The sequence below is a fragment of the Lepisma saccharinum genome, chromosome 20 (genome assembly GCF_977018435.1).
Source record: "Lepisma saccharinum chromosome 20, izLepSacc3.1, whole genome shotgun sequence".
Classification (NCBI taxonomy): domain Eukaryota; kingdom Metazoa; phylum Arthropoda; class Insecta; order Zygentoma; family Lepismatidae; genus Lepisma; species Lepisma saccharinum.
Genome location: NC_139248.1, coordinates 11,389,458 through 11,461,546, shown reverse-complemented (window position 1 = coordinate 11,461,546; position 72,089 = coordinate 11,389,458). Strand labels below are relative to the sequence as shown.

Sequence of the window (72,089 nt, the reverse complement as noted above, 5' to 3'; positions counted from 1 at the left end):
GATTGTCATGGAAGATACTCAATATTTCTGCTGTTATTAGGTACAAAATTCAATTACACAGACACAGATATAATATCTAGATGCATACAGAACTGTGGTTTCTATAAATCTATACTCAATATCCCTATACCTGACAGCTGTGCGGTGATGCTGTTATTGGGAACAAGATTCAAATCCTACACAGAAACAGATTTTTGCTGGGCTTAGAACTATTATGGATAGGTGATTTGCCATGAAATAATATCCCTATACCTGACAGAGCTGTGCAGTGATGCTGTTATTGGGAAACAATTTTAACAGAGCTGTTGTTTCCATAAATCTATACTCAATATCCCTATACCTGACAGAGCTGTGCAGTGATGCTGTTATTGGAACAGGATTCAAATATACAGATCCTTGCTAAACTTAGAACTATGCCATGAACAAAACTGTGCGGTGATATAATTATTGGGAACAAGCTTCAAAACCTCGCACAATGCTGAGCTTAGAGTGAAGATACCAGTGATATAATTATTGAGAACAGGATTCAAATTTTGGATAGGTGATTACCATGAAGATACTCAATATTTTTGTTATTAGGTATAAATATTATTTTAATCAATTCTTCACCTCCATATCTATAACATCTCTGTGTAATTCCATAACAGTTCCATGATCAGCTCACAAACAAATCTCATCTAACAGTTCCATAACAGTTCCATGCTCAGCTCTGTGTCTGTGTGAGGCAAGCACAGCTCTGTTAGAGATAGGGATTAAAAATTATTTCATTCTTCACAAATAAATCTCATCTAACAGTTCCATGCTCAGCTCTGTCTGTGTGGGGATTTGTGCATAATAACATCAAAAACAATACAGCTCTGTTAGTTCAATTCTTTACATCCATGTCCATAACATCTCTGTGTAATTCCATAACAGTTCCATGCTCAGCTCTGTGTCTATGTAGAGCAGATAGGGATATTAAGTATAAATTTAAAAATTATTTTATTCTTTACAAACAAATCTCTTCTAACAATTCCATAACAGTTTCATGCTCAGCAAGGCTCTGTGTCTGTGTAGTTTCATAACAGTTCCTGTGTGGGATTTGTACAGAGCACAGCTCTGAGATAGGGACTAACAGTTAGGGTATAATTAATTCTTCACATCTAACAACTATAACAATTCCTCCTATCTATTGAGTGTCTAGATGTTATTTCATTCCTATGCCAAGACAGTTTCAACTCTGTATTTGTGTGGGATTTAAAGCTTGTCCAATTCTTCACATCTCCCAATGTGTGGCATGAAATTGTGTTTTTTGCCAAAAAAAATCTCAGCATGGCCCTGTGTCTGTGTGAGATTTGAGGCCTGTTCCCGGTATAGGTAGATTTGAAATAGGATCTGTGCCTCCCGGCTTGAGAAGAAAGGGACTATGCACATTGTTTTGAGGTGGGATCTGAATCTCAGCAAAAGCCCTAATTACAGCGGAGCTGTGTCAGGGATCATAATTGATAGGATATAATTGTATTCAGAACAAACCCCCCTATAAGATATGATAACTTTCAAGCTCTGTTGTTACAAACACTTCCCTGTATACATACTGGGCTATCACTATAATAATATTTGCCACATGTTCTGTGATTATATGTAATCTTGTAATAATTATTTCTGTCGGTGATAAAAACATTGTTCAATTCTAACTAGTTCAATTCTTCACAATTCCATAACAGTTCCATGCTCAGCTAGCAGATAGGGATATTAAGTATAAATTTAAAAATTATTTAATTCTTCACAAACAAATCTCATCTAACAATTCCATAACAGTTCCATACTCAGCTCTGTGTCTGTGTGAGGCAAGCACAGCTCTGTTAATAAATTTCATTCTTTCCAATTGTATAATTGAGCATAGCAAAAAATCTCAGCATGACCCTGTGTCTGTGTTTGAGGCCTGTTCCCGGTATAGGTAGGTACAAATCTGGCAATCACATAGGATCTGTGCCTCCCGGCTTGAGATATGCACATTGTTTTGAAACCTTACTGGGTGGGATCTGAATCTCAGCAAAAGCCCTAATAAAATATAATTTGGATGTGTTTCTGTATTTTTCAAGCTCTGCTGTTACAAACACTTCCCTGTATACATACTCTGCAACATATGGGCAATCACTATAATAATATTTGCCACATGTTCTGTGATCTGTAATCTTGTAATAATTATTCCTGTCGGTGATACAAACATTGTCACAAATTTCCTGTCTTGAGGAAATATCAACAAGGCTCATTCTTCACAAACAAATCTCATCTAACAATTCCATGCTCAGCTCTGTGTCTGTGCGAGGAGGATTTGTACCTAATAACATCAGTACAGCACAGCAGCTCTGTTAGAGATAGGGATGATTTAATTATATTATTATTGAAACATCTAGAAATTATTCTTTACAAACAAATCTCATCTAACAATTCCATGCTCAGCTCTGTCTCTGTGCAAGGATTTGTACCTAATAACATCAGTACAGCACAGCTGCTCTGTTAGAGACAGAGCAAATAGGTATAAATATTATTTTATTTATTTCTTCACAACAGCTCTGTGTCTGTGTGAGGCAAGCACAGCTCTGTTAGAGATAGGAATATTGAGTATTGAAAATCTAGAAATTATTTTATTCTTCACAAACAAATCTCATCTAACAAATCCATGCTCAGCTCTGTGTCTGTGCGGGGATTTGCACCTAATAACATCAGTACAGTACAGCTCTGTTAGAGACATTTAATTCTTCACATTTATATCCATAACAGCTCTGTGTCTGTGTGAGGCAAGCACAGCTCTGTTAGAGATAGGGATATTGAGTATAGATTTAATTATATTATTATTGAAACATCTAGAAATTATTTCATTCTTCACAAACAAATCTCATCTAACAATTCCATGCTCAGCTCTGTGTCTGTGTGGGGATTTGTATTTAATAATATCAAAACAATATAGTTCTGTTAGAGATAGAATATTCAATTCTTCACAATTCCATAATAGTTTTATGCTCAGCTCTGTGTCCGTGTAGAGCAAAACAGCACAGCTCTGTTAGAGATAGGGATTTTAAGTATAAATTTAAAAATTATTTCATTCTTCACAAATAAATCTCATTTAATAGTTCCATAATCGCTCCATGTTCAGTTTTGTTTCTGTGTGAGGCAAGCACAGCTCTGTTATATGATAGGAATATTAAGTATAGATTTAAATTTTATTTTTTACAAATAAATCTCATCTAACAGTTCTATGCTCAGCTCTGTGTCTGTGTGAGGCAAGCACAGCTCTGTTAAATATAGGAATATTAAGTATAGATTTAAATTTTATTCTTTACAAACAAATCTCATCTAACAATTCCATAATAGTTCCGTTCTCAGTTCTGTGTTTGTGTGGGATTTGTACAGCAATATAGTTTTGTTAGAGATAGAGTAGATGGGTATAAATATTATTTCATTCAATTCTTCACCTCCATATCCATAACAGCTCTGTGAAATTTATTCTTCACATCTAACAATTCCCATAACAGTTTCATGCTCAGCAAGGCTTTGTGTCTGTGTAGATAGGGATATTAATATTACATTCCTTCATAATAGTTCCTGTGTCTGTGTGGGATTTGTACAGAGCACAGCTCTGAGATAGGGATTAATAGTTAGGGTATAATTAATTCTTTACTTCTATTGAGTGTCTAGATGTTATTTCATCCCTATGCCATGACAGTTTCAACTCTGTATTTGTATGGAATTTAGAACTTGTCTGAAAAGTGGCAATGCCAATGTTGTACAACATGTTGAACATACGTTGAAACGTTTATATAGAAACAATGGGCATTGATTGCCACTTTTCAGACAAGTTCTAAATTCCATACAAATACAGAGTTGAAACTGTCATGGCATAGGGATGAAATAACATCTAGACACTCAATAGAAGTAAAGAATTAATTATACCCTAACTATTAATCCCTATCTCAGAGCTGTGCTCTGTACAAATCCCACACAGACACAGGAACTATTATGAAGGAATGTAATATTAATATCCCTATCTACACAGACACAAAGCCTTGCTGAGCATGAAACTGTTATGGGAATTGTTAGATGTGAAGAATAAATTTCACAGAGCTGTTATGGATATGGAGGTGAAGAATTGAATGAAATAATATTTATACCCATCTACTCTATCTCTAACAAAACTATATTGCTGTACAAATCCCACACAAACACAGAACTGAGAACGGAACTATTATGGAATTGTTAGATGAGATTTGTTTGTAAAGAATAAAATTTAAATCTATACTTAATATTCCTATATTTAACAGAGCTGTGCTTGCCTCACACAGACACAGAGCTGAGCTTAGAACTGTTAGATGAGATTTATTTGTAAAAAATAAAATTTAAATCTATACTTAATATTCCTATCATGTAACAGAGCTGTGCCTGCCTCACACAGAGACAGAGCTGAGCATGGAGCGGTTATGGAACTGTTAGATGAGATTTGTTTGTGAAGAATGAAATAATTTTTAAATTTATACTTAAAATCCCTATCTCTAACAGAGCTGTGCTGTTTTGCTCTACACGGACACAGAGCTGAGCATGGAACTGTTATGGAATTGTGAAGAATTGAATATTCTGTCTCTAACAGAGCTGTGTTGTTTTGATGTTATTAGGTACAAATCCCCACACAGACACAGAGCTGAGCATGGAATTGTTAGATGAGATTTGTTTGTGAAGAATGAAATAATTTCTAGATGTTTCAATAATAATATAATTAAATCTATACTCAATATCCCTATCTCTAACAGAGCTGTGCTTGCCTCACACAGACACAGAGCTGTTATGGATATAAATGTGAAGAATTAAATGTCTCTAACAGAGCTGTACTGTACTGATGTTATTAGGTGCAAATCCCCGCACAGACACAGAGCTGAGCATGGATTTGTTAGATGAGATTTGTTTGTGAAGAATAAAATAATTTCTAGATTTTCAATACTCAATATTCCTATCTCTAACAGAGCTGTGCTTGCCTCACACAGACACAGAGCTGTTGTGAAGAAATAAATAAAATAATATTTATACCTATTTGCTCTGTCTCTAACAGAGCAGCTGTGCTGTACTGATGTTATTAGGTACAAATCCTTGCACAGAGACAGAGCTGAGCATGGAATTGTTAGATGAGATTTGTTTGTAAAGAATAATTTCTAGATGTTTCAATAATAATATAATTAAATCATCCCTATCTCTAACAGAGCTGCTGTGCTGTACTGATGTTATTAGGTACAAATCCTCCTCGCACAGACACAGAGCTGAGCATGGAATTGTTAGATGAGATTTGTTTGTGAAGAATGAGCCTTGTTGATATTTCCTCAAGACAGGAAATTTGTGACAATGTTTGTATCACCGACAGGAATAATTATTACAAGATTACAGATCACAGAACATGTGGCAAATATTATTATAGTGATTGCCCATATGTTGCAGAGTATGTATACAGGGAAGTGTTTGTAACAGCAGAGCTTGAAAAATACAGAAACACATCCAAATTATATTTTATTAGGGCTTTTGCTGAGATTCAGATCCCACCCAGTAAGGTTTCAAAACAATGTGCATATCTCAAGCCGGGAGGCACAGATCCTATGTGATTGCCAGATTTGTACCTACCTATACCGGGAACAGGCCTCAAACACAGACACAGGGTCATGCTGAGATTTTTTGCTATGCTCAATTATACAATTGGAAAGAATGAAATTTATTAACAGAGCTGTGCTTGCCTCACACAGACACAGAGCTGAGTATGGAACTGTTATGGAATTGTTAGATGAGATTTGTTTGTGAAGAATTAAATAATTTTTAAATTTATACTTAATATCCCTATCTGCTAGCTGAGCATGGAACTGTTATGGAATTGTGAAGAATTGAACTAGTTAGAATCAGCGGCGTATACTCTGGGTCACCTAGGTAATCGGAGATGACCCGACTATAATTTTTTTAAAAAGTTGTTTTTTATTTCTTTGCAATATTCTTCCCAATCAATCTTTGATTCGCATATTTCTTTACTTCCAGCGCGCGAATGTTTTTCAAACGTTTGCCGCTGAATGTCCGAGAGGCTTTCAGCCACTTTCTCCAGCTGGTGGAATCTGGTGACGTCAGGGTGAGATTCCACCGGCTCCCTTTAAATCCCTTGACGGGAGGGGAAGGAAACACTGCTTCTCAGGCGCGGTTATTCCGTGGCAAGGGTAAGCTCCTTCTGGAGAGAATCCATCGGTCGCACTCTCCACCCCAGAGCCTTTGCCGTTCCCTCGGCTGGCACCCTCTTCTGCCATTCTTACCCGGTGGCCTTTGTATCGTAGGAGCTGTGTTGTTTACGACAGGGAAATTTCTCAGGAAACAGAATTTTGGGTTCGCAAATTACGTACTGAAAAGGAAAGTAGAGAAAATACATCTGAAAGTGCGCGAGAAACAGGGAAATGTGAACAACATTTGCGAACCAATTCTATGTTAATTCTCATTTTACATTTGCTTCTGTCTTCCTGATCTCTGCTATTTCAACAGATATTGTCATAGGAAAAAAAAAGCTGTAATATTGAAGATGACGGTAATTAAATAAATTAAAATTTTAACTAGAAATTCAAGAAATTACACCGACCTCCGTTGCGGAGTGTTAGCACAGCTCCCTTCGACGCCAGAGCTCCAGGGTTCGAATACCGGTCGGGGCATGGGTGTTCTTTGTAAATGTCCCTTCATCAATGTCATATCATCACTCGTAGTGATTAGCCAAAAGTGGCAGAAAAGCGACGTCAAATAACAATTTAATAAATCGATTAATGAAGTAATTAAACTATTTATATGCTTACTTTTATTCATTTTTGTATTTTAAAATGCGTGATTACTTTCCTTGTAGCCTTCAAAACCAGAATGAATAATTTTTAAAAGGGAAAGCTATCAGAAATAAATTATATATATACGTACACACATATTAGGTAATATAAGTTGCTTCTCCCCCCCTCTCTAGATTAATAATGATCATAATGATAAAAGATGTTTGAATGTAAAATATATAAACAAAAAACGCAATGATTCCAACTTATAGAACCTCGCGCATCGCAGGGAATATGAAGTCTGTGTCAAGCAGTAAGGAACCACAATAGAAGATTGGCGCAGGGAATTGAATGCGTGTTGTAGCGATTCGAGAATTTAATATTTGTTTAGCTGTTAGTGGTTTAGTATTCGTGCTAGTGTTGTGTTTAAAGCTAAAGGCAATGGATATAATATAATGTTTTCGTGCGAAAATATTTGGAACGGGATCTTTTCCGGAGAAATTGCAAATAGTTAATGTAGGTAGGCCAGTAGAATCTCTTGTACCACAGGTCTTGAACTCAAACTTCCGTGTATAAAAACAAAAATCAGGAATGCACGAGTAACTGGGTACTGGGGTAACTTGAATTTTACACTTCAATTAATATTGGTAAAAAAAAGGTAAAGTGTTCCCCTGTGCATAGCACCACGCCATGAAGGCGTATAGGGGGTGTGGGGGTAACGCCCCACACTTTCTTGATCCGGTCGTGAGTGGGGGTGATGTGATCAGCATCACGCCCCTGACCGCCTTTACCCCCCAGGGTTTTCCCCAGGTACCCATGTTATTCGACGCTGGGTGGGCGCCGGGGCCGCTTCCACCGTTAGAAAAGTTCCCGTATTTGAACCGGCCGGGGATCGAACCCGCGACCTTTTTAGCATGGTAGTCAGACGCGTTACCGCCTGAGCCAGGTTTTTATTTCACTACCGAATTCCTTTCATATTCTTTGTTACAGGTTTTTTCTTATAGAGTTATTATATTATCTTGTTTTATTGTTTGAAATTCTAAACGTAGATTAACTGCAAGTGCAATCACAACAATTATTCGACAGTGGTCGCAACAATAAGGTAACATTTTTCACACATACATTCGTAAATCCTGTATGAATGTTGAGGTAAATTTGCAGGGAGACTTCAGGAGTGGGTGGATGAATCAAGTGTGTGAGATTACCCACTAGTTAAAACCAGCATACGCCACTGGTTAGAATTGAACAATGTTTTTATCACCGACAGAAATAATTATTACAAGATTAGATATAATCACAGAACATGTGGCAAATATTATTATAGTGATAGCCCAGTATGTATACAGGGAAGTGTTTGTAACAACAGAGCTTGAAAGTTATCATATCTTATAGGGGGGTTTGTTCTGAATACAATTATATCCTATCAATTATGATCCCTGACACAGCTCCGCTGTAATTAGGGCTTTTGCTGAGATTCAGATCCCACCTCAAAACAATGTGCATAGTCCCTTTCTTCTCAAGCCGGGAGGCACAGATCCTATTTCAAATCTACCTATACCGGGAACAGGCCTCAAATCTCACACAGACACAGGGCCATGCTGAGATTTTTTTTGGCAAAAAACACAATTTCATGCCACACATTGGGAGATGTGAAGAATTGGACAAGCTTTAAATCCCACACAAATACAGAGTTGAAACTGTCTTGGCATAGGAATGAAATAACATCTAGACACTCAATAGATAGGAGGAATTGTTATAGTTGTTAGATGTGAAGAATTAATTATACCCTAACTGTTAGTCCCTATCTCAGAGCTGTGCTCTGTACAAATCCCACACAGGAACTGTTATGAAACTACACAGACACAGAGCCTTGCTGAGCATGAAACTGTTATGGAATTGTTAGAAGAGATTTGTTTGTAAAGAATAAAATAATTTTTAAATTTATACTTAATATCCCTATCTGCTCTACATAGACACAGAGCTGAGCATGGAACTGTTATGGAATTACACAGAGATGTTATGGACATGGATGTAAAGAATTGAACTAACAGAGCTGTATTGTTTTTGATGTTATTATGCACAAATCCCCACACAGACAGAGCTGAGCATGGAACTGTTAGATGAGATTTATTTGTGAAGAATGAAATAATTTTTAATCCCTATCTCTAACAGAGCTGTGCTTGCCTCACACAGACACAGAGCTGAGCATGGAACTGTTATGGAACTGTTAGATGAGATTTGTTTGTGAGCTGATCATGGAACTGTTATGGAATTACACAGAGATGTTATAGATATGGAGGTGAAGAATTGATTAAAATAATATTTATACCTAATAACAAAAATATTGAGTATCTTCATGGTAATCACCTATCCAAAATTTGAATCCTGTTCTCAATAATTATATCACTGGTATCTTCACTCTAAGCTCAGCATTGTGCGAGGTTTTGAAGCTTGTTCCCAATAATTATATCACCGCACAGTTTTGTTCATGGCATAGTTCTAAGTTTAGCAAGGATCTGTATATTTGAATCCTGTTCCAATAACAGCATCACTGCACAGCTCTGTCAGGTATAGGGATATTGAGTATAGATTTATGGAAACAACAGCTCTGTTAAAATTGTTTCCCAATAACAGCATCACTGCACAGCTCTGTCAGGTATAGGGATATTGAGTATAGATTTATGGAAACAACAGCTCTGTTAAAATTGTTTCCCAATAACAGCATCACTGCACAGCTCTGTCAGGTATAGGGATATTGAGTATAGATTTATGGAAACAACAGCTCTGTTAAAATTGTTTCCCAATAACAGCATCACTGCACAGCTCTGTCAGGTATAGGGATATTATTTCATGGCAAATCACCTATCCATAATAGTTCTAAGCCCAGCAAAAATCTGTTTCTGTGTAGGATTTGAATCTTGTTCCCAATAACAGCATCACCGCACAGCTGTCAGGTATAGGGATATTGAGTATAGATTTATAGAAACCACAGTTCTGTATGCATCTAGATATTATATCTGTGTCTGTGTAATTGAATTTTGTACCTAATAACAGCAGAAATATTGAGTATCTTCCATGACAATCACCTATTAAGCTCAGCAAGAATCTGTATCTGTGTAGGATTTGAATCCTGTTCCCAATAACAGCATTATTGCACAGGGATCTAGATATAATTTCATAGCAAAAATTAATTCTTCCATAAATCTGTGTAGGATTTGAATCCTGTTCCCAATAACAACATCACTGCACAGCTCTGTTAGGTTTAGGGACTAGATATTCATCATCACAACATGCAGCAGAGCTGTTCATAATTGATAAGATTCAGAACAAACCTCTATACCAACAAATATTATAAACACATCACCTCTTGCTCAAATATATCATGCAGAAGCTGAGATAGACCCGCTTGTAGAATGGCTTCACTTTTATGAACTTCCAGACAGTTTGGATTCTGTTTCAAATTTAAGAAACCTGAAATACATAAGCTTTGGGAGTTTTGTTTGCAACCCGTACAATATTATTTTTCCTACATTTGTAAACAATATATTGCACAGTCCCGAACTGCTGAAGCTCCAATTGCAGTATGTATGATATGGAATCGTGGAATCCATGCCATCGCTTGGAATTATGATTTTATGCAGTGCGTGCCTTGTAATAGTACTTGTGATATTAATTGTATTAGAATAGGTGTGACAGAATCCATGGACTTAACTTATAATCTGGTGGAGGTTCCATCTACAAAAAAAATATTTTGTGTAAAAACTCTAATTATTTAAGTCCATCTTGTATTGAATGAGCCAGAATTGATATTGTTTTTAAGCAGGTACATAATCAACTCATTAAAATATAAACCAGAATTTACATCCAATTTTCCTGCCTCATCAAGTATGGAAATTGTTGTGTCCCATGATATGTCATCAACAGGCCACCTGCTGTTTGTATAAATTCTATGATCATGAAAAAATTTGTAAAACCTAAATTTTTCTAAACTTGAAGTACTTTTTGTAAAAAAAGCAACATATTTTCCCCAACAACAATACAACAGGTATGCATCAATTCTATGCCAATATGTATTGGATTCAAAATCATCATATTCAGAACCCAATTCTATGCTCACATACCCAAACCCAACATCACTGTCAAGTACCCATCTTGCTTCTGTTTCATTTTGCACTTTAAAAAAATCATACTCTGATAAATTTTCAAATTTTTTCCTAAAACAATCCAACAGGTGATCTGATTTTATATATCTTGCAATGTTTCTTCTTTCAAAATATGTTTGCATGTTCAGGTATCTATATTATATAAAATTTCTTGGGGTTCAAATCAAAATTCTATGCTTAATAAAAAATATCAGTTGGGTTCAGCAGTATGATTTGTATATTTTTGTGTGTGTGTGTGTATGTGTGTATTAATATTTTTGGCTTTGGTATTTATATACAATTTCTTGGGGGTCAAATCAAAACTTTATACTGAATAAAAATAGCAGAAATAAGCCACAACTTGGCCACAAGTAGACCGGAAGTAGACCGGAAGTAGACCGGAAGTAGACCGGAAGTAGGCAAACCGGAAGTGGACCGGAAGTGGACCGGAAGTGGACCGGAAGTAGACCGGAAGTGGACTGGAAGTAGACCGGAAGTGGACCGGAAGTAAATATGTGTGGGTGGGTGTGGGTGGGTGTGGGTGTGTATAGGTGGGTGTGTATGGGTGTGGGTGGCCTAGTTTTAAGTATGGCCAAGAGGGGCATATTTTTAACAAATTTATGGACAACAATCTCACAGAAGTACCTTTTATAAGTATAGACAAATCAATCTGAGAGAGCTCTTCCTTTCTCATGGAATCCATGAGGGCTTTTTTACAAAAATCTTGAATTATGCAGGGTTCCACACTAGAGCAAAAAGCTCATATGAACATGTTGAGCAAGTTTTAAGTATAGCCAAACCTGCTGGAGGGGTGCTCTTCCTTTCTCGAGTTTATCCCACCGTAAATACAACTACTTATATGATAAAATTTACTATATTACAGTATAAAACTTGAAGAAATTCAGTAGTCAAACAGTTGTATGTAATGTTTTTCAGTGTTAGAACATTCAAGTAGTAAATTTTATGATATAACTGAAAAACTATCTCTGATGGCCACAAGAGCAACGTGAACAGGCCCTTTAGAAAGAATAACTGCAAAATGCCAACTTACTGTTTGGAATTAACCAGAATTATTCACTCGAAGAACAACGTGGCTTCCTGGAAAATGCCTTTAAATCATTTTATAAGCAGTTTTTTTCAGTATGGGTGGATTAAGAGAGGGTGAAGTGGGGCAGAGAACTACAGAATTAATGTCATTTACCCCTTCACCCTTAAGATTACGTCGTTAATCCGCCTCTGTAACCATAAATTAATACAAGTGCAAGAGTACGGGAAGTAAAGAACTGTAGAACAAAAAAAGTGTTCCATGTTCTGACCTCTTGTGTTCTTTTAAAGATTTATAAAGCTGAAATAAGCTAGCACGTAACACGTTACTAATAGTCACTCGGGGGAATATGCCCATCGGGGTTAAATGCCCACCCCTACGTATCTTGCCCAACGTTAATGTTATGGCAACTCTGCGACTCTTGTTTGAAAGCGCCCTCCGTGGTGAGACGAGGCAGCAGGTTTGTAGCTTGTGAGAAGAATCTGAAGCCATTCAGGGTTAATTTCATGAGGTAAGAAGACAATTGAAGACTAAAATTGGTAAACGCTGTAAGTGCCACAATAATTCAAACACCGTCTTCCACGTTAAACTGTGAAATGTGCCATGCTTTATAATGTGGTAAACGTGAAATGTGGGTTGTAGCCCTCTAAGTAGTTCAAAGGGCATGTAAAGAGGTCACTAGTGTGCACGTTCTTACGGGCTGATGTGCGGAACGATGCGATTTCCCAACACTTTTGCTTTTGCCACTTACAACGTTTACCATTTTTAGTCCTAAAGTTTTGAGGTACTAATTTTTTGGACGTTGCTGTATTAACTGTGTGGAATAATATTCCCAAGAGAGAAAGAAACTGAATTATATTTGGTGTAAAGATCAATAGTCAGGGAAACACATCTGCAGAGTGAAACTGCCGCATGGTGCTCAGAGTTGCCAACCCAGTGATTCAATTTTCTGCTTGTAGCTGTTAGGTGATATGCCCACAGAAATTAAGTACAATATGCCCATGGGCATTATTATTATAAGAAAGGACTACAATGTGACTGGATCCAGTGTATTCGTTGTAGTATGTGGTGAAATATGTAATTCACGTTCATGTGTCCAAAGTGCAATGCAATTTCTCACAAATGTAAACAGTAAAAGAGGCTATGGTAAATTCAAAATAAATGTTGTTAGAATCGCTGTGCTTGTCTGTACAAATGATGTTCTGTTTACGAAACAAACTTTAATAATCTTCCAGTTAATGCTGTGTATTATTTTCCTTTAAATCGTATGTCAACGATTGTTTCTTGTATTGGGCATTTTACCCCTAATGGGTGGACATTTTACCCTGAACACGGGGTGATTTGCCCAAATTGACGTTCATCTGTTTATTTTTCTATGGTTCTTTTGCTACAGTAATAAAACTTATAGGTAACAATAACAAAACATGTAGCTTTCATTTGACATCCTTTTCATTGCGACACTCCTTCATTTCGCGAAGCTATAAACCGCCAAAAAAAAAGAAGTTGGGCGTATTCCTCCGAGGGACTCTACACAAATGACCAGGTACTCATATATTTATTTTTTCAGAAGAAAATCTGCAAAAGACACTAGTATAGTCGATGATTTTTGTATGATTTCGAGTATAACTTTGGTTTTGTTTACCTGTATTAGCAACTGTCTGACAGTGTCTAACACGTGAAGCACAAATGGACAAAAGAAACGATGACAAACGAATGAAAAGTTTAGACCAAACTAGCTGCTCCTATGTTGTGTGACGTCTGACGTTCCCCACTTGGATAGGCTCTCTCGTATAAGCTGGGCAGTTGTGACGTGTAAGCAGTTTGAGGAAGTCCATTTATACAGTCAGCTTGACCTGAAAAATAATTACATCTCTAAGATGAGCTTTGCTGAACACGATATGTTGAGATAAAATGAAATAATTTCCCCTCTACAATAGTATGTACCCCCTAGAAAAGAACTTTCTATTCTATTAAACTTTCATGCACTCCCTATACATTGAACGAGTTAATTACAGTTTAAACCATTTGATCTTGCAACTGCTTAAACTTGCATTAGGCATGTTGTTTGAAAACTAGTAACCAGAGAGAAAGTTCTGGATAGAGCATGCACATTTTCCATTGTGCTTACTTTCTTGTTTTTGCTGTGAATCTATTATTAGTTGTCATTGTTGCAGCTATGCTAAACAAATATAAAAAAGATAAGAAACAAAATAATTGCACAAACATGAAATATATACTTTGATTTGTATGTAATATAAATGAAGATGTTGGGCTGAAATAATACCAAGACACATTTTCGTACTTGTGAGAAACACAAACTTGAAACTTCAAAAAAATCCACAAATCAGCGTTTGAACTCAAAACATCTTCTGCCACTCATATTTTATAATTTAACTCATTGAAAAAATATGTATGGAAAATGTCTGACTTTCAAAGCCTTTCAAATCAAACTACACTAGTGTCCAAAATTAAAGCAACAAACAGAAATCCTTTCCTCGTGTGATTTTTTTTTTTTTTGATAACTTTGCCAAGTTTAACCTGCTGCTATCGTGATTTTTTGTTGATAAATCCTGGCACATTAAGGTTAGTTTATTTTCTATCTTAAACCAGTTGTCTATGACATCATAAATATTACTATCACCTGATCGTATTATGTGGTCAAATGGACACACGGGAACGAATTTCCGTTTGTTGCTTTAATTTTGGACATTAGTATACATGAAAGTGTATGGTCCCCGGTGGAGGCGCATTACACAGTGGATCGGATCCCACTTTAAGTCCAGTGCAGTGGACTTAAAGCAAACAGACCTTTTAGAATGTGCGTAGTTTAAATAAATGTAGCTCGACAGTATCTCACCCCGAGCCATTCAATTATACTACAGAAGGAACAATTTTATAAATCAAGGTGTATAATAAACTTTACGAAGACTTCTTACTATACTGAAACAACTTTTAAACTTGTTACTTTGAACAGTGACTTCTATGGCTGTGGTGTAAAGATACTCTCTGAATTCCATATAGGGGATATGGAGATATGTCTCCGCACGTTTTCGTTCTCGACCATGCTCTGGCAGCTCGATATAACAATGGAACCAAAACATACCTGATAAGGCTGGTGACGGACCTTTTGAACTTCCATAGATCTTCGTGCTGTATCCAGAATCGTTGTGTGGATCCAAGTCCAAAGCGCGATATTCCTCACCAGGATACTCTGATATGTGACTATGCAACGGATAGTTGGGTAGGTTATGGCTCTCTTGCACTTTGTATTGTCCATTCTTGTATGACACTATGTTCTCGTAGTCCGGATTCTTATTGGGTATGGCACAGTAACTTTTGTTCAACGATGGCTGCCTCGTGAAGCCATAGTCCACGTTATGCACTCTGGAGTACATGGTCACTTGGTCCTCTTCACCTTCACTAGAGTCCGAGCTCCTGTCGTCCATCTCCTTCAGCCTCTGCCCCTGCCAGGACTCGACAACGGTACCCGTTTCTTCCTGATTGTAAGGCTCCAGAGGGTAGGGTTCCTGGGCGTTGTAATTGTGGTGCCTGTGGCTCCTCCAGGTGTTCTGTTCGAGTCCTTCGGGATGTCCATGCTCCTTCCAGGCTATCCTTCTCACTCGTCGACCGTCCCACTTCACATGGTCGTCCAGCTCGTCGGCTGAGTTGGCGTCACCATGTGCTCTCCAATGTTCTCTGGGACCTTCGTCCAGAAGCAGCTCCAGACTTCTCGTCCTCTGGATCGGCAACGGCGCTCGGTCTTCCGGATGGCCACCTAACTCGCCCTGCAGCCACTTGGTGAGGTACAGATGCCTCTCTTCGCACCGGTTCTTCTCCTGGGACACCGTCTGCGACAGTTCTTGGATCTGGTCCTGGGTCTTCTGCTCAAGATTGGCCACCTTTTGGTCCAGTTTCTCGTGGGCGAGGTCTATGTGGTCCTTCAATTCCTGCTTGTCCCTGTCCAAACGGGCCTCCATGTGCCGGAAGAATGGTGCGCAGTAGCAGGTGTACCCAACACCAATTGGTCCCTGAAAATGACGTCATATTGGAGAACAGACACAAGGAAAATGCACCTTACACCTTAGGGATTAGGGATGTGACAATTCAAGATTTCTGAAAGGAATATTGGCTAAAGTACCCGTAAGGTAAAATATCTATATTTAAACCTATATTCATTTTTATTTTTTTTACTTTCTGAATTTCGATCATAGATGACGTACAGACACAGTTCTAGCGAATTTAATGCGGTTCTGTATTGTACTGCTCCTTGAAAAGAGAAAGAAATCAAAGAATTGTAGTTTTGAAAGTGTATTTTCTTTAATTTAATTGGAGTCTCATAATTATATTCCTTCTCATAAACATGTGAAAAACATTTCTGTACCACTTTAAAATAGCTAAAGTTATTTGTAATAAATAAGAAGCATTATTCTGTTAGTAATGTACCTAGTATAGTGTTTGAACATTGGATAATCTCTGCTGAGAAGTGACAAAAGATTTTAGTGCGCTAGCGACAGCCTGTCTGATAAATCAAAGGAATGTGGTCTTATGGAGTGTGGAGATTCTGGGCAAAACGTATAAATACAAAAGCATAACAGAAAGAACCATTTGAATAAAACACGAAACTCTTTTCTTAACAAATATAACATTGCATTAGATTAAAGCGTGCCCTGTACAGTGGGATCCATGAGTATTACCGTGCAAATTGTCCATCACCATGTTCGTGCACTTTATTTGACCCAATAAGAGCTTCAAGAATTAAAGGAAAACTCAAAACAAGCTGTTGACAACTTCTGCACCAGCATACATAAAATCCATCGCTTAAAAATACAAAGGATGAAAGAGAAAAATAAATGAAAATAGTCATGGACAATTTTCACGGTAATACTCATGGATCCCACTGTACATAAACTCAATAATACATTCAGCCAGCGCCAAAGATAAGAGCAGGCAAATTGTCCACCACCATTTTCATTCAGCCTTGTCCAGCATAAGTAAAATTTCATTCTTTAAAAACTCAAGAAATGTAGAAGAAAAAGGGTCGAAAATAATGGACAATTTGCCTATTCTTAGTGGCAGATTATACCATTAACTGAAGAGTTGCCCCAGCAACAATCATCTTCGAACTGATTCAGCACACTACTTAATCCGCGATACAAGGTTTTCCTTCAAACTCTGTTCCTTCTTGATGATGCAAACGAGACGTTTGCGAAACCTTATCTGATCTAAAATAATCAATGCTGAATACAGAAAGTGATTCAAAAGTCCGGCACCCAAAAAAACTCCGTTATTGGTGCAGATAGCGAAAAATTGAAAGAGGGGAAAGTTGTTAGAAATATGTGGTTTTCAATCTGACGTGCTTGAATTTTCAACTTAGAATGCACCGTTGAGGCTGGGCCCTAATACGAACGGAAAATGCCTTCATCTCACATGCGAGGGGAGAGTGAAAAGTTTTGAGCCTCACATGGAAGAAGTGATGATGCTAGGTAGTTAAAATTTTGGAGGATGTGAAGTTTGAGTTTTAGGACAAACTGTGCGAACGTTTATGAAATTCACATGTTTTCTTCTATTTTTTTTTTTTTTGTCAGGTTGAAAGTGAATGAAGTGTCAGAGAAGAGAGTGGCCGACAGGGGCGTGATTCGGTATCTCTGTCGGCAAGGCTTCACTGCACGGGCTGCTTTGGTCGAGTGTGGCTTCACCGCACTTCCCCATCCACCTTATTCCCCTGACCTGTCCCCGTCAGATTTTCATCTTTTCCCTCCTATGAAGAATTCACTTCGAGGACGTCACTTCCACACGGACGAAAGCGGTCATTCAGTGGTGTGAGGCTCAGGACAAATCATTCTACCAGATGACTGTAAATAAACTTCAGCACAGAATGCATAAGTGCATTGGTCTGAGAGGGATAGGCGATTATAGAGATTATGTAGAGAAATCATAATGAGAAACTGAAGCTCAAACACCTGTGAGGCTCAAAACTTTTCATTTTTCCCTCGTATATCGTTCTTAAAGAGGACAATTGCTCTTTTTTTTACTTTGCCCCTAATTAACGTAATCAATTCTTCATTTCCTTACAGTACGGCTTTGCTATAACGTAACTGAGCCCCGATTGAATTTTCTGGATAAGCCTCTTTCCTTAATATTTGAGAGTAATGCTATTTCTGAAAACAAAGACTATCTTTAGAAATGAGAGTAAGTTCCTTTAAAGAAAATATAACAATGAAAAATACCTTTCGAATGTTTCCTGCCAGATCCAGATAGTACTGCTCTCCTTTCATAAGTGGCTCGTGCGGCAGTGTGTCTAGATTTGGCGAAGGAAATTGTTTTGGGTCCGGATAATAGTGACAGCCATAAGGGGACCATTGTTTCCCCGACGATTTCTCAAACTGAACCTTGTGTGCATGCTTTTGCTGTAAGTGAGAAAACAAAGAAATATAATTTTAAAGACGAACCACAGAATAACGTATACATACACTACATATTTCAGTTTGATCACAAGGTATCTCGATGTATTAGATACATTAAACAAAGTTATATAACCTGTCCCAGCTAACTGTGGAGTGACAGAGGAGGAGGGGGAAAATCGAGTGATGAAAGCGCAGCGTTGCCATGGCGTTCATGGCATGTACGGACGTACGGTCCAGGCCCTGGTCCGTACGCTAAATGTACGGGTTGTCAAAATTTGCTCTTGCTGTTTTATCCCTAATATTTCCCTAAGAAATTCTTAAACCAATCGCACGGACCTGGAGAAGGGAAAGCGGGAAACTCCAATCGTCCATTACGCAATTCCGATTCTCTCAATGGCCATTGGTGGAGCCGTCTCGCGTCACTACTTGCGCAGAGACTTGTTTTCGTTTGCCTGGTCTACAGTTAGCTGGTACAGGGTATAGTGAACAAATTTACTATTTGGAATTTTAGGTGATAAAATTACTTGTTACAAGATTAATTGCTAGGTATTCCATCATTAAATATTGCTCAGGATAAACCGCGCCATTTTATTTTTAATTGCAGTACCATTTCAAGCCTGATGCTGAGGAATTTTACAGCTTTGTACTTGCACAGCATAACTCAGTGGATTTCAAAGTTTGCGCCGTGGCGCCGACTCCATGGAGCTTGGGGGGCTCGAGCCCCCCCCCCCAATGTTATCGATGTAGGGGCAGAGCCCCCAAATAATTTTGCTTAAGAGAATCTAATGTATTATTTTGCTTCTCTTGTAAAGTTTACTCTGAATTGTGCCACATGAACTTAACTTTAAATACACATTTGAAATGTTCTAGACCATCAAATTTGTGTGTGTGTGGGGGGGGGAGGGCTGAGACCGCTAAACCATGAATTTTGGGGAGGCTATGACCAGAGACAGCAAAAAACATGACTTATTACTATATACTAAGTATATAATTATGAATATTGTTAACATTTTTACTAAAAAGCGTTTCAAAAGACGATGTGCATAAACTAGGAGAGTGGATGGGACGTTCGGGCTACAAATGGCTCTCACATGACATTCAGAACGAGATCATTGATATATTAGGGAGATCTGTTTTGAGCTCCTTGGTAGCAGATATTAAAAGTTGGGAATATTTTGCTATTATGGTTGACGAAACTTGTGACATATCCATCCGGGAACAATTGACATTTTGCATTCGAACTGTAGATGAAATTTTTTTTTAGGTATTCATGGGCTTTTACGTGATTCCGAACACTGAGGCCAAAACTTAAAAAAGGGAGGGAGTGAGTCATTCATTAATTTATTTCAGTGATCAGAGGTCCCCCCCAATAATTTTGACAAGTCGGCGTCCCTGGCCTTGGCTGGCTTGCAGGTGCACCGCGAAATGTTCCAATATTTTCACTCAAATTACACATTCTTATTATTATTATATTAGTAGTAGTAGTAGTAGTATCAAAGACGTTATTACCCTCGTAAATTATGCAAAAAGGGGGTAGAAGATGATGCTGAAGCATTTGTGTTCGAACAAACTATTTGAATTATTTTTTCAACACCTTCAATTTCACATTTATAATGGAAAACAAAAACGCAAACAATTTTTCAAAGACAGAAAATGCTTGATAAATGCATTCCAGATATAATTCTTTTTTTACATTAACATGTATAACTTTCATGCACGATATTTGCTTCACACATATGCAACATGGAGCGACGTGGACACTAAATTGTGTAGGTATTGAAAGTTTCTTTAATACATATTATATAAAACATATATTATTTAAATACATTACACATCTAATTCATCCATCTCACAATAAAGCAACAGGAAAAATTACGTAAATTCTTTCTCAAATATGCCCGTTCCCTTTCCTCAAAACAATTGTTCATCTATTTACAACAAAACCAATTAAGACAAGTCTCAATTCTCTGTCTAGAAATTTACAATGCATTACAGAGAACAATGATAAATTGCGAGTGAAGCGAGCAAGAAAGTTTTTGGATCCACTTTCTTTCGCAGGCTGTAATCTATATTCATTTAATAGGGCACAAATAATTTCACGGGACGCCAATGCATTCTCTCTTTTACAACTTTTGTGCCTCCCCGATGGTGTAGTAGTAACATCGTCGCCTTGTGATCAAGGGGCCCCGGGTTCGATATCCGGTGGAGGCACAGTGGTTCGGATCACACTTTAAACGGTAGGTCCAGACCCGATTAACCTTTCTGTGCGTAAACGGGACTTAAAACCACCAATCAATCAATCTTACAACTTATTTTCATTTAGATCGTTCGGCGCCCTGGGCCGTCTCCCGCCGTCCCCTAGCTACGGTTCTGAACTTGATAAGACTAAGAAAAGCAGGCATTGCGAGCAAATGAGCAAGAAAATTTTACGAAAAGTATTTTTATTTGCATAAAATTTGAAGTTGTGGGTGGTAATTGTCCCCTGCAGGTACACTTGGCTGTCAACGTTTGCCCCCCTTGCCCCCCCTAGAACTCATTTCAGTCCAAGATTGGGGGGCAATACCCCCCTGTGGCTGCGCCACTGAACGTCAGCCTTCCTTCTCCCTGTGTTCAAACGTCAGCCTTCCTTCTCCCTCTGTTCAAACGTCAGCCTTCCTTCTCCCTGTGTTCAAATGTCAGCCTTCCTTCTCCCTGTGTTCAAACGAAAGCCTACCTTCTTTTTATCCTTGTGCCTCGATCCGCTGTCTTTGCTGCTTGTGCCGCTTCCGTTCTTCTCCCGTTTCTTGTCGTTGGGTTTTCGTCTACTGCTCTCCCTCAACTTCGTCTGCGGGAGAGGGGGAGGGCTGTCCAGGATCTGGATGATCTCTTTCAGATCCTTTCTGATTGCAATATCTCTCGCAGTTTCATTTTGCTGCAGAAGGAAAACAAGTTAAAGTAAATTAAGACACAAGCACCAACCAACGAAGACAGAAACATGCATTTCCATTCAAAACTTTATATTTAAATTGTGTATATCTACATCTATTTGATTTATTTAAACTTTGAAAATGAAAGTACTTCACTCTTTCATTGAGAAAATGAGAATAATATGTAGTTACATAGATTGCACTATTATGCCATTAAAACAAAAATGTATGTATTAATAAAGGAGATGACAACCATTGTGACTATTAGTTGCACCATCTCTGAACAAAAACTAAAGCATTGAACCTACCTTATTGCATAAATTCTTATCGCAACCAGCTTCTAACAAAATACGTGTTAGTTTTCGACGACCCATTGCCGCTGCTATATGAAGCGCAGTATCTCCGTTCTAGAAAAGATAGAAATATAGAAATTATAAAACATAATGTTCTGTCGTTACAGCCTCTTTCTCAACATCCATCCATGTGGCGTCATTTCGTGCCAACCAATACCCATTCACTACCCTTCATCGGCTTACCCATTATGCACCCATCAGGTGGGCACAGCGCAGATGAAGTAGAGCCTATTCAAAGAGTTCTTATAAATAAAGTGTCGGACACTCTTCTTGTATTCCAGAAATTTCTTGTGATGACAGTTGGAGGCCCTCACAAATTTTCACAACACAATAATTTGGAGTAACTTTTTCCCAGTGAAATTGTAACATAAATTAACGCTATACGGAAAATTCATTGAATAAAACTATTAAAATTATAATATTCTTGACAATCAAAGGCATCCACGTAATGTCAACACACTAGGATATCATAGACAGACCAACTTGAGCATATATTCCATCTTGACTGATATGCATAACTTCTGTGCTACAAAATTAAATAAAAATAGGAAGATTTAAAGAATTCAAGCAATGTACACACCTTATTTTGGTCCGACACATGGCACTCGGCGCTTATCAATATTCTTGTAACTCCCGCGTGTCCGTATCTGGCACTTGTATGTAATGGGGTGTCCCCATACTGAAAGAAAAGTCAAATGTGGAGATTATGTTTTCAGATATATTTTCAGTCATTCCAATTAAAACAAACAATTGTCCAACCGGGCATGAATGAAACTAATTTATATAAAGCAATTAATGACAGACTGTTAATACGAATTCTAACAAGGAGAATAACTGCTTTGTTTTTACTTCTTTCCTGCTTGCACCATTCCAGCTACCCTAATGGTACGTACATTATTTTGAAGGTCAGGGTCGCACCCAGCTAACAGAAGCTCTCTGCAACTCTGGTTGTGCCCGTTCTGGCAGCAGAGGTGAAGGGCAGCGAATCCGCCCCTATTCTTCAGGTGAAGATTGGCACGCGCCCTTCCAAGAGCTGCCACTGTCCTGCTGTAGCCCTTCCAACTAGCTTCGTGCAAGGCAGTGTTGCCATGCTAAAACGAAAGAGAATACATCTATGAGTAGATTAAACCACCAGTCTTATCTTAAAGTTATTAAGAATAGGATAGAATGTCCATGACTTCCTGAAATATAGAGAAAGTATTGCTATGAAAAATATGATTAAAATAATGTGCTTTGTTACATCATAATGTATGCATATTTGACCATTTTCTGCTTGATGCAGCATATTTTAACCAGTTGTCGGTCATATTCAGCATATTTACCTTTTTTCAAGGCAAGAATTATCACCTCTTTCACTTACAACGGAGGTTATCTCAGTGTCCCCCTCCGATTTCCATGAAACTTGGCAGGTGTATAGAGGGGCCCAAAGGAAGAAATACGTGTTTTTTGTTTCGGCTAAAAAAACGGTTTTAGGGGCAAAACCCTGCCTCAAATGTCAAAATGAAGTGGAGATCTGATCCCTGTGTCCCCCTCCGATTTCCATGAAACTTGGCAGGTGTATAGAGGGGCCCAAAGGAAGAAATACGTGTTTTTTGTTTCGGCTAAAAAAACGGTTTTAGGGGCAAAACCCTGCCTCAAATGTCAAAATGAAGTGGAGATCTGATCCCTGTGTCCCCCTCCGATTTCCACGAAACTTGGCAGGTGTATAGAGGGGCCCAAAGGAAGAAATACCCGTTTTTTTGTTTCGGCTAAAAAACTGTTTTAGGGGGCAAAACCTCCCTCTAATGTCAAGATGAGGACAAATTGAAGTGGGGATCTGACCCCTGTGTCCCCTCCGATTTCCATGAAACTTGGAAGGTGTATAGAAGGGCCTAAAGGAAGAATACGTATTTTTTGTTTCGGCTAAAAACTGTTTTAGGGGGCAAAACCTCCCCTCAAATGTCAAGATGAGGACAAATTGAAGTGGGGATAGTTGTTAGTTATTTCCAAAGTAAATTACATTTGCTCCTCTTGTGCCAGTCGAAGTTGAAATACAGTGGGATGTACATGTATTGCTCGGCAAATTGTCCATGAATATTTTCACACATTTTCCTTGTATACTACGTGCATTTTGACGTATGCTGGTGCAGGGGTTGTCAGTAGCTATAGTTTGAAATTTTGTTTCAATTCATGAAGCTCTCATGACGTAACACAGGAAATAATCATGGCGATGGACAATTTGCTTTGGAATACTTATGCATCCTATCCTACAAGACTTTGTTCGCAAACGATAGTCTGTCATTTACATTTGGCAATTTGCACAAGATAATCATGGCATATTGCAACTAAGGGCTTGTAAAGTGAACCAGCAATAAATATGTGGGAAAATCCCAGAAGATGGTGCTGATACTCAGATAGTTCTAACATACCTAGGTACTTTCAAATTTCATATTTTTTATTGGTTTCGCTTCTCTTTTAGTATTCTAATATTACATAAATCTTGGGAATAAATAATTTATTAATTTGTTATAGTTTAGACCATAGTTACGGAAATTTTATCAAACGTGCACGGTTTATTTTGCAGAGTTTGACGATTTTTCAGCTCGCAGAACACAGCCCTAGTTATTACGGTTTGTACGCAGAAAAGTAATTAAGAAAATGTTTTTGTCTTCGTGTTCTCTACACACTGTCGATGTTCCGGGTTGGAATCTCGGTCTGGGCGTGGTTGTTGATTGTCCCTTAATAATAATTTTCGTCATGACATCTTCGCGATTAGCCAAAAGTGACAGAAAAGCAATACTAAATAACAATCTACACAGTGTTAAATTTTGTCGGTGGTGCACAACGAAACCGACCGACCTCGGAGTGGTTAGCACAGCGCGCTACGACGCTAGAATCCCGCCTTGGGCATGGGTGATCTTTGTGAGTCCCCCTTCAACAATTTCATCATATCATCACTCATCCTTATTTTCACGGCAGAAAAGGGAAGTAAATAAACCAAATTAACCGATCAGTTAGTAGTAGTTACGAAACACGTTACAACCATTGTGTAGGATTTTACGAGAAACTGAAGTTGTGTATCTTTTCACAACATAAAGCCCTCGCGGATATAGTTCACACAGGGCCTCTCGTTCCCAAGAGTAACTCTGCCAGAAGAACCTGAGAGGTTGGAGTGGGTTCATCATCATTCAGATTCACCATATAATGTGCATGGAATGGACGTCCGCAGGATTTTTCCAGGGAGGGGGAAGCAAGGTATTTTTTTCCAAGGGGGGGGGGGCAAACGAGGCACATTTTCCTCCATAATAGCACAGTCCCCTTAAAAAAAACATTGTTTCAGTTATCATATAAATATGTTCATTTATTTTATCAGATTATATTCATTTCGGTTTGAAATTCACAATTTAATTCATCGTTTTTTTTTCTTTCCAGTAAAATTTCGTGGACCTTATCAGCTCTGTTCTTGCAGGACAACATACTGTTGAAATTTTCGCTTTCAGTCAAGTTCAAGGTCCATCATTGGCATTGACCACTCCTATTCCTCTCCCTACTCAGTGTAGCCAGGTCCTTGCCACACGATCTGGTTTTCAGATGGCGCTGGGCTCGTGTTTCGAGTGCTTGCGCACGTCCTCAAAGGTTAAAATATCGTCAGAATCCAGTTTCTGACTGGTTAGGCGCACGTTCGAAGTTTTGGAAGGCGTCAGAGCATGACGATGTCTTCATGACTTTTTAAGAGCTGAGAATAAGCATTGTTTCACTGTCCGCACACGTCTAAAGTATCTTTTTATATGTCTTCTCCTTGACAGATTCTTTTTTATGCATTCAAACTCGTGCTCTTCACATTGTCTTTGTCCTTTGTTCTTGATTCAGTCCTATTTTACCTTTTATTTACTCTTATCTGTCTTTTTCTTTTACAACTGCATCATTTTTGTTATTTTCACTCTCTTTCTAATTCACTGAATCTTTTTATTTCCTACTTTGTTTTTTTTATTTTGTTACCCTGGCCACTTCTATTTTTTGTACAGCACAATATAACTTTTAACTCCATCTTTTTTACACAATATTTTCCTTACAACGAGTAGATTTTCCTTTACTTTTACTTCTATTTTATCGTTTCCATTATTTATATTTTTAACTTGGCAATATTCCTTTTTATTATAATAATTTCTGCATTTATATTTTCCTATTCTAATAGCGTACAAACAGAAGCTTAAGTGTTGCAAATTGTGCATTACTATTTTAATTGATGCTTAAATAGTAATAAGGGCATGAATTGGCTCGCTTTTATTGTGCTGCTTTTGTAGATATAGATGTGTTTGTACCAAGTATGAATGGCCTACTTGGTGCTGGACTAGCTATTTGGTTGGAAATGATGACTGCCAGGCGGGCTGCTACACTGGTTTTGAAGACTAGACAGTGTTCTAATTGCAACTGGCTTTCTCTGCTAGATTCTGTGGAACAGCCAATGAGAGCGAAAGTTTGGTCATGTGAAGATAATCTGTGAGTTTGGCAAGGGAAAGTTTTGTCTGTGATTTCCAGGTGTTGGTTCTTTTTGTTCGCTGCTCGATGAAAGAAAAAACAACAGAGATGGTGTCCATTCGTGTTCAGTGATATTTAGGAAGTTATCCAAAGCAATGAGATTTGTAGAAGACAAATGAAAAATTCTTATTATTACCATGGAGTGAAACTTTATGACATTTCTTGTGGTCTTCGGCTGAGGTCGGCGATGTTAGCGACATCTATGAGCAGTCGATTCGACTATTTGTCTCGAGTTGTTTCTAAACTGTCACGCTAGATGGCAGAATCGACGATCGGTATCCATTCTATTTATGGGGAGCTGAGATCTCTAGTAGTTTATCGATGATTATTACCAGTGTATTAAATGTTTGACATACTTAGTTGAACAAAATATTACTATTATGAATGACTCCTGCAAATTTCATGTGTGAATATTCATACCATGATTACCAGATTTTCTTTCGAGCCAATTTCTAGCCCATAGTTTTACTTTAATTATTTCTATTTTAAATTTTAATAACGGCAGTAGTTACTTTCCTACAACGTTCTTGAAATCGCTCGTCCATCTCTCTTAGCTTGTCTGCTTTGCGCAATGCCCTCCCGTGGGAACAAAATTATACCGACAAGTATCGTGCGAGGCGAGCAATAGCAAATCAGCCAGTACCACACAACTAGTCCAAGCTCAACTGGAAAATCCAGAAGAAATCTATCCTCGTGTGATTCAGGCATAACTTGAATATTTAAAAGTCAGTGAGGGGCGACCTTCTGCTAAGGGCGCCCAAAAATCAACCTCACTTCCACGTAGTACACCCTGGACTGCATTTTGCAGACTTACGAGGTTCTGGCGACTGGCACTATGGCCAGTATAATTCTGTGTGGTGTCCTGTATTTTGTCCTTGTGTGTGCTGAGTGCCCCTTTACAGCCTCAGCTTTTAACCGGTCAGAATGTTTAAGCTAACGACATTATTATTATAGTTGTGGAACAATTGTGTTATTATTATATGTTTTCGATAAGATAAGGGGCTGGACCCGGTATAACGTGACGGGTGCAAAATAGCCTTTAAGTGCTGACGCACCCAAAAATGACAATAATAATAATAATAATAAAATAATTAAAAGTCAGTGAACCAAACATGGAAGCAATAGCTCATGTTCATCACGTAATCAGAAAGTTCACTTGTAATATTGTTAAATTAAGGTCACAACCGCCCCCCCCCCCACAAAAACACTAATTTTGTCTAGTATAAATCGATTTTTTTTAGTGGACAAACCCCATGAGCCCCCCTATGGATACGTGCCTGCCTTAATTTAACTACCAAAGGATTTCCGTCTGAAATCACGCATCCCCCCTCTTACATGAAAGTAACATGGTGGTCCTGTAAACAATAACATGCCATGCCAGCGAGCTGATACTTCTGTTCTCACATATTAAAGAGGAGCCTGGGTTGAGGTACAAGTTCAACTCGAGGACAATGGAACAGAGGAACGTGACATGAATTCAATTTCTGTTCCTGGGAACGCGATGCGAGGGAAGATCTAATTGGCACGCCGACTGAGCCCCGGATGTTGGCAGCCAGTACAATGGCCATCCATTTCAAAAAGTCGCGTGCGTTAGATCTCACAAATGCTAAACGCAATCTCTCTTTTAATATTAATATGGAAAACGACAAGACATTTCAACGCTTGTAGTACGATTGTTTTGTTTCAAACTTGTGGAGGTTTATTCCTGTGATACAAATAAATTTTGCCGAATCCATGTAGCGTATAATGTTCTTCCTGGTCTATCGCCGCCATTTTTAACTGTAGTGGTTCGTGTTAATAAATATTTTAGTATTGTTGCAAACTGCTAATTAATTAATTTAAATTTAGTGACATGTATAGCAGGGGCGTCGTTAAGCGGGACCTGGGGGTTATTGGTCTTTCAGAAACTTCCATGTGCTCTTCAAAATCAAACGTGGCTTAAAGGAAATTTTACTTTAATATTATAACAACCCTCCAAATTATTTATTCAGAAAACTTTCTCTGTAGATTACAATCGGTTTCATGTTTATATGTAGTACAGGGTCAACGAAGTTAGTAATAAGTTGTGTTTTATACAGCGTACATTGACACACTTGTGTGTTGAATTGTATCTTCTGCAAATATGCTGTATAAAGACACAAACTGCCGGAGTACTAAGTGAGGCGAGTGTACAATAACTACTGGCCTATGTACCTATGACCCATACAATGCGTTCGTTTGGGCCGAGATAGCGCGTGAGATTGAGCAGATGCCGGCATTTTCGTCCCGTAACATCTCTCACATATCTTTGGCATGTAGACATTTCTATTTATATTGCACAACGAGTAGTAACATGTTTTATAAGAGTTGTGCAAAGTTGTTCACACGCTATCTCGGCCCAGAGTCAAAACGAACGCACTGTACATTACACACATGTATTATGTAATGAATATTACTAATAACAATTATTAACAATGTCCCTCTGTAGTAAACAATATTAATATCCAAATTTGTACCGACTCGACGAATTTTCGACTCACCTGCTGCTGCTGTGTAATCCCCAAGTGTCAATTTGTAGCTCCACAGTGTTAACGCGACTTACGATCAGTGTTGTGCGTCTACGATTGTTTGCATTCACGATGTGTACACGATAAAGACTATGGCGACGTTCGTGAGCTTATCAACGGACATTGTTAATGTAATTGAACTTGAATTATCCTACGTTACAATTACAAGTGTCAAACAGAATGAAATATTCTCGTGATTACGCGTAGACGATGAACATAGTTGTGGCTCCTAAACTCCCAAGTGTAATGAAACATGGCGCAGTGAGATGCACAAGTATTTCTCAGCAAATTATGATTGGCCTTTTTCACTAAATTTTCTCTTGCATCCTACGTTTTTTAAGAATTGGATTTTTACGTATAGTGACGCAGAGGTTGTCAGCAGCTTTTTGGCGTTTTGTTTCAGTTCTTGAAGCTCTCATTGTGTAAAACAAATATTATAAACATGGTGATGAACAATTTGCTTGGTAATACTTATGCATCCCACTGTACATGTAATGAAGATTATTTTGGTTTAATTGATCTGTTTTATTTTACTTCGCTTCTATGCCACTTTTGGCTAATCGCGAAATTAATGAAGATAGAGTCAAGGAAGTATAATCCGAAGCAGTGGCGGCAATTAGGGAGGCAGTTGTCCCCCACTTTTGCCCCCACACTATGCTAAACCTTATCTGCAAAGGGAAATATACTGTCTTTGCCCCCGCCGGTTTTGGTACCCAGTCGCCGCCACTGATCCGAGGCTCTGTTTATCGACAAGATTGTTGATTCATCTTTCTTTGCGTCTGCAAAATTGGTCACAGTCACTCACAGAAAGATGCTAGGATGTATGGTGTCTCTCTGTCATGGTACATAGTCTCTCTCTGTATTTCCTTGCTTTCCATTTTTATTATATTCTATACGTATAAGATTATACACGGTAGTGTTGAAATGAACCGGTTATGTTCAACACTCTGCCACAATATACTATTTTCTTTAATTTTCCAACAATGTACATGATATTTTGCCGGAATATCAGTGTAAATTTACGTGTTTAACTCCTTCAATTGCCCGTTCTACAAGGGTTCGATTGAACAATTACTGTTAGCGCCATCTCTCGATAGTGTTTATTTACAGGTTCTTTGAAAACAAATGAGAAGCACATTTCTCAATACATGCATACGTCATGTGCACTGAAAATTGAAGCAAGACAGAATAACTGACACTTACCACATTGTCCTGGTAGTTGACATCAGCGCCATACTTGATGAGTTGCCTCACTACTTCGAGGTGGCCGTCAGCCGCTGCCCTTTGAAGCGCTGTGCATCCTGCCTGCATGATGGAAAAAAATTTACAGATCATTCTTGCACAATGTAACTTGTGGTTTCGTTTCTTGTTGTACAACGGATTCAACCAGTGGTTTGTCCAGAATGTTCCATCTGGGAGGGTGTAAGTTCCTATTTAGGGTAAATTTCGAGCCCAAATGTTCAAAAATTGGCCAATTGTGAAAAATTTTAGGCGGTGCTGAGGAAATTAGAAAGGGGGGGGTGTTAGGAGAGTGTGGACAAATCACTGGATTCATGACAAATTCTCTTCACATTCAATTTTACATTATGCACAAACTTTCACATTATTCAAAAAACTTCATCGATACTAGAAAAGCCCAGGCACCTAGTGACCCATTGAGTGAAAATGAGACGGAGATTACTTAAACCTTTTCTGCTTCCCCAAAATAGGTACTATGGTGGACTCGGGGTTGATTTTTACATAAAATTTACACTTTTTTTCTTTTTGCTTGTAGGCTACAATTAATAGTTTTCTTACAAAATTATTTATTAGAAATACCAGCCATTTTTATCACAAAGGGTCGGAAACCCAGCATAAGATAGCCAAAAGACAGTTACTGATACTATGATGAAAATAAATATTATATACGTATATCCTGAGATTTAAGGAGTGTATTCATGAAACCATAAATTACCATTTAAAAAAAATATTTTAAACACTGCCATCTATTGTTGAATTTGGTTCTTACAGCAACGGTGCGAGTTACACACTCATTGCACCCTCCCTTTACGTTACTTACTGCGCTATAATTTCTCATGAACTAGAAATGGAAACTTCTTAGTTATATAATGATAACGGAGTTATTTAAGTAGGTATCTCTTTACTTGGAAATTAATAACTTTCAAAAGCACAATCTGCTATAAAGCATTGAACCAATACTTACCAGGTCACGTGCATTCACACCACAACCGGAAGAGAGCAAGATACCAACGACGTCAGCGTGGCCAGCAGATGACGCCAAGTGAAGAGCTGTTCTTCCATTCTGAAAAGAAAGAAAAAGAGCCATTATGACGCAAGCAGGTGAGGGGCAAGCAAGCTACTTTTTTTCGAGGGGGCTGCAAACGCAGTGGCGTGCCCAGGATTTTCGAAAAGGGAGGAGGGGTTACGTGTATTTTTTTCTTAGTAGTCAGACCTCACTTTGATATCTTTTCCTCCATTTGGCATTTTTCTTTTAAGAATATTGAGCCAAAGGGGGGGAGGGGGTTATGACTCCCACGAACTTGACTTGGGCACGCTACTCTGCAAACGAGTCATATTTTCCCCCATAATAGTGTTATTTCCTAAAAAGAAACACTCCTTCAGTATAAAGTTATCATGTTACTGCAACGCCGTTATAATAATTAACACCAATTACTGTTACCGAAATTAAATTATATATCGTCGCAGCAATGCCAAAGCCACACATGTGCAAATTTTGACTTTTCACATTCGTGACTACTTTTTGTTGATAATTCCTACGCTAAGTTATACAACATAATAAACTTTCTTAAGTAGGGACATGTTTTACCGATGACATTTATCCAAACCAGTGGCGGCTATTGGGAGGGGCAAGGGAGGCGGTTGTCTCCCCCCCTCCCACTGCAACTTTTTGCCCCCGCACAGTGAGCTCTTAATGCTAAACCTTGTCTACCAAGAAAAAATCAGCTGTCCTTGTCCCCCAGTTTTGGCACCCAATCGCGCTGCCACTGTTCTAAATGTAAAACATATTTTTTGCCGGAAAATTTAATATTAAAATGCTTCTATCTCGAAAGGAAGATTAGCACATTCGTGGTGCAACGATATTTGAAATATGTAATTTGAAGTGTTCAGATTCGACCATCATGGTCTACGCAATAGTTTAACTTCCAAAGCATCTATATAGGGTATATCATAAGTGACAGCGCAAACTAAAAGTGTGTGAAGTAAACGATAATAGAAGCACAAAAGTATTATTGAACATGGAGTCGCACACGAACTGTTTGCGAGATAATTGCGACTGTGTGGATACGATCCTCCACTGACTTTGTTGTACACATCGTACGCTTGTCTCCTTGCGCACTCCGAGGTTTCGTTGTTTAAAACTGAACACTGCCGAACATATAACATATTGTACAGCACAATTGTCCTTGGTAATAAGAGCAACAGTAATGCCTAGCGAAGTGAACCTTTTAATTCTGTTATTGTTACTAAGCAGGACTATGGTACCACACACGTTAAAAGCATACGATGTGCACAATCAAGTCAGTGCGAGATCGTAACCACACATTCGCAATTGCCTCGTGTACTTTTCACCGTTTCAGTTTGCGCTATCACTTATGATACACCCTGTATAAACATTCATAACATTTGTAAAGGGGACTCGCACGACCAGGTAGCCGATAGAGGACGCAATCTACATTCCACGCACTCAATGCGAATCTGGCATGCGTGACTCTGGAACGCACGCTCGAACCAATTTCCAGGACCACCTCAACCCCTCCTCCTGTTCCCTGGACCCTCCAGCCTGACACGCAACAGTTACGCTGGAACTCGAGACAGCGTTTAAAAGCGGGGTCACCTCATCTGAATTTTCCCACTGGAAGAGGGAAATAGGACTGGTTTGATTTATGCAAAGTGCAGGGTGTGTGCAAAGTAACTCTCCACTTCCAATTTGGCATTCGCCTCACTGTACAACTGTGCCTCATAGGTATCAAGAGGAATAAGGTTGCCACGTCTCAAAAATTAATAGGCCTGTGCCTGTAAGTTATGTACAATTCATTGGCGTACGCAAGGGGGCTGATGGGGCTACAGTCCCTCCCGAAATTTTGAGAAAAAATCAAATGGAAGAAGTAAATAACTCTGGAAAGAAACAAAGCAGTAAATGCAATCTCTTTAAAAATAATCCCTGTACAATTTTTCTTAACTCTTTTTAACTTAACGATTAATTTAAAAAATATTGTATATTGTATCTGCCTATACCTTGAACGCAACTATGAGATATTCACTTTTACAATTCCAGCCCACTCCGAATAAAAAAATCCCGTGTACGCTAGTGGTACAGTTGGCAGTAATAAGTACTCAAATTGTTCACTACTGCATTCATTAGCTTTGTATTATTCCTTTGGAGATTCGAGAATTGAGTTTTAAAAAACCAACGAAGCAGATGAAGACGTCTGTTGCGCAATCAGTGGATTCCTTCCCTTCCATTGGGTGATTGAATTGTGTTATTTTCACGTCACTTTCCTTCCACTTTTAACTAATCGCGATCATGAGTAATAATAATGAAATTGATGAAGGAACACTGGAAAATAACGCCCAGGCTGAGAGTTGAACCCGGGACCCCGGCATCATAGCGCGTTGTGATAACCACTCCACCATGGAGGTCAGCTTCCTTCTCTTAGAAACATGCAGGATGTAAAAGAGACAAATCGTGGCGATGAAGATGAAACTGATAAAGGAACACAATGTAAAACTCATGCCCTTCAGAGAGGCTAGTTCGAGATTTCAAACAACGAAGCCAGTAGACGGTCATGCAACCGTGAAAAAAACAAACAAATGATATCTAATCAGGACTGGCAACACTGGTAATCTCAATGTCCACAGTTGCATACATTGAGGCTCAAAGTAAACGCATAAGGTTAGGTTAGGTTATATTGCAGTGTATAGTTAAAGATATTCGAATTGGACTTGCTTTTTGAGACAAGTTAATATGATATTGTAAATTGTCTTTTATAATGAATGAGTGAAACTAGCTATGTAAAAACAAGTTATTTAAGAATGTATTTGAACATAATATGAAGACATTTACATGCAAAATGTATATTTATGTATTTCAAATGTATGCTGGACGTAAACAGCGAAATGTAAAGCTGCAAGTCCAATAAAATTTATTGATGATGATAATGATTATTATCAAAATTCTGTTAACTCATTATTGTCAGACTGTTGATAATCAGATAATCCTACGTGGCGGAGTGGTTAACACAGCTCGCTTGGACGCCAGGGATCCCGGGTTCGAATCCCGGCCTGGACATGGGTGTTTGTGAGTGTCCCTTCATCAATTTCATTGTGTATCATCATCCATCCTCATCTTCGCGATTATCCAAAAGTGGCAGAAAAGTGAAGTAAAATCAATCAATCGATAGTCAGATAATCAACACATCAACAGTCTGACAATATAATAACGATTTAACAGATTGGAGAAGTATTTGAGAAAAATAGTGACGAGGACTTTTAATCATGGACTCTTAAGCTTGTAAAAACAGATTGTTGTGATTGTGAGTATACGAGAAATAAACCCTTTTTTTAAGGTTGCATCCAGAGTTTCGTTTACCGCAACTTGAGATTATCAGTTACTCGCGATATTAGGAACGAAAGGTTAATTCCAAACGTACCAGGTTAAAAACAAAATTACAAATTTTACACGAATAAAATAGGAGTTTTACCGTTTATTGCTCTTAAGAATTTTAAAACAGAACCGCTTGAAAATCAGTACAAACGATGTTGCAATCAGTACTCTACGTTGTGTTAGAGATCATTGAATTATAATTTTTCACAGTGGTGATGACATTTTAGGGTTACGCAAACAATAGCAATGGTTTACAAGACAAATATATTAATGTCCGCCATCTTCAGCTAACAACAATTACTCATCACCAAACTTCTCAGAGGCCAAAGCAAAAAAGCTTCCAAGACCTAATTGCCTTGTTGAGCAGCTTGTAAAGACAATGGCGTCATCTCATCAGCTCCAAAGCGTCTTGTGCCATGTTGGGACCCCATAATATCACCCGCTAGCACAAAGACGTGTGAAATGCCATATGTAAAAGAGCGACGAACAATCATTGAGGAGTTAACCGTCGAGGAGATATATTCAGGAAGCACTGGGAAACTGGGTGACAGTTAGGCGGCCTCCATATGTGGGAATTTCTTTGGACAAGGTTGTGATTCAAGTGCACATGTCCCTGTGTATATTAACTGTGAGACAAGGTTGCCAGGTCTACTAATTTATCCCGAGGTGTCCATATTTTTTTTATATTAGGAATAAGGGCGTCTTTTCCTTTTGGAAGGCTATACCAAACGAAAATTATAGACGACTATTGTGTTTACATAAGTCGAGTTCGGATGTAATTACATATTCTATTCCTTTCTAGATACATACCTTGAACATGGAAATGTCAACCAATTACATAACTGACATGATTTTGCGTAAGTTTTATGTTACATATTTGCCAGGATATTACATATTTTACATGTTTGCTAATTTACTTTACATAAAACAACATATTTTGGCAATTTTTTCCTCTCCTGGTCCTTTATCCTATATTTTCGATCTCTGAAACATGAAGAAAATTTGTATCTCATGTGATGTCATATTTTGTAATCAATGAGATGCATTGTCCTTACAGTCACCTAAAATTGACTGCCAAGTCGAAAGACAGGCTGAAAACCAAAAGAAAAAAAATTACTGGAACTATTATTTATCGAAAGATACTGGAGTTTACCCCTCCCCCCCCTTTTCTGGTTACATATTTTTGTTTCGCTTTTAGATTTAGGCAAAGCACCTAGAAATTTGGCATCTTTGGACAAGAAAGCTAATTTCCTGTACGTAGTTAGTTACACAATATGTTTCCTTGTACAAAAAGTACAAAAGTAGTTATGGATTTTCATTCAATTGTTATTTCTGTAGAAGCTTTTATCCTAACATTTTGTTTCGAAAGTAACGAAGACCCTCTTAAATGTTTACATATTCTACAACATTTTGCGATGTGAAAAGTAATTAATAGTTGACAAAAATGCTATCTTAAATAAGTACACGTTGTTGTGATTTTTGAGTTTATAAATTTGATGCAAATTTTAATTTGAACAATTATGTGTCATTAAAATTATGTTGAACATGTTAAAATAAAATAAATATGTAGCAGAATTCTTGAAATTGCTTGGTACTCGATTATTATTAATATTACATATTCTTTGATACTACATATTTAGCTACATATCCCTTTGATAATATATATTTAGGTAAAGGTAAAAAAGGTAAAGTGTTCCCCTGTGCTTAGCACCACGCCATGAAGGCGTATAGGGGGTGTGGGGGTAACGCCCCACACTTTCTTGATCCGGTCGTGAGTGGGGGTGATGTGATCAGCACCACGCCCCTGACCGCCTTTACCCTCCAGGGTTTCCCCCAGGTACCCATGTTATTCGACGCTGGGTGGGCGCCGGGGCCGCTTCCATCGTTAGAAAAGTTCCCAGGTTTGAACCGGCCGGGGATCGAACCCGGGACCTTTAGCATGGTAGTCAGACGCGTTACCGACTGAGCCACCGCGGCCAACCAATATATATTTAGGTACATATTTTATCAACTATTGTTACATATTTTGTACTTTGATATTACATAAAAAGCCGGGGTCTATACATTAGATCTCACTACGGACTGTAGCTAAGAGACAAATCTCGGTGTCGAAATTTCTAGCGAGATCGAGAATATTATTTAAAATAGATTAGAATGACAACCTCTTCAAGACTTACGGGACCAGACAGGTTCATACACTTCCAATTTAAGCCTTTATTGCAGTTATATTACTATTATGAAACGGCACAACGCGCTACGAAGTCAAGGGTCCTGGGTTCGAATCCCTGCCTGAGCACGCGTGTTCTTTGCGAGTGTACATTCATCACTTTTATCTCGTCATCACTCATTCGCGATTAGCCAAAAAGTGGAGAAAAGCGAAGTAAAATAAAGATAATCAATCAATCATTCACTTATGGAACGTTCAGAAATATTTTGCGATAATATTAAACATATCCGTAATACCTTTCACGTAAACCCCATGTGATTTGCATGTGATTGTAACTTTAAACAGACTTTTCGGTTTTTCCGGGATTTATGGATACGAATATTTAGTAAGACCAGGATCATGAGCGTACCCAGACTTCCTTCTGTGGGGACTCCCAGAAGGCGCAGTGGTAACGTTGTCGACTTGTAATCAAGGGGTACCGTGTTCGATGTCCTGTAACATAACCCACAGCGCTACAGCACCTTGAAGGGCCTTGGCTTACCTACCGACTGCTGGTCTCCCTCCCACACTGTTCCTCCGTCACCTGTTATAGCGTGGAGGTCTTAGACCAGTATTCGATGTCCTGTGGAGACACATAATAGTTCTTATCCCTGTTTAAACTGTAGGCCCAGTCTCGATTAGCCTGTCTGAGTGTGTCACGTGCCAGTTTCGATGACACAATGAGAGTTGCAAGGAGGAATGGTTTCTCGGAATCGACGAGAGATGGCAGCACGCTATATAAAGATTAGAAAAGGAAATTATAAAAACTTAGAGCGGAGAAGAAGGATTATATATATTATAGTAAATTGAGAAATATATAAAAGAAGAGTTCAAATACTATAAAAGAAATAAATAGAATGTTGTATATAGTAAATTAAAATAATTAAGAATATGGCCGCATATGAAACGTTCATGAAAGTTATTAAGTAAGCGAACGGATTCAGAAATATATCTCCTTTGGATTCTCTGGCAAGGAGAACGTCGCCATGTTTTGGTTGTTTGTCCCCGGTGGCGCTGTTGTCAAATTAGACGCCCCGAAGCACTTTACGGTTGCGCTCCTTTTTAGTCGCACTGGACCATTGGCAGCGCTTGTTATTAGCGATCCTGGTTATTTCCCTTGATTGTTGTTTTAGGAGGAGGCGCTATTGTCAGATTAGACGCTCCTAAAAATCCTCTATAGCTTTGGTTCAATTCTCTACAAGGAATGCAGCATAATGATTTGTCTATATTATTGAAAAGAGATATGGTAAAGAGAAATATTTGCGATAAATGAGAGAAATAAGACTTTCTCCAGTGGCAAAGAAGAATAGAAGAAATAAGAATTTGCTGTGGAAAGAATAAATAAAATAATTTATCGAGAATATAAGAATATCTCGGCGGAATATAGAAGACAATAAGAATTGCTGCTGCAATAAGAAATAAGAATTGATATGAATAGAGGAAATAAGAAACAACGATGAATAAAAGGGGACGACTAAATTTTTGTAAATAGAAGAAAGAGATTGTCATAAAAGGTAGATGAAAGAAGAAGAAGCCTTCCTGTTACCATAGAAGCTTTTGATGATAAAAGAAGAAGAAGCCTTTTGAAGTCAATTAAGAAGAAGAAGCCTTTTCGATCATCCAAGAAGAAGAAGCCAATAAAAGAAGAAGAAGCCTTCAAAGAAGAAGAAGCCTTTCGATTATACATATATATATATTTTCTCTGTACTTTGTATTGTTATCAGAATATAGTCCGCATTTTACTATATCCTCATGGCTATAAAACGCTTTTTTATTTGGAATTCTCGAATAAAGAACCTATCCCCCTGAGATTAAGATATCTGTAGCCGTGGTAAATATCATTATAAGTACGTACCCATAGGGGCGTAGCAAGTGAAAGGGATGCCCCTTTGAGAAAATATGTCAACCTCACACACAGAAAACTAAATGCATCATATCGATTGATGCACCAGAATGCATCGATTGATGCACTAAAATGTGGTTTGTAGCTTCTTCAAAGAATCAGATTCACATTTGATGCATTTTGGTGCATTTTTGTATGTCGTGAAAGAAACACCAAAGTGCATCATTTGATTCAAGTGAGGATTTTTTTAAGTCGAGAAGGACTTCAATGCATTAGTTGATGTTTCTTGATGCACCTTCCTGCATCTTTTTGGGATGATGCACTTAAACGTTTGGTCTGAGCTGATGACTTTATGTAGCTCAGACGAAACGTTTAAGTGCATCATCAAAAAAAAAAGATGCATTCTGGTGCATTAAAGTGCATCTCGACTGAAAGAAATCCTCACTTGAATCAAATGTCTCTGAGTGCACTTCCACGTAGTACACTCTGGACTGCATCTTGCAGACTGGCGAGCGAGGGTCTGGCATTGGGACTCAGGGCCAGTATGATCCTCTGTGGAGCTGGTGTTGTGTGATGTCCATCTGTTGTTTGTGATCACTAGAGAATGGAACTTTAAGTAAATAAATGTTTTTTTTCTGCGATAAGATAGAGACCTTCGTTTTTGCCATAATTCTGATCCTAGCCTTATATGTCAACACAGCAAATTTTATTTTACATATAAACACATATTTTCCAGTTTTCCGTATGTAAATACATATTTTGCGAATTTTCATTTTAAATACATAAAATCGCTCATTGACTTCAGCTACCTCGAAGGAAAAATGTTTATTCTCCGCACCTCTTTCCTATCGAGAGTGTTAGGTTTGTTTTGTCTTTGAACACGCTCGCTGGCAGACTTCTGGCGCCTCGCCTACGATCCTATTGGGGGAAAATATTACCCCCACTGATCTAACGCACAAGTGCTAATGTCTAAATGTACAGAAATTTTTGGGTAAAACCAAGGTTTTCAAACTTTGTGCCAAATTGCATGTGTTTTGGAAGGTGAAGTAAAGGAAGAGGAAGCTTTGGAAAACTTCAGCGTTAGTGACATTTCGTGCTTCAAATATGCAAGAATTGTTTCTTGTTACGTGCAGCGATCTTTCTCACAATATAAGATTCTTTTTAGAGATAATCGTCACCTAAAAACTAGCTCACTAAGAGGTAAGCATTTAGAAACTGATTTCAGGTGTTAAAAATGCATGTAATATTTTGTTTTTGTTACCAAATTGTTTTTATTTTTGTCACACATTTTTTTCCTGTTTTTATCACATATTTTCAACATTTATGACACATAAAAAAAATATTTCTGAGTTTTTTAGCACATAAAGTTCCGTTCCCATCACCTCTTCATCTATTTCATCATACTCATCTTCGCAATTAGCCAAAAGTAGAAGAAACACAAAGTGAAGTAAATCAAATCAAACCGATTACCCTGTGTCCTCGATGGAGAAGTAGTGTAGTGGTCGCCTTAGTAATCAAGGGGTTCCGAGTTCGTTACCGGGTGGAGGAGGCACATAGTGGTTCGGATCCCACTTGTAACCGTAGGTCCAGTCCCGATTAGTCTATGTGCGTTCAAATTTAAAAATGATAAAACTCTCTCGGAGTGACATGATATCGAGATTAGTACCTTAAACTCTATTCTTTATTATTGGAGTGCACATCGCGCTACAACGCTCCCGGGTTCGAATCCTGGCCTGGGCATGGATGTTTACGAGTGTCCATTCATTAATTTCATCATATCATCCCTATCTTCGCAAATTAGCCAAAAGTGGCACAAGAAGCGAAGTAAAAATAAAGCAAATCAATCAATCAATTTATTATTGAAGTGAGATATGAAGCATTTTCTAGCTGTAGGATACTTTCCGACGATGAAAGTGAACGCTTTCTTTGCTGAAGCTTAAAGTTCAAGAAGAGTTGAAGTTCTTTTATTTAAAAAAAGAAAAACCTCTGGATTTCTCACGTTTTTTCGCTGCTTTCACCAGTCGCTTCTTCTCTCGGACATCTCCACGAGGCACGTTGCTTGGGTGAAAACTTAATTCGCACGGTGAACATTGTTTCGTTAACAAGGGCCTAACAAAAAAGGTCTTACACCTTAACCTTTTTGCCTAGCTAAAGGACTTCCTGTTTCATTCTAGAGAAGATGCATTTGTTGTAATTCTCGCTCGCCTATACTATATAGGTAGCACCAGAGGCGTCTCGTGAACGCATGCGGTGCATGCTGCGCATGCGTCAATTGTGGGGAAAAAGGACAGCTTGCTCTGCGACGACATTCATGAGCATTTCTACATTCTAATTTCTTCATATAGGAGAAGTATTTATTTTACACGAGAGCGCTCAACTAAGATTATATTACATTTCTTGGATCTGAAGTGAAAGAAAGTAATAATTATTTTCCCACAATTGACGCATGCGTCACTTCAGGTCCAAGAAATGTAATATAATCTTAGTTGCGCGCTCTGGTGTAAAATATATACTTCTCCTATATGAAGAAATCAGAATGTAGAAATGCTCATTAATGTCGTCGCAGAGCAAGCTGTCCTTTTTCCCACAATTGACGCATGCGCAGCATGCACCGCATGCGTTCACGAGACGCCTTTGGGTAGCACGTTCCTTATTCCCCTAGTTTAGCCTAGGTACTCTGTGTGTCAAGAATTAATTGTTTTCTTTTCACTCTTCCCCCTTTTTAATTTACTTTTCCTTTGGCATTTTTTCTATTTGTATCTTCCCCTCTACCTCCTATTTTCCTCCATTTCTCTCTCTCTCTGTCACCCCTTTCCAGCTTTTCTCCTTTCTTTCTCTCTCTTTTATCTTGACTCTTTCGTTCTATCTCCATTTCTCTCTCTCTTCCTCTTCTTTTTAATCTTGATTATTTGGGTCTACCTCTCTCTCTTGTCTTTCACATTAGCTCTACCCTTCCTCTCCTTTTAATCTTAACTTTTTCGATCTAACTCCGTTTCTGTCTCTCTCTTTCTCGTTAGTTCTGTTCTGCCGTTTCTCGACGCCAATCTGTTTAGGTTATACACCTAACAATCTATGTGGGAGAATGTAAATATTCTATTTAAACTAATATTCTACTAACAATACATTGTTTGAAAACTGTATAATAGTGTATGACTGTAATTGACACTCGATTACGATTAAGTCCACTTAATGCACAGGAAGGCTAATCGGGACTGGACCTACAGTTTAAAGTGGGATCCGCACCACTGTGCCATGTGCCTCCACCGGGTATCGAACCCAGGACCCCTTGATTACAAGGCCACGACGTTACCTCTACGTCATCGGGGAGGCCCTGCACTCGATTACGAGTACCATATATTAATATTTGTGCCAAAAAATTTAATTAACATCAATTTTCACCTAACGGAAGATTTCTATAGTACAACCACAGACTGTTACTGTGTTACAACTGTCAATGCATGTATGACTTTCTAATTATTAGAATATCTACGGAGTTGAATTTATTTTATGATTAGTTTCAAAAGGCAATTTCTAACCTTTCTCATAATAATCATAATTCAATGTTGATCGATGTCATGTGAGTGCAATTAATGAAAAAAGATTGTATTAAAATTGATATTTTTGTCATTCAACTGGAATATTGATAACTATCAACATACATTTCTAACAAGTAAATGTTTCTATTTTAAAAATCAGGAAATAAAAAGTATAATAAAAATCTTAACTTCTTATTAACTAACTTCTCTTTCAACTAAAAACATTCCGTATATTTCCAGTTTTCCCTTAATTTCCACTACATGTATACATAAATATAATCCTTGTCTGCAAAAATGAGCCGATGAAATGGTTTCAAATAAAAAACAACATATAATTGCTGGAATTCCAGTGTAGGTATAATTGTGATTCTAACAATTCGTTGCTGACTTCAATGACACAACGTATCCCTCTGGGGCTTTCCCGTGCATGAAAAAATGCGTTTCTTTAGAATAATTCTCCTCTTTTAATGGCTACATCAAAAATTTCCACTGTTTAATTCCCATCTTCCTCTAATTTAGCTGTTTCTCAAATAATTATCTCATAATTGCACATTATTCGAATTAAAAGACATAGGAGGAAATGTGTTTTCTTCACAAGTACAATCAGAGTTCATTCGTCTTTCATTGCCTCTTCCTGCCTTACTGGGTTACATTTTAAAGCTGAGCTAGTCACAAGGTGAATACATACAGGTGGGGTTTTACAATACATTTTCTTTAGTGGAAATTTTCGTGTGACGTTGCAACTGTCCCCAGTGTGGAGCAGTTAGTTGCAATATTTTGAATAAAAATAACTTTTCAAATGTTAATTAACACTTTAGTGTATTAACCAATTTCTACAGTCACTATTCTAACGAATAACAAACAAAATAACATCAACATTGAATAGAGTCGCACAACAGAATTTTCTTCATTCTTTTCAGATTATGCTCAAAACGAAATAACAAAAATATAATTGCAAAAAAAAAAATTCTTTGAATTAAAGAACTGTTGCAACGTACTTCTGTAGAATACGAACGTTCTGGCTGCCTCCCCCGCCCCAAATTATAGTTTTTAAAGGATGATTCAAGTTAACGTATATGAAAATTAAATTCGTCGAACTATTAAAAATGTAATACTACTACTCTTCAGAGAAATCATGGGCTTCCACATATTAGATTTCGTTGAATATCCTGGACAAACACAGCTGTAGAAATTTCATCTTCTACATGTTATATTTAGAAGCACAAATATTAGATTGTTTTAATTTAGATTAGTCTTGCAGTTCAGATTTATCTATTTTGAATACTCCATTTGAAGCATATACCAAATGTGTGCGTATATGAATGCAATATGTATTTATTTATTGAGAAAATTTCAGACACAAATGACCATTTTTCGCTAAAATCGTCAAAAATGAAATTAACTCAATTAAAAATAACAAAATAACACACGAAGATAAACGAAAATGAGTCAAAGATGGCACTATTTGATATTATTTAGCAGCATTTGTTATGATGGAAGGCATACTCTGAGGAAAATATATCAACACTTGATGTGAGGTCATTATATTGGGTGGGAAGTCTGTAGTAGAGGAGAAGAAGGAATTTTTTTGTATTTCTAGTCTCGGCTTTTCTGTGTAAAAGATATTTGTGTTTCTTGCTGTACGTATACCCGCTCGAAAATGGAAGTCCCGAAGGAGTGTGTTGCAGTGGATTTAGCCACTAATACTGAATAGATTATTGAAATCGTTCAGCAAACGGCGCTGATAGGGAGCTTGTAAATTTAGAAAGGACAAGAGATGTGTTGTTAAAGAAATTACGTAATTAGGAAACCTTCTAACGAACTGTGACTATATAAAATTGAAGGCGGATTGAGAAGAGCCGAGTTGGACAGGCCATGGACCAGACTGGAGAAGAGTATTCTGTTATTGGGGAAATGAATGGGGCTTAACCTTAAAGTATAGGTGAGAACTGAGAGATCACTACATGTACGAGGGCTATTTTTTTTCAAGGTCCGATCGGTCGCGAAATAAAAACCACAGTGAAATCAAAAATGTTTTTATTTGCAATATTTAGCTACACCTTCCAGCTACTTCTCTACATAGTCGCCGCCCAGATTTAGAATTTTGTCGTTTCCAATACCCTCGTCATAGAAGGCAGCCGCCTGTGCTTTCAGCCAATTCTCTACGCTGGTCTGCAGCTCGTTGTCTGTGCCAAAATGCTGTCCTCCTAGCCAGCGTTTCGTGTGGGTAAAGAGATAAAAATCTGAGGGAGCCAAGTCCGGGTTGTAAGGTGGGTGATCAAACACCTCCCATCGAAAACGCTGCAGGATCGTCTGTATTGCAGCTGCAGTGTGCGGCCGAGCATTGTCATGAAGAAGGACAATGCCTGATGACAACATTCCTCTTCGCTTGTTCTGAATTGCCCTTCGTAGACGTTGAAGCGTCACGCTGTATGAGGCTGCATTAATGGTCTTGCCACGTTCCATGAATTCCACCATCAACACTCCTTTTTTGTCTCACAACACAGTAGCCATACACTTTCTGATGGAGAAATCGAATGACTGCACGCACTTCACACTTGGCGTGCGACTCTAATGTTCTAGGCATGTTTCCGTGCTCACTGCACGCTCCGAACTGACACGTGCGACGTGACGCAATCAACGGGCATACTAGAGACACTGCGCAACACATCCGCGCACAGCTTCATCGGATTTTCAATGTGTTTTTATTTCGCGACCGATCGGACCTTGATAAAAAAAAATTGCCCTCGTATTAGTAAAACGATACAGTAAATCTGAGACTCGTCGCCTTCTTGTGGTGCCTGCAGTATGTTCCTCAAATATGAACTATTAGTAGAGAGCAATTCCTAAGTTTTTGTGAGAGGATACTGCTGTGATGTTATTACTAGGGCTCGGATTTTTAGGTAAATAAATATTTTTTCTGCGAGTAGATATGACCTCGTAAGTGAGTTACAAATTCCGATCATAGTAACTGGAGCCTATATATCAAATTTTATTTCACATAAAAAAACATATTTTCCAATTTTTTTTATGTAAATACATATTTCTTAATATTCGCTCATAAATGCATAAAATGAATGTTTTGTCCCTAAAATTTCACATAAAATTTCGTATCTACTTAAATTTTCTTATCTTTTTAAGATTTCCCAGAAAAAAATCAAAAGGTTTTTTTTTTATAGTCGCTGTATTTATTTTCTGATCTTAGAGAGGGAAAAATTTCTGCAAGACCTGGCAACAGTATCCAGTCTGGATGTAACGAATTGTCCATACTGAGAGGTAAAACGTAAGCTCAACGTTCAGTAGTGGACAGATTGTTCCACAGTATTTGCTTGGCGTGGTATTGCGTGGAAGAAGCACTAGTGTGTTTCGTTCGAAAGGTGCGAGCTTTCTGTAAGCGTGTGCGTGTTTGAAAATGCCGAAAGTGAAATCTGCACCAAGCTATCGTTTGCAGCAATATGTTGCAGAATTCAAGAACACATTTACCTCTGATGGAAAGCTACTCTTTTGTCAGCCCTGTGGAAAAGCCATAACAGCAGAACAGCGATCTCAGGTAACCCAACATGTGAATGGCAGTAAACATATTGCTGCAGCTGCGAGTGTGAAAAGCAAACAATCCCTCATTGGTGACCCCATCCCAAGTTCGTCCCAAGAACCATCCAAGTTTTCTTGTTATTGTGTGGATTTGTGTATGGCTTTTGTTTCTGCTGACATACCGCTTTATAAGGTGAATCATCCTCAGCTGCAAAATTTTTTAGGCAAATACACAAACATCGACACCCCAGATGAGTCTACTTTAAGAAAATGTTACCTCCCAAAGTGTTACGAAGAAACGATGCAGAAAATTCGTGATATCTGTGAGAATGAAAAAATCTGGGTCAGCATAGATGAAAGTACGGACTCAAGTGGTAGGAAAGTGGGAAATGTAGTTGTTGGGTTATTGAAAAATGATGAAACAATTTCAAGTAAATCTTTTCTTTTAACGTGCCAAGAACTGTGTGCCACAAATCATGTTACAATTGCTAGATTGTTCAATGAAGCCATGCAGATATTGTGGCCAAGTGGGGTGAAGTTCGACAATGTTTTACTTTTGCTCACAGATGCTGCAGCATATATGAAGAAAGCAGCAGAAGGTCTTGCAGTCAGTTATCCTAAAATGACTCATGTTACGTGCATTGTTCATGGATTGCATAGGGTATGTGAAGAAATCAGAAATGTATATCCTAATGTAGATAAATTGGTTTCGAATGGAAAAAAGGTGTTTGTGAAATCGCCAACAAGAATTGAAATCTTCAAAAAGGAAAATCCCCAAACACCGTTGCCACCCACACCTGTAGTTACGCGGTGGGGAACATGGCTTAATGCTGTTACATACTATGCAGAAAATTTTGAAGAATTTTCATCTGTTGTTAATGGACTGAATAAAGATGATGCTTCTTCAATTGAAATTCTTCAAGGTATGTTGAGTGACTCTACATTAAGAAATGACCTGGCTTATATTTCTGCAAATTTGAGTTTCCTATGTAATACGATCAAGAAACTAGAAGCAACGGACATTCCTTTGTCAGAAGCAGTTAAAGAAGTTCGTGAAGTGGAGAGCAAGCTCAACAAACTTAATGGACCAAAGGCACAATTGCTTCGCAGAAAACTCCAAGATGTCATGGCAAAAAATTCCGGCTTTAAAATGATGTGTAACATTTCGAATGTATTGGACGGTGAACAGGAAGACAATATTGGATATTTAAGTGTGAGTGAAATATCATGCCTTAAGTATGCGAGGTTGACTTCATGTGATGTAGAACGAACATTTTCGCAGTATAAGGCACTGTTTCGAGACAATCGTCAGTCCTTTGTAATGGACAATTTGAAGATGACAGTTGTGGTGTATTGTAATTCACCATTTTTCAGCAAAACATGCTAATTTCATCTGGTGAGTAGAGCTGTTTTAAGCAGAAATTTTCAACATTTTTAGCACATAAAAATGCATATTTTCCATGTTTAAGTACATAAAGTGTAAATATTTTCCATATTTTGAGCACATAAAAAATAAATATTTTTCTGATTTTTAGCACCTAAAAATCCGAGCCCTAGTTATTACCACAGATTGAGTTTATTGATGGATTGATTTTGTTTATTTTCCTTCGCTTTTATGCCACTTTTGGCTAATCGCGAAGATGAGGATGGGTTGAAATTGATGAAGTGGCACTCACAAGGAACACCCATGATCAGGTCGAGGATTCGAACTCGGGACTCCTGGCATCGAAGTGAGCTGTGCTAACGACTCCACCACACTGAGGCAGTAAGATGAGAGAGTGAGAGTATTGCATTTACCGGCTGATACTTTTCTGGTCTTTCACTCCGAAAAAATACCTGGCGACAATTTCACGGCTTCTAATTATCCTCGAAATTATGGAAATTCGAAGTCTATTTTTATTTTGCACGAGTTTTGTGTGAAAAAATTAAATTTTTGTAATAACATAATACGTAATTTAATAATCTTATCTAATTCTTGATTATTTTAAAGCAAAAGTGTTGGTAAATTGATGCATATAATTCGAGTAGAATTCCTACATAGAGCTTTCAATTACAGTAAAACCTCGTTAATACGGACCCCGCTTAATCCGGACAGGCAAAAGGCAAAAAAAAGCAGAATGCAAGGTTTAAATGTAGCTAGAAGTCAACAAGAGAACTTCCTAAAGAAATGGCAGTCAACCACTGATGAAATTCTGTTTCCCGCAGACTTTGTACTGTACTGTACTAGGCCTATGCCCTTTAAATACACCACAATAAACGTTATAACACCATTAAGCCTTGTTTCCATGATATAAAAACTAAATATGCTGACCAAGGCAGAAATTTATTTTATTTTAAAACATAAACTAAACGTAACGTTTCAACCTTCTAGCAAGGTCTTCTTCGGACTCTGTACCAAGTACAAATGTTTGTACAAATGTTTGTACTTGGTACAGAGTCTGAAGAAGACCTTGCTAGAAGGTTGAAACGTTACGTTTATTTTATGTTTTAAAATAAATTTCTGCCTTGGTCAGCATATTTAGTTTTTATAATAAACGTGTTTTGTTGCTATAAACGGAGTTTTAATGCACTTTATACTGTTCTCTTAGGTTATTTCAGTTAATCCCGACTTTTGTTAAACCGGTCAACTTATCCCCCATTAGTTCGGATTAACGAGGTTTTACTGTATTTTAATTTTCAAGTATCGGTATGGGTATCGGGGGAATCTGTTCGAGTATCGGCATCGGTATCAGTTCAAAGTGATATCAGCTCATGAAAGATTTTACTAAAAGCGCAGAAAATTACCAAAACCACAGGTATAGCTAATTCCACCATCAACATGGCACTGGCGGCGATTATGGGGGACGTGGAGGGGGGCAGTTGCCCCCACTTTTTGCAACTTTTGCTCCCGCACTATGCTAAACCTTATCTATCAAGGGAAATTAAACTGTCCTTGCCCCCACAGTTATGGCACCTTGCCCCGCCCCTACCCCGTTTTGGTACCCAATCACCGCCACTGCTCTCTGGTAGTTCTCACGTGACCAAACCAACATGAGGTCACTCCGCTTTCAGCCTACTTATACCAGCTTCCTGCTATTATGCCTGTCCCAGGCACTGCACTGTTTACTGTTTGTCCCGACGACAACGCACGCGGGTTTGGAGGCCGTTAACACAGCCAGCAATTAAGGAACGAAAAGCAATTATTCGGGAGCCTTGTTACGTCAGTGAAGTTCCCACATCGACTGAACTTCCTTCCCAAGGTTAATTGTGCTGGCATTCCTCGCAATTATGGATCCTTGCTAATGACATTGCTGGGAGGGGAAGGGAGCGTACTACTTGCATTACATAGAGGCTTGATTGTAGCAAGAGAGAATTTTGGGTTGATTTCTAAAAATTAAAATTTGCATGTCGTCTGATTCTATCCGAAAGGTACAGTCACGGACACTGCCGGCTTGTAACGATTCCATTGAAAGTCAATGTATTCATTACAAGCCGGCAGTGTCCGTGACTGTACAAAGTAGATACTTGAAGTATGGTGTTAACGGAAGTGACGTCACCTAGTACAGTTCGAAAGCGCCAAGAACAGAAGCACAGAAGTACAGCTCACCGCTCAGGAGAAGATCCCTGCCGGAAGTCAAGTGACGTAGGGGCAGGCGACTCCACTATTAACGTTGGGGGAGTGCACCCTGGATCAGAAACAAGCGCTTTGGTCTCGCTGTAAGCTGTAAGGCTTGATTCACATCTACGCTCAAATCACTGTCCGCGCACGGTCAGGGGGTATCCACATTAGCGGTCAAGGTATAATCATCGTCAATCTGGTGTATTTCTTGACAGAGTACACCGATTTTTTCTTTTGATTTCTTGTTAATAAAGAACCTGACGATTGTACTAACTACAATGTTTAAGATATTTTTAACGACGGAATTGGCTGTTACAGCACTGGCGTTGGAAGAAAATGGCAAAGAAAAATAGGGAACATTTATTTGCACTTACAATGTGCAGAGCTACAAATGTCAACAATGGTAAACATTACTTTGTCGGTCTAAAAGTTTGGCATGAAAATTTTTGGGCTGATTGATTCATATCGACATTGTTGATAATTTCTTTTATTCGAATGTTTCCGACACAACACGGCTAAATAATGTACAGGATAAGCAATACAAAAATATTCTGTACACTGAAAAGAAAAAAAAGCAACCAATGAGAAATAAACAAATTCATAATTCAAAACGAATTGAATTGAGAGTCCCATTACGGTGAAATGGTGTTTTCCTAATCTTTCCGGGGGACACAGGATTTCTCATCGGTTGCCGATCAATCCGTTCATTCGATTCTTTCCGAATACTCTTGATTGTCGGCTCCGACAAACTTGTTGCAGCAGACGCGCGCTTGGTGCTCTGTGTAATTGACAGCAAATATTGCTTTTCTTCAGATTCACGATCTCAGAATTCAATAACTTAGCTGATAATCTCACGCGTTTCACTATGCACAGTAGCATCTTTCTTCCTTACACCTGCCATAACCCTTAAAACACCACGAAAACCACGCAAAATCCCCCCAAAAATCACAATGAAACACCCACGCACAAGCACTTCCACAACGACAAAGAAAAAGCGGAAGACTTCCTGCTACCCCTAAAATCTGCAAATAGACCGGTCTTCCCCTGTCCTTCCACACGTCCTCTCCCCTCATTTGGGGATCTTCTCGTGAGCGGTGAGCTGTACGAAGCTCGCAGCACAGATGGTTGGTGACTAGGTCACGTGATATCTACACTCGCTGTTCATTTGTTTAATATCGTGGAGATTGAAAACCAGCAACACGGGTTAAATATACGTTATGGGTCAGCAAGTTGTTGGTTAAAGTGCTTCTAATGTGTGGAAATGTATGTGTAAGAACATTTGAAAATGCAACGTGATATCTATGGTGAAAAACAAGTGTTTATAACGTGGGGAAAACAACGTGTCCTCAGTTTTATCTACTGATCGTATTTGGCGCTGCAGTCGAAGTGCAATTCAAAAGACTTTCACTTCGAGTCCACGACTTCAAGACCGCACTGCAAGAGCATACTCGGAGGATGCTCTCGCTTCAAGTGTGGTCTTGCACCTTTCGGACAGGCCTTTGGTTGGAAGTCCTCAGGTATACAGTAGTAGCGTATACTGGGTTAAGGACCGGGGCTATCGCACCATATCATAGTGTTCGAATGGACAAAAATTTGCTGGTGGGGGTGTTTTGTTTTTTTAACTCATTTGCGGTGGCGGGTTGAAGTGATGTGACTCTGTGATTAAAAATATATACCTCATAAATAAAACATGGAAATATACACTGTCAGTAAGGAAAGGATTTCAAGAATTTCAGTCTTATTTGCATAAATAAGAGACCCATATTGTGAAATATTATGTAGGCCTATATACGAAAATAAAAATAAAATTTCAACCTACCTATTTTCACGATTTTAAGTTCGGGTACTCCTTGTTGGCGCAGTAATAACGTCGTTGCCTTGAAACTAAGGGGTCTCGGGTTCGATGCATTGTGGTTTAGATACCACTTTAACTGTAGGTCCGATCCCCATTAGCTTATCTGTTCATAAAGTGGACATACAAGAAAAATCCACAACGATTTGGAGCTTATCGTAATTCACAAAAATACAATCACTAACTACTGTATCAACACGCTGCCTCTAAATAAATTCCACGCACCAAGACCACTCGACGCGATCTAGACTAGAACTGGTCCTTGTCATTTCGGTAAACCATTCCCGCTCAGCCAACAATTTTCTACTCCCCACTGTATATCTAGTTGTTTGAAGGTCAACGACCTCTTTTTCAACTCCTCTGCAAGCGTTCAATTATGTTCTTGTCCCTGCCACATGACATTTTCCCCTTCCCCGCGAAAATTTGGCTCCAAAATTCCCCATTCCTGGGAAGATTACGTGCTGGGAAAAATTGGTTTGCAACATTGACCCAGACTGTTGAGGAAGTTCAGAGGGTTTTTTTCCCCGCCATATGCAACCCTGTTCTCTCTCCTGTAACAGTTTGACTCCACAATTACCCGATCCTGGGGAAATTACATGGTGGGAAAAATTGGTTTGCAACATTGATCGGAGCCCTATCAAGCTTACCCGTCACCCCCGTGGAGTTGCCCGCCAGCTGGGCCAGCCTGCTCGCGAATTCAAAGAAAGCGGGCGATGTTTCCAACTCCTAAGAAATCAGGTTCATCTCCTTATTGAAATGAAAACTTTTATGCACATTTTTTGATAGATATTTTTTCTGTATTTTATTCCCTGAGTCTGGGCTTCGCAGATAGCCTTGATAGCCCCGAATATACGCCTCTGGTATACAGTTGTGGGGTACACCAGCCTCTAATCAATGGATAACAACAACACGTGGCGCAACAGCTCAGGAGGGCCAGGGTCTGACTATCTTCCGACTGGCGCCCTCATTCCTATCTGCCGAAGTGGGAGATATCCAACCAGTCACTAATCTACGGATACTTGTATTTAAATCTGCATGGTGGTGAAGAAGTGTGGTGCTGATCACATCACCTCCACTATGCCCGAGAATTATATAGAACCCTACATCTACAACCCCTCAGGGGTGTGTACGGAGTGGCCCTTTCTCAAAACACATAAATGTCAACCTCCCTTCCATGTAGTACACCCTGGACTGCATTTTGCAGGCTATCGAGGCCCTGGCGTCTGGACTCAACAACCACTATAACCCTCTGTGGGGCTCGTGTTTTGTCGTCCGTTCATCCATCTCATCACCATTCATCCTCATCTCTGCGATTAGCCAAAAGTGGCAGAAAAGCGAAGTAAAATAAATAAATAAATAAATAAATCCATCCATCCCCAGGGGATCATTTCTGTACCTTCCTTTCGTTAATATTATTGTAAGTACCTTAGATACCGTGAAACATAGGCGCCGACTTTGGGAGGGGGTGCTACGCCCTTTGGGGGTACGTACTTAAATGTTGGGGGTACGTACTTAAATGTTGGGGGTACGTACTTAAATGTTATATACCACGACTACAGATATCTTACTCTCAGGGGGATAGGTTCTTTATTCGAGAATTCCAAATAAGAAAGCGTTTTATAGCTAAGAGGATATAGTTAAATGCGGATCTATATTCTGAGAACTATACAAAATACAGAGAAAATATATATGTATGTATAATCGAAAATGCTTCTTCTTCTTTGATTATCGTAAGGCTTCTTCTTCTTTTATTATCAAAAGGCTTCTTCTTCTTTTAATATGGAAAAGGCTTCTTCTTCTTTTAGTATGGAAAAGGCTTCTTCTTCTTTTAGTATGGAAAAGGCTTCTTCTTCTTTTAGTATGGAAAAGCTTCTTCTTCTTTTATTATCAAAAGGGCTTCTTCTTCCTTTCTTCTTTTTATTTATTTTCTTTCTTTTCTAAAGCGTAATCTTATTTATGCGCTCGCTTTCCCCGCTTCTTTGGAAAACAATACAAGCTATACTTGTAGAAAGAGTAGAGAGATAGATTTCTGAATTCGTTCGCTTGCTTAATAACTTTCCTAAACGTTTCACATGTGGCCATGTTCTTAATTATGTTAATTTACTATATACAATATTCTATTTATTTCTTTATTGTATTTGAACTCTTCTTTTATATATTTCTCAATTTACTATAATATATATAATCCCTCTTCTCCGCTCTAAGTTTTTTATAATTTTCTTCACTCCTCTTTATATAGCGTGCTGCCATCTCTTGTCGATTCCGAGAAACCATTCCTCCTTGCAAAATTCATCGTGTCGTCTGAAACTGGCACGTGACAGGGGTGGGGGCAAGACACTATATTTACATATATAAAATATTATTTATGCCAACCTTGCCCCCCCAAAAAAATAAATCGACGCCTCTGCCGTGAAATCTTTGCCAGCGTTTATATGTATAAATATATAAGCTATATACGTATAATATAATTAATTTTCATTCATTCACGTTATTCTGTTAATACTTCAACAGACCAAAATGTGGTAAAGAGAATCCAGACCAATTTACAAAGCTAAGTACAATTCCTTAGATCAAAGTGGCAATGAATCCTCGAGAAAATATACACCACGGTTAACATTTTAAAATATGGATTTGATACAGTCTTTGCAGGAATTTGATTAGATTGTATTCTACTAATTATCTTGAATGATCTGTCTGAGTCGTGTCCACAACTTATCACTAATTCACAAACTGTAAAGCTACTGAGATAAAACTTGATAGGCTGAAACAGTGGCGTGCCCAGGGTTTTCGAAAGGGAGGGGTTATGTACACCTTTTCTGGTAGTCAGCCCCATTTTGCCATCTTTTCCTACCATTGACGTTCTTTTTTTTTTTAGGAATACTGGACCAAAGTGGGGGGTTATAACCCACCCACCCCCCTTGGGCACGCCACTGGAAATACAACCAGCTTTTTGCAGCACCAACTGGTCTGTTCTTGCAAGCCGACAATGGATATCATGCGATCTATTGCAATAACTCGTAAACTACAGGAAGATGCGATGATTAAATTCCGTTGGCTGAATTATCTAATTCATGATATCTTAAATCAACTTATGTGATCGCGAATTGCTTGTTTGACTGGCGCCCATGGAGCAAATTATCAAAACGTGCCGTGAGTGTAGCTCCAACATGTCTTCGGTATGCTGCAAGGCACAGCCTTGCCTTTATTTTCCTGCCGTGCCAGATACAAGGCCCGAAGCCTTCCCTCACTTTCTATTTTCCTTCTGCAGTGTTTCATGTTTCCTGTACTTGTTGGTTTTTCCTTTGCACGCTATGGTCTGCTTCACAACCCGAAGGTAATTACAGATTTAGAAGAAAAATCCTATTTCCCTTTCAAGAGAGAAGAAAGAGAGCCGAGTTCGTGGTACAAAATCGCGATATGCTTCATGGATGCCGATCGGAAACCTGTTTTGAATGACCATAACGAGGCAGTGTTGCAAATAGATGAAAAATATCCCTTTCTGAAGGGATTTTTTTCTGGAAAGGGAATATAAAGGGAAATATGGTGGGGAAAATTCAAAAACAGGTAAATTTCCAACATACTAAGTTCACTGGGATAACTATGCCTTAGTGTTATGTGGAAGTCTTAACTTCATTTCTTACAAAACTGTCTTTTATTACTAAATTTTAACAAATATTGCATTATCCTTATAACAACTTAGTAAGGTTACGATACAGAAATGACTCCAACTCCAGCTCCTTGAGTTGGTCTACTCACGAAACCGTAACTAAAGGTTTCGAGTTCGAATCCGGACCTTGGTGTTCCTTTGTGTGTCAATTCATCCAGCATCCTCATGATTAGCCATAAAAGTCCACAAAAGCGACGTAAAATAATAAAAATATAAATTCATAAATCCTAAACGGAGTTCACCATAATTCTCAATTGCCCGCTAGGCGGCAGGAAACGTTAAGTATTCAATTCACCATATCTTTTTTACAAATATATTGCAACTCAACTATGCTTATTATCATTAAGAAAATAGAATGCAAAAGTCCACTCAATACGGTATATTACAGAATTATAGCTGTAAGTTAGATAATTGCGTATCTGTATTCGTAATATCCTGAAATTGTGGATACGTTGAGCTTCTTATGTTTAATTGTAGTCACTGACATTTTTTAGATGGTAATAATCTCATTGGAAGTTAATTGTATCTTCACAGCCGAGAAGTGTCAGAGACTAAAATAATAAGAGAACAGTGGATTCTATTCTATTGTATTATTGTATTTCTCTAGGCTAGTAGCGAGCGATGATCACAATGAATTCATGAAACACATGAAGGAAGAAAAACAAATATAATTCCATGCCTTTGATAGGATTTGAAACTAGAACGAACCCCTGGCAAATTTTGTAATTTTTTTTGTCTATTCTATGCCTCACAATAAATTAATCGGAAATGTCCCTACAGTTTAAAGCGGGATAGGAACAACTGGGGAATCGAATCTCGGACTTCTTGCCAAGTTACCGTTAAAGGTACTATCCTAATATTCACCCGGAGTTACTATGGGAAACCATGGGAAAACTGAATTTGAACAGTCGACTTCTCGAACACGAGTCCGTGTCCTTAATCACTCGACTGCGTTTGTTTTTTTACTTACGAATTGTAAATATTAAATATGACTGCATCTGTATTTATTTCTTTTTCTGCTCCCTTAGAATAATCGCGACGATGAAGGAACACTCGTAAAGGAACACCTGCGTTTAGGCCGAGGTATTAAATGGAAACACTTCCCACGACTGAAGGATATACCTATGTTGAAAGTTAATAAAGCATTTCGTTTCGTCTTTTGACTGTTAACCATCTGGTTTGGCAAGACCTCCATCATGCTCAGATGGATTCAGACGAGATCATGGAAGTCGATAGAGGGGATCGAACAAGTCCGTAGATCAGGCACGCATCTAGAAATATGTTTCGGGGGGGTTCGGACCAAGTGTCTCAGAAATAATAATAATAATAATAATAATAATAATATTTAAATTAAAATAATTATATTAAATCAAATTAATACTAATCACAATACTTAAATTAATATAATATTATTATTACACGAATAGGTAAAAATACTGTATAAGAATAGAGATATAACAGCGCATATTCATTACGTAGCTTACCTGTAGTTCAGATCGGAATAATTTACATAAAAACAAGTACCCTGGCAATGAATTTATATCAAATAGATGAATAATTGAATATTTATCGAATAACAAAAATGATGTTACATGTAGTTGAAGAAAAGTAAGTTTCTGATTAATATTTTATGCATATTATTTTGAGTAGTAGTGTACATAAATCTTCTTTGTAATCTCGTTCAAAGCCGTATGATCCCAATATAATACTTGCCTTCTAAAAAGTTCAGAGGAAATTAATAACCATCGATTATGCAGCAAATGCTAATATTTTCATTACTTAATTTTAGTACTTGGTAAGTCTTTCGGGGGGTCCGGAACCCTGAACCCCCCTAAATACGTCCTTCCTGTCCTTCAAAGCCGTATGATCCCAATATAATCCTTGTATTCCAATAAGTTCAGAGGAATTTATCCAACAAATGCTAGACGAGTATATATTTTCATTATTTAATTCTCGTACCTAATAAGTCTTTCGGGCAAAGGGGGGGGGGGGGTCCGTACCCCCGAAATACGTCCTTCGTGTCCTTCAAAGCCGTATGATCCCAATATAATCCTTGTCTTACAATAAGTTCAGAGGAAATTATATAACAACGGCTAAACAAATACATTTTTCATTATTTAATTTTAATACTTGATAAATCTTTCGGGGGGTCCGGACCCCCTGGACCCTCCCCTAAATACGTCCTTGCTGTAGACCTATCCTATGGAAATTGGCATTGTTCATTTCAAGTTACAAAAAAAAAAGCAGAAAGCTTGTTATTTTTAACAAAAATAAAGTTCAGTCAGTTAGTATTCGATCAGAATAACCGAAGTAAAAATTGTGTTAGAGTAAAAAAAATGTAAAATACAGGAATCACATAAAACTTAATATAAAATAATAATAATACACTATTGTGCTAGATATTCACTTTTCTATTATTGTTTGTCCCATTCATTTTTTTTCTAGCCTGCCCCCCCCCCCTTTTCCAGAAAATCCTGCCGACGGTGGAAGCACATCTCCCTGAATGGTTCGGATACCGTTTAAACTGTAGGTCAAGTCCCGATGAGCATAAAGTTGACCTGCACAATAACATAACTGGCCATAACAGTGTAAAATGAGATCCTAACCTTCGCACCGAACCTTGGCACTTTTGATTACAACTATTTTGCCTCTTCCTTGCTTGCACCCAGGAAGTCACTTTCTCAGGTTCCTAGTTTGAATTTTGAACATCTCCCTTTTAAGCTTCCCAACCATTTTCAATTGACTTCAGCCGACTGCCATAAAATGACCCGCCTCGGTGATCAGCAGGAAGATGGCTGGCATTTAAGACATAATGACAATGTTCCTCCACAAATGACTCGCATTCCGGTTCACAGGTACCAATCGTTTTGACCGCTGTTAGCCCTGGATATCTTCACATAACTCCACGCAATCTAGAAGGCAATTTAGCCCTTGCCACGGGGAAAGCTAACTGGAATCCTACGGGTGCTTCCGACTTCAAGGTCACGCCGCAACGAAATATTGATGTTTTGACGCCAGTTGTCCATAGACAGGTGGGAACAGTCTGTTCATCTGAAAGTTGGAAGAAACCTTTTATACCACGTTGCACATTCACAACGTGAAATTCAAAATATTTATTTGTAGTAGGCCAGGGTCAGATTTAAAATGTTGCCAGGTCTAAGCCAGTATAAAAACTAAAAATGTCGCACTTTCCACGTTTCTTTTATGTGAATGATTCATGAATTTGCTACATTGTTAGAGAAGTGCTAGATTTAAATGTAATTTGCATGCATTGATAATTAAATGTTTACTTCAGTCATAGAATCGTCTTATTTTTTATTTCTGTTTTTCCGACTGGATTTTATAATCGCGCTCAGTAACCCACTCATCAGCTTCAACAAAATACTCCTTAAACATATGTATATTTAATGCTTTTGCCGATGAAAACTTTTACTTTTTTTTTTTTTGCCTCTTGTTGAGTTGAAGCCAGTGATTTATTCACACAACCCCCCCCCCCCCCAATGTTTACCGCAAATGGCCAATTTATGGTCATTTTAGCTCTGAAGTTAAACTTACAACCCCAGTGGGAAAAATCTGAATAACCCTGGTTGAAGCTCTGTTGATAAGCTGAAAGCATTTGCGCGATCAGATCTTTAATTTTCTGCTGCTGAGAAATACAAACGTTTTCTACCTTTATTTCTGTGCTTCTCTGTTGCAGAAATATCAAAAGCTTGCTAAAATTCTCATTCTGGTACGACAGGATACTGAGAGGTAAACAGCAAATCCTTTTAATATATTTTTTATCGATAACTCTCAGAAAGGGGAGGCACAGAAAAGCGAATCTAGTGATAATGCACTACGTCATGACACTATATATAGCACTTACCTCGTCAGCTTCGAAAGCAGTTCCATCATCCAGCAAACGGACCACCTCCTTGTAACTCCCTCTAGCAGACGCCTGCCTCAACTTCTCAGCCATCTCATTATACTCTTACATGATCTGAAAAATAATAATAAAATAAAATCAACCATTGCTGGACAATCGTTCGAAATGTAACTTGCTGCCAGTAAGGTAGGAGAGCAGAACAAGAAATGTATTGCCCAACTATTTCATGGCTACATGTGGGGAAGGAACGGGTGTCGTGTGCTTTCGTTTGGAGCCAACCTGCAGCTACAGAAGTAGACGACGCTGGTTCCTTTCCCACCTGACGCAGTGAAATAGTCATGACTTCGCATTCAATTTGTTTCAGTCGAGAAATACTTAAACCCATCTAGAATTCAGCAAAGCAAGCAATGCTATTGGTGATTACTTTCAAGCTATAGCAAACATAATGCAATAGAAATTGCAAACCTTCTGGTTCTATTAAATAAGGCAATTCGTATGCATTCATTTTAAGAATTTAGTACATACCGTGTCATCAGGCATTTCCAAAAATGAGATAGGCCTATGACTATCAACGAGTTGGGCAACAAATTCTTTTGTGCTGTATTTTTAGATCTTTGCATGCATCTGAAACAAACTGGAGCATAACCCCCACCGAATCCCCTGAGCAAGGAGGCTTATATAGATCTACCATATTAACTAATATAGCTAACCTTGGTGTGAAATCATAGAGAGTGCTACAGAATTTGCCAAGTAACAAGTAACATAATGTATTTATTACAGCTGCCACAATTTAATAAACATAAACCAATTCAAATTTCAGTCCCTATGTACACTTTTTTTAAAAAAAAGAAATGTACAAGTACAATAATAAGAAGCGAAGTGGAACTTTAAGATGTAGCTACGTATTGTAATAGATTTCCTTTAAATCTTAAAATGAATGATTCTCACAGGACTTTTTTCACTTGACCAAAAACTAATCTGGGTCAGTTTCTCTGTATAAAAAAATATCCGACAGAACGTGTTTCGTCTCAACTGTGGTAAGGTTCAACGCTATTTGACCAAATAAGAATCGAGAAAAAAATATAACATTCAAAATGCTATCCAGATTCATTAATTGGTAGGCGGCGCTGCGAACACAACCTCGCATGTCAATTGTTTGTAAAGCACGGACTGATCCACAGAGTATATTCTGGCCAAGTAAGCGACAAGAATCGTGATCTGACAAAATGACGCCTACCTGTCTCTAAAAGAGGAAAAAAAGGTACAAGGTCAACTCGACTGGAAGTATTTTTTGCCTCTTCCGTATGTTATTATTGAGTCCCGTTACTGCAGCTGACCTTGATATGTGACATCATTGCAGATTCACAATGACGCAGCACGTACGAAGTGATTTCCATGAGAAAGTTTGTTTTTCCTAGTTTCCACTTGGCCGGTAAAAATGACGATAAAAGAGAACGTAGAAAAAAGAAGAAAAACAGGTCAATGAACGTTACATGGCAATCCAACAAGGCACTACACGTTGCTAATGTCTCCATTCAGTTTAAAGATTTATTTGTTTCTTTATTTGCCTTCGAAATGTTGCTGCTTTCAAGTAACTGAATGAAACCTGCATACATACCAATTGGTTGTCTTGTGTAGCCGAAGATGAAACGAATTTCTTACAATTCTCTAAATCACGAGCTATGAAATTAAGGCTTTTGGTTTAGCAATGTAGAATAGGAGCTTAGTTTTAAAAATTGTTAATTTGTTTAATGAACTTTACATCTACAGATTACACCCCGTTATGCAGTAGTTAATAAGTAGTTAATATTAACGAATTCGATATTATCTATTTTAAACAAAAACTTGAAAGCATGGACCTAATGAAGTGAAGAAATTTACTATAAACAACCAATGCCGATTACCTGTACCGAAGGAGACACGTAACTGTTTCAAGTAAATTATTTCATAATGTTGCATGTAGACGTGTCACTTTGCTATCAAAAGTCGGAATTAGTGATGGACCATATTGGAAATTAGGTATCGAGATATATCATCTGAAAGATATCGCCGTTGAAGATACTATATAATTTTATTACCGTAACGTCATGTGGAAATATACTGTCTCCATGATACTTTTTACTATATTTTACAGGGGGAAGGGGGCTTGGAAGATATGCAGAATGCGTACTTGTTGTGTGGCTTGGGTTGCCTTCCTGCAGAGGTTTCTGCCAAATTCACCCCTCGTTTTCCTTTCCATCCCTCCAAACACAACAGTCATACCGTTAGAAATGTTTTTTTTTTCCTGCACCCGCAGTGGCAGCGCCAAGGGTGTGCGAAGCCGTGCTTGCGCACCCCATAATTTTCTTCGGCACCCCTCTTTCAAAATATCTTTTTAACCGAAAACAATGTTAACTTTTGCATGAAAGTGCGAGTATATGATTTTCTTTTGTACGTGTATTTTCTCAGAAGAATTCCCGAACTTTTTTTTTACCCAAAGCACACAAATTGAACTCTTAGTAGCTTCTTTCTTATTGTTATCATCTGCATAACGTATTTCTTTTGTAACTGTATTAGTTGCATTGCAAAGGTGTTCCTATGCTAGCACTACTCTATGAGTAATTTCTCGGAGTGTAAGACACAATATATGGCTTTGGCATACCTCGAATAAGGTTTGTTGGTTTTAAATCTCCAAACATGTGGTTGTAGTAATAAAATCAAGCAAAAATTAAGCATTTCGCTTGTATTCTTCAGTTTCCTTCGCATACTTTCATAAATGTCTACTAAAAGTTGAGTATTTGATGTAGTGGCTAAAGCGTACATACGTGTTTCATCTATATTTGCAACTTCGCACCCCCTAAATTTAATTCCGTGCCGCTAGATAATTATTCCTGGCGCCGCGGCTGTTCGCCCGTGATTGCAAATCCTAGGATTCTATCTGAACTATATGTTTTCCTTTCTTTGACCTTCAATTACAGAAGTTGCACACTTCGTGGTTACAGTACTGAGAAGGTGGGGTAGTGATAGTACACAGGACAACTCTGCCATCCTTTCTGCCCCAATATATGAGAAACATTTTGTAACGAAATATCGAATGATGCTACTTTAAATTTACACGCTTCCCATGTGATATATAAATATATGACAAATATGAATGCCCATCCTCCCTCCTCAAAACATTCTTTTCCGCTTTACTATTTTGATAGACTAACGGCAGAGTTTATAAATGAAACTTAGAACTAACGGGACAAGAAATATTTTTCTGGATATTTTCTGATATTTAAGTTTATTATAAGCCCACTTTATGCTAATCGGGAGCGGACCTGGAGTTTAAAGTGGAATCCAAACTACCACGTGCCTCCACTGGGTATCGAACCCAGGACCCCTTGATACCCGCAGATACTATACAAAAAATGCATATTCCTGTTTACTGGGAGCGGAATGCATTGCCCGGGGGGACCCCTGTGTGTCTATAGTGCCGTCACTGAACTTTCCGAAAGACACATACACTGTAATAAGTTGACTGCAGATATGACGGTCCATGACCAGTGCTCGAAGTGAGGGGGGATGCGGGGGGATGGTATCCTTCCAGCTAGCAAAATTCTCGCAACACTTCCCCCCTAGCTGTCTCATTGCCACCATGTTAAATCATAGGAGCATTCCCCCAACTAACCTCAGGACTAGGGCAAACATCGCCCCAGCTAACATTTTCCACTTCAAGCGCTGTCCAAGACCTTCAGTTTCTAGTGAATATTAACATTATAATTTTCAGTTTATCTACAAGCCAGTTCCAAGCACTAACTTACGTTGAATTATCCTTGGTAAACCTTAATTGTGTAAATTTGTGAAGGCTTCCAAGAAGTTACATCGTATTTAAAATCGCGAACGTTAAATGTGTCTGACGAGCCTATCTGTATGTATTCCATCTTGAACAATGAGATCATTCGCTTCAACAGCTGAGCTACAGTGAGCTGAATTGACTCTAAATGTTTAGCGAACCATGAACTTACCCATTCCCCCGTCGAGAACGGATGAAATGTAAATACAGTGAAAGTGAAAGGGCTTCACTCATCACTGCCTTCAGTGACAGTAATAAACGGTCATTTAACAATCAAAGTCAACCTCAATTAAAATATTCAACTGCTTTAAATTTGAAATGATAGAAAATGTGAGAGTAGTATTATAAACGACTTACTCAAGAATAATCTCTTGTTGCGAAATTTAGATCAGGGGTGCCCAAACTTTTTTGCATGCAGGGCCAGTAACTATTTGAGTAATTGGCCGCGAGCCACATCATATTATATTAGTACATGATTTAGATGCTAATCTTAACTTCAAAGTTCCTTGTAACTATTAAAAGCATCCAGAGTGACACTCAATAGCTCATTTCTTTTCCCGAAATTAAAGCACGCTTCAGGAAAAGATGAATTACTTATATTGGTAAGAATATCTAGCCAAACGCAAACCACACGAAAATACACGTGAATGATCTACGAATGAATTCTAAGCAGATGTAATTTTTCAAATTTTGGAATATCATAGCGGTTTCTCGAAAGGAGAAGAATTTTCGGAAATGGCTTCGCTGGTGTCGGACAAAGGTTCATTTTACACTGAATTAGACATTTTTCATAAAGTGAATAATTTGAAAAAAAGAATTAAAAGAGAACACGACCTACATGCTCGTTGTTACTTCGTCCATAGCCGAGTAGGCCCTAGGAAGGGGCAAGTCAGACACTCGCCCGAAGCCCCGAGCTTTAGGGGGTCCCGCACCACATTTATATATTACAAATTCAAGCTATTCAAATACTATTATGAGTATGATAACCTGCTGAATCACCTAGAAATAGACAGACTTGATGTCAGAGCTGAAAAGCGAATTTTATCTTATATGGAAGGAATCTTGGAGGGAAAATATATCGTACCAAAACTCCTTCGAATGATATGGCTTAAGGTGAAATCATACAATTTGAGAGGAAATAGCGAATTATTATGTCTGGATAAGAACTACAAAAATAGCAATTATGTTCTGTATCTCATAAACAGCTACAATTCGAATACTGTGAGATAGATAGTGATAATGTTGTTAAAACAATTTCAACTACATATATAAGGATAACTATTTAAGAACTCTTTTATAGTTCTATAGATGAAATATAATAATTGTATATATGTTTATATATTTTTAAAATTCTAGTAGTTTTAGGTTATGTTTTGCTAAATATTTTCAAATGCTCTCTTGTCCAATGCTGTGGTTTTGGATACCTTGAAATATGTAACTTTGTAACCTTGTAACCATGTAACATGTAATACTGCTGTATTAAGGCTGAAAAGCTGTTCTCTGCAGTTTAAAAACACTTTTAAATAAATAAAATAAAAAATAAAAATAACAGTTTGTGTACAGATTATTACGAGTTTATAGGACGCTTATGCTTCCAATGTAGCAACTAAGCTGACTTTTCCAGACTTCATGGGTTGTTTTGGAATACAAAAAAATATTCAAAATTACTGAAATCATATTCTAAAAAACGTAGTACATAAAAATAGTGTTCCAATATTTCAATCAAATTAGTTAATAAGCACTATTCGTTTAATGAAATGAAAAAGTGAAAATATTACTTCCATATGAAACACTGTCAAAATGTACAACGTCAAAATTCAGTGGAAAATAAACTAAACAGAACTATGACCGACAATGTTATTGGATATTATTACAAATTGACTGATACATTGCAAAGAAACACTAATTTAGAAACTTTTATTAGCCTGCCATAATGCTGGGTTCTAACTTTCAACATGTTCTGCATATTGCTCTTACGACATATATAAATTTATTGTTTATTAATTGTAACCTAATAATGTTTATATTGTTATTGTATTGGACGCCTGCACTTCAGACTAAGGAACAAAAATCTCTGATTTCTTTCTGACCTCTGAAAATTTTTGGGTATAGGCCCCGTGAATACTGTATGCCCTAGGCCCCGCACCCACCTAGGACCGGCTCTGATCATACATGCTCGTTGTCACTTCGTCCACAGCATAAAAACATCACAAACAAATCCGTTCGTGGACATTTAAGACAAGAAAATGGGGTTGGTCAGCCTTTGAGTATCCTCGTTACAGGCGCACCTATAGGAAGGCCAATTCCTGGGCATTGTGTAGCCTGGTGGGTTTGAAAAGAGCAATTCACAGTGTTTTCCTAACGAAGGACAAAAAGGGAACGATAACCTCGACAAAAACATGTAATTTTCCATTGAAGAAAAAAGGTTCGGTAACGGTTCTATGGGAAAATGTTTTCTTACTGCAAAAGCCTGGCTGTATTTGTGTCATTTGAGGCTATAGTTTGAACTGCAGGTAGGGGTGTTGTGTACGAGTGAAAAGAGAATGATTGTACACTAAAGAGGAGAGAAGGAAGTTTAAAGTAGGAGGTTGATTTGATTTGATTTAGTTTATTTTACTTCGCGTTTTGTGCCTCTTGGCTAATTTGCGAAGATGGGGATGAGTGATGAAATGATGAAATTGATGAATAGACATTCACAAACAACCAAGCCCGACCGGGATTCGAACCCGGGACCCTTGGCGTCGCAGCGCGATGTGCTAACCACTCGGCCACAGGGTCGGGCTAAAGTAGGAGGAAAACGGACAATACACCGACGCGACGCTCAAGAACAGCAGAAGGTCCGTACCCAGGGGAGGGGCCATGCCCTTTCCCCCCTTGAGCCATGACATTTTAAAATGTGAATCTATAAAAAAAGGTACGAATATGACATCGACGATTTTTCAAACTTGTAAAAATTTCAATTTTGTCCTTGCTTGTTTTAGTTGGTTTGTTGATTGGTGTTTTAAGTCCACTTTGTGCACTGGACCTACAGCTTAAAGTGGGATCCGAACCACTATGTGCCTCCACCGGGTAATTTTGTTTGCATAAATGAATGTGTGTGTTGTGTGGAGGCAGTCTCCAGAAGTCTGCAATCCCCTACGATATTGGGTACCTTTAGTTTTATAAGGCTACCAGTAGTAGCGGTGGCCTGGGGGTGGGCAGTTGCCCCCTCCCACTATTTCCACCTTTGCTTCTGCTCTATGACCTCTTAATGCTAAGCCTTGTCTACCCAGACCCGGTTGAAGCACGTAGTAGCTTGGATCCCACTTTAAACTCTATGTCCAGTCCCAATTAGTCTATCTGTGCATAAATGTGGATCTAAAACAAATTCTCACACTCAAACTTGTCTACTAAGAGAAAGTAAATTGTCCTTGCCCCCCAGTTTTCGCACCCAATCGCGGCTCAGTGGCGGCGATTGGATTCCAAACCTTGGGGGGCACGGACAGTTTATTTTTCCTTGGTACATAAGTTTTAGCATAGTGTTGTGGTAAAAAGTGGGTGGGGGGGGGGGCATTTGTCCCCCCGCCCCCCCTCCTAATCGCTCTCTCTCTCTCGTTTTTTGGTTAACCATAGCCCGCTATGATCCTTCGTAGCGGGCTATGGGTTAACTCACATCTAGAATTCTCTAATGACAATTGCTAATGCGTATAATATAATTTTTAAATATATTATTTTCTAAACATATAATTATCGTGGCTGTTCAATGATCCTGCTATAAAAAAATAAAGGAAATTTGAAAACATTTCTAATTTGCGAAACTTAGAATTATCCGATTACTTTTGAACAGTATCGGCGATTGGGTGCCAAAACTGGGGAAGGGGAGGGGGGCAAGGAGAGTGATTTTCTCTTGGTAGACAAGCATTAAGAGGCCATAGTACGGGGGCAAAAGTGGCCTAAATGCAGGGGACGACTGCCCCCAGGTCCCCTCAAATAGCCGCCACTGTATATATAATAAATGGATCTGTCCCCCCTCAAAAATCCTGGGTACCGGTTTGAACAGCAGTGTCCATAGATTGGTTTTTTGGGGAGCATCGTCACCAAGATGTTGAAGGTCTGAGGACTTTAGTTCTCCATGGTTTGATTGTTGTTATTTAACATCGCTTTTCCTCCACTTTTGGCTAATCGCAACGTTGGGGATGACGGATTACAATGAAAGAAGAAGAAGAAAACTGTGTAAGGAAGGCGGCCAATGAGGAAATATTGATGATTAACGGCTGGCGGTATAGCGTAATTACAAAGGAAGTTCAAGTAACAGAACGTAATGTATATTCCAGATTTTGTAATTCCATTAATATGAAGTGTTGTTTATTCCAATGAAATAATAAATATACACCGTAGTTTTTGAAAGTTGTGCAACAGTGCAGGGGTGTGAAAATGAAAATTTCGACAGTTTTGTTTCACTATTTCCATAATTAACACACAGCTTTTGAAACATTGAGTGAAATCTTGTCCACTCGATGCAGCCACATTAATCACAGATTATTGAAAGGCACTGTTATTTTTTTTATCAATGAGCAGTGAGCACACACCGCCAAGTAAATGATCTGTCTGCTCAACGAGCGAAAATCTTGCTCGGCGAACATCGCTCAGATAATCGACGCGCCCCTGATGAAGAGACAATCGCAAAGAACATCCTTGGCGTTATAGTGCGATGTGATACGACAGAAACGAAAAGTGTGTGTAAATTTTTCATGTTCAATCTCAGAAATAGTAGTCGGTGCTAACTCTTCATGAAGAAGTCTTACTTCCACATAAATGGTCTTCAAGAATGTTTCAGAATCACTTACAGATCAAGAGGACATCACACACAAGCACACTATAACATATAACACCACACAGACAAGAAAGAAACGATGAAAGATAGAGATTGATTTAGTTTATTTAGCGTCGCATTTGTGTCACCTTTGGCTAATCGCAACGATGGTGATGAATTGTGATAAGATGGAATTGATTAATGGAAAATCACATAGCAATATAACTACCGTCGACAGTGGTGCAGCATTGCTTAAAGAAATACTTTTGGTATCAAGGCTTTTGGTGTGTCCCAAGATAATCTATTGAGTTTGCTCATCATTATAACCTCTGCAGATATGTCCACAATAAGTACTACGAAGTAAAATACAAAAATATCATTTTCTCAAAATCTTAACACAAATGTTAACTAACTAACTGTCTAGCCTTCTTAAACCCGAAGGTTTTAACTCAACCCTTCCTTCCATCTGTCCCTACCCTGGGCAAGTTCAATCCAATCTAATCTTTTCCATCCTTGCCGATTTACACAAATCTTAACAAATGCAAATTTCTACCTGGGGCACGTAGTTTCTCTTATTTTTGTTTTATGGTAACTGTGGTTGTCGAGGAACATAACTCCCTCACTTCTATGGGCCCAAGTTTTAAAATAATAGAACTTAAGAATTACAAACATATGGTAAAATATAATTTTCGTTGCTTCTGGGCGGCCTCTGTGGCGGAGTGGTTGGCACATCGCGCTACGACGCCAGGGGTGCCGGGTTCGAATCCTGGCCTGGGCATGGATATTTGGGAGTGTCCATTCATCAATTTCATCATATCATCACTCATCCCCATCTTCGCAAATTAGCCAAAAGTGGCACAAAAAGCGAAGTAAAATAAAGCAAATCAAAATCAAATCGTTGCTTCTGTTTGTTTTTCCCTTAAAATTAAATAATTTAGTTCACGGTTACAATCAATCAATCTATATATATAATGTAATAAAATAAAATCATTTTCTGCAGGAGAGTGTTCAAATGGGGTTAATGGAGTTAAAACCTTTTCTTAATGAACGTACGATCCTTCATGGTGCATGAAAAGATCAATAATACAGCACTGACTATCAAAAACTAGCCATCATATGCCTTTCCTTTTTTAAAGTACTAGTTAAGTAACACCATTTCTGTTTGTTTCTGCTTATAGACCTCAAATCAAAGTGTTGCAATTGGATATTAAGCTTTATGAACTGAAATGTTTAACATATTGAGGAAAATAACAATTCGAGCAAGGAAAGTGCTTCATTTGTAACGTAAGATAAACATGCACTTCTTTGTTGTTAGACATTTACCAGGAAGAACTAATGACAATTTGCAGAAATGTTACTGGCTCGACCACTCGTTAGAATCTCCCCAGCAATCCTGGGCCATTTCTCAAAACTCGCTCTTCTTAACATTGACCTCCAATTATAACATTCCTTGTTTTAACGGTTGCCGCTACGGGAGGGAGTAAACTTGCACAAAACGACTGTAAGGCCAGTAAACTTTATATCCTTTGTAAAATACTGAATTAACCAAGACAATCAGCCAGAAAAAAGGATGCATTGTTTATCTCTTTTGATGTTGTTTGGTCGGTTACACTCCAGCGACACCTGTCGAGCCGCGAAACCATTGAGAAAATCCTGCTTACCTGACACACATAGACCAGCGACAAATGTCAGAAATCCTCTAAAATGCACTGAAACACTAATCACTGTCACTTTACACACAGATCCAGCACCAAACGAACACCATATTCACAAACACAATGGTCTTTTCGGCGGTATAATCGTATGATGACAAAAATATGCACATTCTTTTCGTTACTTCGCCGCCATGTTCCCGTCCCACGTCACGACTTGACTCTTGCAGACATCAACCTTCCCCCTCCCACTAAACTTGCAAGGCCTACCTGGCCAAACGGCGGTCACGGTTGCCATCTCGGATCAAATTCCCTTTCGCCAGGTAATGTAATTTCCCTTTCTCGAATAATTTTCCCTCCAAATTAATTGTTGCTATTTTGGCTCATTTAACATCGTTTATTTGAATTCTTAGGATAGCCGTGACGTAGAATATGACAAGATAAATGGAAAAGGAGAGGATAGCGGCGGTGGTTGTTAAATGTGTCATTCTAGGACTTTTTTTTTATTTAGGGAGATATAGAGCTCAAACTCTACATACATATTTCTCTATTTTGGGCAATTTTTAAAGTAAACTTTGCAAAACCTTGTGCAGCCAATAAAAAAGCAATACTCACAAAATTACTTTCTATTATTTTTTTAATGTGGCTTTTTCAACAGTTTTTTTTTTAAAAAAAAACATGTAGAATACTCTAACAGATAAAGTTCAAGGCTTCGTTCCATCGTTTTGTACTCGATTTAGACAGTTTTAAGAAGGTTTTCAAGAACACAGATCAAGGGAAGTAACTAGTACAGTCAACGGCAAAGATAATAGTATTCAAAATGTGCTGTTTTATGAAGTGAAATTATGTTGGTTCGAAGCAGGTATTGTCCTCTTCTTATTAACGTATTTATTTCAATTTATTATCATCACATTGTGTAATACAGACCGAATGAAAATGGTGACGAACAATTCGCTTACTGTTTCTTTTGCTGTTGGGGTACCACAATGTCGTACAATAGATTCGCGGTGGTTTGAATTCTTTTGAATATGATAATAATTTCGACAATATAAAGATTTTGCGGTTAGCTACAAAAAATAAAGCCAGCAGCTTGTTTAAGGGGGTAAAAGGGATACAATTAGGATCAAAGGATTTAGGGGGAAAAACTGATGCAAGTGTTTGCCTGCAATAATGAATATAAACACTCTGTCATTTTCTAATAGGGAAATTTAAAAAAAATAGTGTTGCAACCTTGTGAGCAATAACTCCTACAATGAGTTCCGTTGAATTATGTACAGCTTTTATCTGTGCTAATAAAATAGATTGTCTGCGAAATAAGTAGTTTCATGTTATTTTTGTTCTTTGCAGGAATGTTCAGTTAAATATAACTGAATTTAAGTATTCTCCATTAATTTTTATTACAATAAATATTTCAGTCATTTAAAATACCCTACAATTATGAAGGAAGATGGAAACAATGCGGCATATCAAGAAACGCGACAAAACTAGTGGTAAAATTGTGCATGTGAGTGTTTGCGTGGAGTACCTCTATGCACCCAGAGTTTCCAGCCTGGGCTGAGCAGGGCTTTATTTCAAACAATCATTGTTCATCCTCATCGCCGCGATTGGTCTAGAGAGTCAAAGAAATAGTCTATACGCACAAATTAAAAATATACCGGGCGAGGCTTTAATATCCAGTTTATCTTAAATATTTAGGCCACGAACACGAAACTGAGATTGGGGCCTCCCCGATGGCGCAGTGGTAGCGTCGTCGCCTTGTAATCAAGGGGTCCCGGGTTCGATACCCGGTGGAGGCACTAGTGGTTCGGATCCCACTTTAAACTGTAGGTCCAGTCCCGATTAGCCTTACTGTGCATAAAGTGGACTTAAAACACCAAATCAACCAACCAACCAACCAACGAAACTGAGATTAAAGGGGAGGAAAGAGAGAGTGAAGGAGAGAGAAAGAGAGAGAGGAAGAGGGAAAAGCAAAATGTGCACAAAAAATATAAAGGAGACAAAGAAATGGAAGACGTCAAATGAGATAAGAATGGTACGTAAATAGTCAATATGATAATATAAGTACCGTATCTAGAAATAACATAGGATAATAAAAGTAGCCTATATAATAATAATAATAAATAACCCAATGCTCGACAGGCCTTGAAGGGCCTAGGCCGATCTCCCTACTGCCAGTCTCTCTCTCACAATCCTACCTAGAGGTGTGGAGATCTTCAACCGGTAATGGGGTGACGTGGGTTGAGCACGTCGAACTCTCAGCCATTATACTCACTCGTAGCTCCTCAATTTCCTCACGATAGTGGGTTGCCACCGGTCCCATACACAGACAGAAACCCCAGAGACTGAACCCAGGCGGACTCGAACCCATGCCGTCGGAGCCCAAAGCACAGCGCCTTAGCCCACACCCGCACGGAGGAGGACCAAAATAAAATTAAGATTACGAATTAAGAATAAAATATTCCTTGTGCGGAGGTAATGACGTCGTCGTTGTTCGGGTTAACCGAACCGTGTTGCTTATCGCCTGTCCCTTTGAAAGAGCCAATAACAGCAACGTTTCACACTGTAGCAGCATGACAGGCCGCACAAGCCTGTGTTCGATTGGTGAAAATCTTCAAGCGACACGTGTCGCTTAAGTGTAGTATCTCCCTTAAACCCGCTTGTCGCTTCGGTCTAAAAGTTTCCCGAGGAGAAAGTGTTTCAGTCCGAGCGACATGTAAGCGACAGGGGACACGTACAATTTGTCATTTCAGTATGAAAGGTGCCCTTTATTTGTGAAGGTTCGTTTCAAAGTGTCGCTTCGGTCCAAGTAGGCTCTGCTTTGGTGCTAAAATCATCTATTTTCCATCATTTCTCTCCCTCTTTCTTTGTTCCTTCTCTTTCTTGTTTTGTCCTGTATATTTCTCTTGCTTAACTTTGTTCCTCTTTCTTACCTTTTCTTTCTTGTTCTGTTCCACTAAGTCTTAGAGAGAGAGAGAGAGAGAGAGAGAGAGAGAGAGAGAAAGACTATGAGGATATAATCCAAGTTAAAGAAGGGATACAAAGGACAAAGAGAGAGAGAAATTGAAAGAGAGCTGAAGCAAGAAAAGGAAGGAGTCCATTAGGAAGAGAGAGAGAAAAAAGAGATATGAAGTAGAAACAGAGAGAAAGATATAAGAAGTGGGAGACAGTGTAAAAATTAAAGAAGAGAATATCAAGTGGAGAGGAAGTAATTACGAACATATAAATACAAAAACTGAGAATAGGAAATTGAAAGCTAAAAAGAAAACACAAGGTAGAAGAGTTACAAATAAAAGTGAGAAGGGAAGGAAATTAGAAATTGTTTTCCTCGTTGCAGAGAGAGGGGTAACCTTCCCTCTGCCCCCTTATGAACGTTGCTGCTGGTCCACTGTATAA

At 38.4% G+C, this 72,089-nt stretch overlaps 1 protein-coding gene across 1 annotated transcript; it reads right to left on the bottom strand.

Moving 5' to 3' along the window:
* Positions 1-11,788: 11,788 nt before the first annotated feature.
* On the bottom strand, positions 11,789-68,929 carry dgo (ankyrin repeat domain containing protein 6 diego). Its single transcript, XM_083142114.1, has 11 exons — positions 68,706-68,929; positions 58,436-58,549; positions 30,915-31,013; positions 29,915-30,016; positions 22,541-22,738; positions 22,228-22,326; positions 21,603-21,701; positions 21,102-21,299; positions 18,212-18,391; positions 15,088-16,012; positions 11,789-13,837 (listed from the first exon to the last, which is right to left on the bottom strand). Exons 2-11 carry the CDS (start codon positions 58,526-58,528, stop codon positions 13,707-13,709), a joined length of 2,124 nt encoding a protein of 707 aa, XP_082998240.1. The 5' UTR covers positions 58,529-58,549; positions 68,706-68,929; the 3' UTR covers positions 11,789-13,706.
* Between the last annotated feature and the right edge of the window lie 3,160 nt (positions 68,930-72,089).

Excerpts from the sequence above, each read along its gene's own strand:
- dgo (XM_083142114.1), bottom strand. The coding sequence starts at position 58,528 with ATGGCTGAGAAGTTGAGGCAGGCGTCTGCTAGAGGGAGTTACAAGGAG. Across the intron at positions 30,017-30,914 it reads GTGTGAATGCACGTGACCTG|GCAGGATGCACAGCGCTTCA; the intron begins GTAAGTATTGGT and ends TCCATCATGCAG. Across the intron at positions 21,702-22,227 it reads ATGTGTCGGACCAAAATAAG|AACGGAGATACTGCGCTTCA; the intron begins GTGTGTACATTG and ends TATCTTTTCTAG.